The following is a 61,647-nucleotide window of genomic DNA, read 5'->3' as shown; positions in this document are numbered from 1 at the left end:
GGTCGCGGCGGCGAAATTAGTTCCTAAGGGTGTTGAGGCAATCGACATGTCGTACCTTTAGACTAAGTTAGGATCGTCCAACTCTCCTCAGGAAAGTGACCAAAATCCGTTATCGCGACTACCGGCAATTCCGCTCCCCGAGTTCGACGGGGATTTCCGTTTGTGGCCCACTTTCCGCGATAGATTTAAAGAACAAGTAGACGCGCGACTCGAGCTTTCCAACATTGATACTCTCTCTTAAATGTAACATTGTTGTGTACACGGTAGTATACTTTTTTTGGGTTGAATAAAATATTTTCCAACAATTGTATAGGATGAGATTTAAAAAAATTGTGTAGGTTTTTACCATCAGTTTCATAAAAATATTAATATCAATTATCTCTGTTGAAACAACTATTTCATTATCTGTGTCAGTAATCTAAAACAGTCAAAATTGAACAATAAATTCCTAAGTTAAGTTCTCCCAACATAAATTGTTCAGTGTAAGATTAATTTGAAAGACTAATTTTATTAAAATTCTTACTTAAATCATGAATTACAACTTTAATTAACAGTATAAAAAATTCAAAAATTATAAAATGAAAACAATAAGAAATATCACTCCTCACTAATCACTACTCAATTGAATATTTGTTAATTTTTACAAAGTTGGGCATTAACAAGTTATTTTAAATATTATTTTGTTTGGTATCCTCTAGTTTTCTGTACATGCATAATCAAGAATTTGTAAGGTTCCACAATTCATCAATAATTTTAATTACATTAGAATATTAGAATATTAAGAACAAAAATGAATTGTTACTGCTCAAATGTATAACAAAATATTCAATTAATTTATACTATTATACTATTTATACCGTACCGATGGATTATCAAATACTGGCAAGTTACCAGTGGGTACGGTCGGTACAGATTCCATTTCATCATCTACCAATTGTCTACTTTCCATTTCCTGACATTCCTGTAAAATTGATATTGAAAAATGATCAAGTTTTGATTCCTTAGTAAGTAAATACAAAATATTAGTTAAGTTATATTACTAAAACAAAAAATTTAATTTAATTTATTTATACGAAATACGAACCGTGGATAAAAGAGATTCTTGAATTACAGGAATCGGTGCATTTTGAGACTTCAACTCAATAATTTTTGATTTTTCATTGCAATTTGAAGATGAAGATGAAGTCATAGTTTCATTAACTATATTTTGAAAAAAATATAATAAATTATTATGATTTTATAAATAATAAATAAAAACTATTTATTTTTGTTTGTTTAGGATCACTCCCTGCAGCTTTTAGTTCAGCATGCTGTTTCATTCGTAACTTTTCAGCTCCACCTTTTAATGTATTTTTTCTTTTTTCTTTATCCACGACAAGCGTAGTCTTAACTACTTTTTAAATGCAATTATTGCAAACAAGTAAATGAGTATATTGCACAATTTGCACAAAATAAAAAATATTATAATACGTACCTATAGGCTATATTACCTATACTAGTATACGAGTCGTATATTAGGGCACTGCCACACCATGCGTTTTGGCCAGAGGCGGATCTAAGATTTTTTACGCCCGGGGAAAATATTAAAATTACGCCCAATCATAGACCAAGACTGAAAATATATCATTCCCTTTAATTGTTTTCTAATAAATGGAACTAAAATTACAAACATACTTTACATACTACATACTTATTGATTTTTAAACACATAATAATGTTAACTAACATAGTTAAAAATATCTAGCTAGTTCATACTCTGATACTCATAAAATCTTATTACTTATTACTTGTGTTACAATAATTAAACTAAATAAAAGTTATTCTGATTTTTACACTACTATTAAAGTATGCTAAAGAGTATGCTCTATCTTTTCTAACTATTAAAATAATTAATAATACACTTGTTTAATTCAATATGAAAGAACTTTTTTATTAAAACATTTTTTATTTACAAATCTGCTACTTTCATTACACTTTACATATTTAAATAAATTTAAAGCTTTATTCTTCTGGCTTTTACTTCAGCGAAGTCGTTTATAACTGAATCGAAATCGATGGAGTTTGATATTTCTTTTTCTATAGATAATAACGCAAGATTAGTCAGTTTAGTTTGATTTACTGTGGAACGTAAATAAGTTTTGATTAGTTTCAGTTTGCTGAAACTCCGTTCACACGTGGCTGTTGTGCATGGCAATGTTAAATAAAGCCGAAGCGCTATGCAAATATTTGGAAAAATACTAGCCATAGAATACTCAAAAATAAACTCTAATAGTTCTAATGGTGTTGTATTTTTAATACTGGGTAATGCACTTATGGCATGATGCTTAAAATGTATTATTTCTTCGGTTAGTTCTGAAGCGTTTAAGTCTTTATTATATTTTAAGGCTAAATCAGCTGCTGCTTTGACTAATTGGTCTGTTTCTTTTTCGAATAGTTCAGATCCAGTCAGAAAACTAAAATCTAAGGATACATTATTCAATGTTTCAAATCTCCAGCCCAAGTGTGAAAGCAAAACATCACAGACGTTTTTCAAATTAATTAAACAATTATTTTTAGCAGAAACGTTCCATTCATCGGCAGATTCATCAAAATCCATTCTTTTTGCTCTTTTTTTCCTTTTTTTCTGGAAATGAAGGGGAAATACTCATTTTTACACTTATTTGTTCAGCATCTTGGAATAATATTTGAATTCTATTATTTCTTAAGTCAGTTATTTCTTTTATTAATCCATGAATCATTTTTGCTGCTTGACATACTGTTATTGTTTTTTTTTGAAGAAATACATTTACACAATCAATACTTGATAGTATAGAATTCCAAACCGTTAATAGACAAATAAATTCATGATCCACTAAATTAAGTAAATTTTTTGCAATTGGTTTTGATTCAAGATTTCCATTTTCAATAATATTAATCAAAGCACATTTCACATCAGGTAATTGTTTATAAAGGGCCTTTACCGCAGCAGCTTTAGAGGACCATCTAGTATCCGAAAAGGGTTTAAGAGTTACTTTCAATGATTTCATCAATATTTCCCAACGTAAGGTAGAACCAGAAAAAAAATTAAAAAGTTGTTGAATTTTACCGAACAATAGCTGCATTTGTTTATTTGATCCTACAGCATTTACACCTGCTAAATTCAAACAATGTGCTGTACAAGGTATAAATGTTGCTAATTGATTTTTTTCTAAAATTTTTGCTTGAACCCCATTGTACTTCCCTGCCATATTTGATCCGTTGTCATACGCTTGGCCCCTACAATTTTGAATATCTAAACCATCTAGAGATATCTGATGTAATATTTCAGTAGTCAAACCATTACCAGTTTTTTCATGAGACTCTATAAAGCCTAAGAAACTTTCTTCTACAAATACTTTACCACCAGTGACACGAACATATCTTATAACTTGACTCATTTGCTCTGTTCTAGATACATCTGGTGTGCAATCAAACATTATTGTATAATATTTAGCAGATTTAATTTGATGTATAATTTCATTTCGAACTTTTTTGGCCAACAAAGCTATAAACTCATCTTGAATTTTATGAGAAAAGTAATTTATAGAACCTTTCTTATGTGAATCAATGTGTTCCTTTAATATTAGATCATATTTACTAATCAAACTTAACAAATTAAGAAAGTGACCTGCGGATGGACTCCCAGGTATGTCTGAATGTCCCCTTAATCCTAAATTATTGTTGGCACAGTACAGTATTGCATTCAATATTGCTTTTAAAATGTGTCTCCATTTAGCTACTTGCGATTTTATTTGATTTTGTAAGCAGTCATCAATAGCTCCACCATGTTTTAATTTTTTTTCAAACATTTTCCATTCAAGGAAATTTTTAACGTGGTCTGAAGAATTTTCATGTTCCCTTAAACGTTCCATTTTTTTCCAGTTTGTAAAACCTTGTTTAGGATCTGTTAATGCACTTGATTTAGTTCCAAATAAAATACAACAAAAACAAAAAATCGCCTCATTAGGTTCAGAATACATCATCCACGTTCTGTCACACTTTTCACCGTTATTCATTTGTTTAAAAAACCAATGATTTTTGAACGGTTTAGGTGCTGTCATCCCTCGATTTGGTCCATGAAGAATAAGTATACAACGCAGTTTATCATTAACAGGAGACCAAGAACGAGGATTGTCAAATAAAATTTCAGGATAATGTGTGGCTTTAAAATGTTCATACTTATTTTGACCTTCTAAAGATACCTCAAAAGTATTCTCATTATTAACTTGATGACAATTCTCACTTATATTAAATGTTATGAGTTCTAAGTCATTGACAGTTATATTTTTTTCATTTATCTTAACATCCAAAGAATCGTCATTAGTAATTTTTTCATTTAAATTGCTATTACAACTTATCAATGGTAATGGTTCTTTTATAATCGTGTTTTCATTTTCATGTTGTTCAATATTTACTTCATTGACATCAACATCCAAAGAATCTTCAGACTTATCCACATTTTCACACTTTAACCAGTTTTTCCGCGTTTTTTCCCACTGTTTTGCTAATTGTATCTTTTCAGCTTCTATCTTCTGCTTTCTATTGTGAAAAAATGAACCTGGAGGCCTCTTTGACATTTTCGTCCTTAAATGTATTAACATTTTTTTTTGAAATTTTAAAAATTTAATAAAATCAGTCTTAAGTTCTGAGTGAAGCAAAAAATGTATTGATATCATTAAGAATTATAATTATTGAATTACTTAAATTAATATTATATTGTTTACTGTAATATAATTAAAATTATAAAATATTGAATAATTAACTACATTTACGAATTAAGGTAATATGTAGATATATTGTTACACTCTTTATTACAATTTACAATACATTATAAATTGAGGCTCATAGCACCAATAAAAATCTACAAAAAATAATCTCTCGTTTTATATTTTTTCCTTTTTTTAAGTTATCCAAAATTGGATGGAAAAATACTATTTTATAAAACAAATACGCCAATAATTTAAAGTTGCTGCTTTTTTTAAAATAATATAATATAATATAATTTAATATAATAACATATTAACATAAATCATAATATAATTTTACTAATTAAAACCACTGAAGCGATGAATGCAACTAGATATCTTTATTTAGTTTATGGAATTAAAATTTTTTACAACATTAAAAACGTAAAGTGGTTACATATTTTTTTTTCGAAATAGGGTATTTAAATAGAAACTGTTTATTTTTGTTTGTATTCAGTCTGCAATAGTAAACATTAAACAATTATATAGGTATTATATTTTTATATATTTACTATTTACATAATAAACCTTAATTTAAAAAATAATTAAACATAATTTTATTTTTTCATCAATTTCAGTTTAAGGCATTAATATAAACAATAATAATATATATTATAATTAAACTATTCTGTGGACTGTGGTGTAACCAAATTTAGACTATATCAAAAAGATTTAGTTTAAAGTGATTAACAAATTTTCAATGAATCGGACTAAATAGCATAGCATTGGTATGCCTAAATATTTTTAAAAATTTGAGTGGCCTAACCCACATTAAAACTTAATCAACGTTAATTGAGTTAATGCTTGATAGTTAGTTTAAAAAGCAAGAAATTATATATAAAACGTGAGTTTATTATTTTCCTTAGAGTGGATTTTATAAGAAAAAAAAATGTTGCAAAATAATCAAAACTTGAATAGGCACCTGTCCTATATAAAAACACTTTTGCTGTTTTGGTTCTGTGTGCCTCAATTATAATAGACCTTTATAATGAAATATAAATTCGTTTATTCTGATAAAGATACAAAAATTTAGATTTTAGGCCAATAAAAAATGTAATCAAATTATAAAAATAAAATCTTTTTTTTTAAACATAAACAAATGTATAACCATCTTGGTAAATATTATAATATATAATAATATTATAAAATATTAACATAATTTTCAATAAACAGATATAATATTATATCGTACGTTGATTGATAATCTTATAAAAGTTATTGTGTAGGTATCAGACCAGACATTTTAACGAAAACACAGCATTAATAAATACCTAGTTTGACACTATCACTCAGAATCTTAATAATTATAGACTATAGTAGGTATATACTTATTACTTATACTTATACGAATCTATTTATAATCTTACCTTTAACTAAAATGATGTCTATTGTCTATAACTAACTGGCTATTCCGTGCGCAGAGAGGTTCAGCCGCGCTTTCAAATGGCAAATGGTAGAATTTGTCACTGTGGTCTGTGGTAATTAATTTTGTACTATTTTTATCCGCGTCATCGCCGCGCGTCGACGATAACGTACATATTAATTATTATATTTATATTTATTATTGATAATATATGTTTATATTTAATTTGTATTATTAGTCTGTCTCTATAATCTATATGTACTGTCGACCGTCGACGTACGCCGCCGATCGCGCAGCTACGCGATCTAATAATAGAATGATTAATTATTTTACGCCATGAATGATTTTATTTTTATTTATCATTATTAAGTGAAATAAAAATATTGTACCTAATAATACCTATTGTTTGTGTATAGATTGTAATTATATTTTAATAAAAAATTAGAAAAAAACTTCTAAAACCAAACATTAATTTAAATACCTACAAAAAAATTACGCCTATTAAAATTTTACGCCCGGGGATCAATCCCCGGCTTCCCCCCCCTAGTTCCGCCTCTGGTTTTGGCGGGTCCAGTTAAAACGCATCCGGTCGACCGGATTAACGACTCACAAGAGTTCTAATTCTAGATGTCACCCTAGTGCGTTTTGTTGGGACCTGACGATTCCTGCCGCTCGATGACAAAGGATTCATGTAGATTTCAGTTAATTTTGGAACATGACATATTTATAAATTCAATGATTATGTAATCCATGTTAAGTGTACCACGGTATAATATAATCATTATTTGTTAAACACCTTATTTCAAGCTATAAGGGCCCGATTTTTAACATAATGTACCTATTTTTTTACACTTAAAATAATTTTGATTAAATACATGATCAACATTTCCTTAAGCTATTTCTATTTATATAGCTAATATTATAAATTATAATCTTATTGCATACCTATTGAAGTAAAATGTATACACGTGGATACAAATTCAATATGTTATAACTTTAATGTTATAAACATTAATTAAAATAACTTTAACTTAACTCAGTTTTATAATTATAAATTTATAATTCCTTATATTGATGACATTTCAATTTTTTCATAATAAATACATCTTTAAATACTTAATATAATTTTCAAAGTATTTCTATGCTTTAACATATTTACAGACAATATATATATATTGACTATTATTGATGCATAAATATGTTCATATTCTACAATTAATTGTTTGCATTAAAACCGGGCCCTAGTAACAAATGAATCCTTACTTCATTTCATTTTATATTATTAGTGACCATTATAAAATGTTAATATTTTAAAGTCAAGGATTATGAAAAATCTATTCAGTATTTTATGACACTGTATCAAAATGTTTGTTTAGCAATTATGCAAAATATGAGTAATGATGAACACGTGTTCAAAAAATCAGAACAAATTCTCCATTAACCCCAAACTTAAAACAATAGCAGCATTTAAAAGTGGCACTAATAATACATTAACTTGCTTAAATAAATTGAATAATTATAAATAATAATTATTTATTAATAACATTGATTATAAATACTATAGATATCCCACTGCTACGGAAAATAATAAAATATGTGACGCCGTAATTACTCCCGATAGAGAGCGCTAAGGAATTCGGTATTTCGGCCTATAAAATAATTATTTCTAATCGTACTCGTCGCCGACCGCCGCCGCGGACTACCGTTGTGCATCGTTGTCAAACGCCGTCGCAGTTGTATTTGTATAGCGATTGCAATAATACAATGATTACATTCACAGATCCGATGCCGATACCGACAGAATGCGAACGGTCTAGAGTAGCGCCCGCGAACTATGTTCACGTTAAAAGTTTTTACCTGAAATGGCTGAAATTCGTTAGTTTAAATATTTTTCAAATACATCGAAACTGATATCACATAACTAAATTAATAAACTAGAAAGATTTCTTAAACCATGACTACAATATTTTCATCAACATACCTATTCAAAAACCAACTGTTTAAAAATTACAAATATTTTATTAGGGTCATTAAAATGTTTAATTATACGATTAACGCAATTTGTACACTGGAAATGGAAAATACCTACATCATTAATCTGCAAAATAAATAATGTAACATTCATCCGAGTTTATGTTATATTATAATTAACTATCTGATCCCGTGCACTTCGTTGCCCATTAAAAGTGCCAACTATAATATTATTATGTTTTATTTTATATAATCAATTGCGAGTTTGAATTAATTTGACGACGGTGACGGCGATGCTATTTCCGATAATATTATTATCATATTATTTTCGTTGTTAATGTTGTTACTATAATATTCTGACGAAATATTTTTTAGTTTATTTTAATAATGTACAGAGTGTATCTTGCTCGGATGTATAATAACAGTAAGTGTATATTTATGTTCGCAGACTATGGTACACCCTATATTCATATTTTTACATACCGTTTATTATATATTTAATTTGATACCCATTTGTCTACGACAAAATTATTATTATTTGGTACTACCAGAGGCGTGTCTAAGACCAAAATTTAGGACAGGCCTGGTTATAAAAATAATTTGTTACATTTTACATTCAGTATTCAGTGTGCTTATATAAATATAATTTTAAAATGCATATTTTGAGTATACTTAAAGGTTTTTATTAGGGTAGGCCCGGGCCTACCAGACACACGCCTCTGGGTACTTCCGATTATTTTGTTCAATATTCCGAGAACGTTAGTACAGTGCTCGTATTTCGTTTATTGGTGCACGGCGCGTGGAACCGGTGTCGACACGTAGTCGGTCGACCGACGGCGTCGAGGACTCGAGGCTCAGTTTTGGCGCGGAAACACACTATATGCGCTTCATAAATACCGTGGCACTCGACGTGTAAAGTACGGTTTCCCTGCAGCGTCAAAGAGTGGAACAGCACGGCGACTGGACGTTGCAGGGAATTCGAACCTTTAATCAACAACACATTTAATTTGGATAAGGATTAATATTATGTTGATAAAACTCTTTGGGAAATAATTGGCAATAATGCATTCATTAAGACCGAATTTGATTACCATAAAAAAGGTTATAGTGAGTCAATCTTAAAAGATAGATATATACTGTTGCGGACATTTTTTTAGATCATTTAAAGAGGATTGAGGAATAATTCTTTCCTACATATTTTTTGGGTAACTTGAACCGTTTACGCAGCGTAAGCAACGGAAGCCTTCGTTCGAAGCCCTTGTTTTTGTAACATTTTGCACTTATGCTTCGCTCAACGGCTTGGTACAGCTTCGTGCGTCCTGCCGTTGCTCACTTTTGATATTTTCTAGTGTTTGTTATATTGACTGTTACTGTCAATTGTTATCTTTGTTAAATACACCATTTTACCCAGTGTTAAAACCTTTTTCTTTAGTAATAAATCCTGACACGGCTATTACTCCAATAATAGTCATTCGTTTATACAAGTGTATGACGTGTAAGGTGGTTCAGCTTCGTGCTAACCTTATCGTTTGTTTCTAACAAGCTAAGCCTTCTTCGATAAATTTTATGAAATTGACTAATATTTTTATCTACTCTAAAAGAATTAGAAAGTATATCGAAATTATAATTACACCAGTGTCATAAAAAAAAAAAAACGCTTATGGTTGTATAAACAAATTTAAGAAATATTGTATTTATTATATTGTTGTATTAATCTACAGTTTTGCACGTTAAAGATACGCCACCGTTTCGGCTTCGGCTGTATGATGTCACACGCATATTTTCAAACGTCTGTATCTCATTAAATACTTACTATTTATAAGTAGGACCAATACCATATTTCTTTAAATCTAAGCAAACTTGATTTTAGTGTTATGATGTCCTTTAATTTCCCATATAATATTACAGAATATTTAATTAAAATGGGGAGCACAGAATAGAAAACGAAAAGCAGAGGAAATCGCCGCTAAAAAAAAAGAACAAAATAGTATAAAAAAGTTCATTAAACCCATTAATAACAAACCACAAGAATCCTTTGAAAAATCTAAATAAACTTTTGATTCCGAATTAGTTGATAGTGGTTCCTATTATTATTGGGCGCCTTCCATTTCGACAATATTTAAAAAATAAAAGACATAGGTATGGTGTTAAAATATTCAAATTATGTGTACATGATGGGTTTACAGTTGACTTTCGAATATATGCAGGTAAAGAAGCTGTCCAAGGGTTGGAAGTTTCTACAAAATAGTTATGGAGTTGACACATGAATATTTAAATTTTGGTAGGACAATGTATACGGACAACTGGTAGACGAGCGTTAATTTGGCACATAAACTCTTGGAACAAAATACTCATTTATTTGGGACACTAAAGGCCAATAGAAAACAAAACCCAAAGGATGTAGTACAAAAGAAACTGAAAAAAGGATAAGTCATGGCGCAACAGAGTGACTGAGGTATAGTTCTAAAGTGGAAAGACAAAAAAGATGTCCTTATGCTCTCCCCTAAATATTCAGACACTATGATTGAAACAATAAATAAACGTAGTCAAACTACAAAAAAACCAGAAATTGTTATTCTCAAAAATAATGCTCAACTAGATGTAATATTTACCGACTTCAAAAAGGTATTCGATTTAGTTAACTACGATACACTAATAAAAATACTCATTGCCACAGGGTTTGGTGAATCATGGTTTAGGTCGTTTCTCAGTAATAGATATCTAGAGTCAAGGTATTTGGTGTTTATTCTGATGTTTTCTTTGTCCCTTCTGGTGTTCCACAATGAGGCACTTGTCTCCAATATTATTCTCCTTATTTGCCAATAGCACATCTAAAGTTTTGTTTCACAGCAAACTGCTCTGTTTTGCTGATGATATGAAGATTTTTATGCGAATAACCACCCTAAAAGATTGTTATAAGTTACAAAGTGACTTTGATAATTTTGTCGATTGGTCACAATCATCAGGCTTGACTCTTAACTTTGAGAAATGTCATACAATGTCATTCTCCGGGAAGCGTTAAAGGGAGCAGGAAAGAGTAAATAAAAGCTTGCTCACATAATATTAATGAATTTGGGTTTTCATTATCTCGTCCTTACCACAGTTGTACGAGACAGTTGGCGGGAATGCCTCTGCAGTCAGGATGGCGATTAGCAGGAACACTTCGTGTCATGGCTTGTTATATATGCTTTCCCACTCATAGTTAATCCCTAAACATATTTCTAAGTTTAATGAGGAGTTTATGTTGCTGCTGTTTAACAAGACTAAACTTGACTGGCCAATAACATCACAACCGATAGTTAAGCAGTACGAGAGGCCAGCAGTTCAAGTTAAGGACAAGAGGTAAGTCTCGTTAAGAAACACCTCACTTCTTCTTATTATTATTATAATTATATATAATATAATCTCCTATACTCCAAGGCAAATATAGGCAAAACCGTTTCTGACTGATGTGACTTAAAGTCCGGTAAATTTAATCACGTAATGTACAGTAGCGTAGGCCTGGTAGGCCCGGGCCTTCCCACTTTTCTCCAAATAAAATAAAATATTTTTTATCCTATTAAATGTGCAGTGTATACAACGATAACATGTATTTAAAATAATAGAATTAATATATTGTTAATACGGTTTTAATTAACAAAATTAAATCCCGATGGTTTTTAATCAGTTCTGCAAATCTGTCAATGACACGTTTTTATTTTGAGTGTTGCGGTTCAATAACCGATCAATTCCTGTTAATCGGCATCCGACGAAATGTATAGTGCACCCAAGCCCAGTGTATACCATAATATAGCCCGACAGCCATGGATCAAGTGCGCGTATACTAATATCAGATATAAATAAACAATTGAATTTAAACATTTTTGATATTAGTGTAACTTGTGAGGAAACCACTATACAACCTGTCGTTAGTTTTCCTCGTACATTAATATCTGGGAAGCAACGTAGCTTTCAAAGCAGTTGGTACAATAAGTATCCATGGTTGGAATACTCAATTAAGATGAATGCTGTATTTTGTTATTATTGTCGTCATTTCCCTTCTCATTCGCAAATCGAAAAAGATGTTCTAATTACTGGTGGATATTCTGATTGGAAAAATATAAGTAACATGACTAAAAAACATGATAATACTACTTCACATAAAAATGCAATAGCTAAATATGGCGCATGGCTATCAACCAAAAAAATTGGATCAGTTTTGATTCAAATAAATAATCAAGTCAAAGAGCAAGTTATAAAAAATCGAGCTATTTTAACGTGTAATAAGGTGTGTTTTATATTGTGCACGGCAAGATATCGGACTACGAAAACATCGAAAAGAAAGAAAAGAAGAATTTAATAGTGAAAATTGTGATGCAAGTTTGTGTTCACGTCATGATGTAAATGAAGGTAACTTTTTAGAAATTATAAAATTACTTTCCATCGAAAATGAATATTTTAAAACAAATTTTAAAATTATTACCTAAAAATAGCAAATACAAATCACCTGAAATACAAAATGATATAATAAAATCTACATAAAAGCTTGTTTTACAATCAATAGTAAATGAAGTTCATACTGGAAGCCAGATATTTAGTTTAATTATAGACGAAGCTAGAGATCAGTCAAAAACAGAACAACTGAGTATTTGTATTCGATATTTGCACAATTGCAAAATTAAAGAAAAATTTTTAGGTTTTGTCGAATTGAACGAACTAAATGCTCAAGCACTGTGTGGTGGCTTAATATTTTTTTTTAAATAATGTAGGTTTGGATATTTCAAATTGTGTAAGTCAATCATATGATGGTGCGTCAGTAATATCCGGAGCTTTTTCTAGTGTTCAAACAAAAATAAGGGAATTAGCACAAAATCCATGTCCATATATTCATTGTCATGCTCATAGGTTAAACTTAATTCTAGTTGATGTAACGAAAAATATTCAAGAGGTAGATAAAATACTTGGTTTATTAGAAGCTATTTATGCATTCCAATCGGTATCTACAATTTGCCATCATGCTTTTTTACAAGAAACCAAGTATAAAGTACCACAACATTGTGAAACAAAGTGGGTTTCAAAACACAAGGGTATTAAATTTTTTTTAAATCATTTTTTTGATATTTTTAAAGTTCTTAATGCATTTAGAGAAAGTACTAAAAAACAAGAAGCTGCAGAAGCAAAGGGTTTGGCCATACAGTTCGCTAAGTTTGAAGTTGTCATAATAATTGTGTGTTTAAACGAAATATTAAATATCATTAATTGCTTATCAATTAACCTGCAATCAACTACTCTTGATATAAAACGTTGTACATTATTAATTAATGCAACAAAGTAACAAATATTAGAGTTACGTACTGATATACTCTCCAAGTGTTTGCAAGAATAACGAAAGTATTTTCCACAGTATTTCTGCTTCTTGAGAGCCTATAGTTGAAAATACGTTCATCCTCTCCAAGTCGCCGGGCACTTCTGGCATAATGTCTCATGAGATATTTTTTAAGAGGAAATGCCTCATCACCAACTATTACATAGGGTAAATTTCTTCCTCCTAAATCTTCATCTGGAGGTAAACCCATACTTAAGCTTGTTAAACGCTTTCCAATAATGCTGTTACTATATACACTTGCATCATTAGCTCTACCATATTGCCCAACATCAACACAAATGAATTTTTTATTTCCATCTACTAGTGCTAGCAAAACAAGCGATAATATCTTAATTAAAGGTTGCCTATTTAGAAATTATTTAAAAAAAAAGTAACTCGTTATGTAACATAGTTAAGAGTAACTTAACTTTTTAAATCGTAAATATTAAGCAATGGGCATTGTACTTTGTTGAGGTGTTATTTGATGAATGATGACATATTATAAAACTATACTAAATAGTAGTATATATGGTAGTAATTTAATAATTATTATTGAATGCGTTGTCATTTCAATTAACTCTATAATTAATGTTGTAACAGCACAGAAAGAATCACTACAAAAAAGGCTCTTAACAGAGCCAACAACTATTATTTATGACAGCCAATCACAGCACAGGACGAGTAGAACCAATCACAGGACAGAACGAGAGTAAAAACACCAAAAGTTGGACTTAGAAAGGAATTACAAGTACTTCCTTACATCATAGAAATATCAAAACTACATCAACGGATAGGGTAAGTCAAGACGAAGACAACAATACCTTCCCCATAGTTGTAACACAAAAAACTTCGGAGATATCATCAATCACATCACGAAAGAAGACACAACATGCAACCGGGGAATGGATGTGTTTACTAGTCGGTACGGATAGTAGTACTTAGACTAGTAAGATTCAGCACAAGAAAACACACATCTTCATTTCTTCTTCAACCTTCAAACAAGCAACAACGAAGACTGAAGACTCGAAGAAACCTCAAGTACCCCGCGACCAGCGAACAACGACCGGTACGATCCCGTGTGCAACTCTTATAGAGCATCGCCACAAAACGATCGCACGGTCCAACGACGACGCTGACTCCGACTCCTGTTCACGACGTTCAAGTGCTCCGACCAGCGAAAGACGACCGATATATGATCCCGTGTATTGCCGGTTGCCTAATATATCTATTCCACGGAATTATCTAGGTGGTAACCTCTCGTTATATTCGACGTCGGAGAATGGCTTAGACCGGAACTCCGACGCGGATACTCGATGCGCCACCGAGAGATTCGAGCGGCATAGATATTTGGCCCGGTGGAGCGAACAGCAGCGAAGAGCTTGCGAGATACGGACAGTGGCGACTAACCAGACGCTAGGACTTATCATTTGGATATACAACCAGAAGACTTTCAAGGTGTAAAATAAATTGTCCTTTTCAGGACAACCTTGACAAAATAAGTCCCCCCAAGCGCGCCTGCCTAGGCCTCGCTCATCCGAACAGCGATTGTGATTAGACGCCACTTATCTGAGCGGGCCTTGTCCAATTATCTGTTCCATCCACAAATTTGTAAAAAACAGCGAACTCCCTTCGTATTATATAAATATAAGCGGGAAAAATATTTCCCCTCCCCGAATATTGTAACACATAAATATTATATAAATAGAAATAAAGGATCAATTATTATATATAACACAGTTGCATTCATATTAATGGTGAACGGCTATAGTACTTTATAGTAAGTACCGTTTCAATTGGCGCCCAACAAGAGGATTTTAACACGACCAGAAGACAGCAAAAAAAAAAAAAAAAATCTCAGAATGACTGGCCGAAGGAAGACTAAACAAGCTGAACTTATGAACGACCCAATACCAACTATGGAACAATTCAGGCAGTTAGAACGAAAGATAACCTTGGCAAATACAAAAATTACGGAATTACATCAAGATAATATAGAGCTACGCAAAACTATTGATGAATTAAAGGCCACATCTGAACAGCAGTGTGAAATATTGAGACAGCTAATCAACAACGCAGAATCAAAATTTATAGTCGAAACGGCAAGGCAGGACAGGCTGATTAAAAACATTACGGAAGCACCAGAAAGAGTTAGGGACGTAATTCACCGGCCACAACCAGTGGAAATTAACATGCCGACATTCAGTGGAGAAAGACCATCAGACCATCCGAAGAAGTTTCTAAAAGAAATCAACACGTATTTCACACACAAAAGAATTGCTGATGAAGATAAAATGGTGGTAATCGAGAACTGTTTACAAGGAAAGGCAGCTAAGTGGTTTGGTATGATCAAAGATGCCACACCGAATGAAGAAACATTCAAGGAGCTATTCTTAAAACATTTCTTTTCTGAAAACACGCAATGGGAAATTTTTATAAAATGCACTGAGGCCGGCAAACGCCCAATACGAACTAATTACCAAGAACATTTTCATCATTGGATGTCGGAACTCAGATTTTTAGACTCACCAAAACTAACCGAAGATCAGGCAATAAACCTCATCGCAAAACACTTCCCAATCGCCATTCAAGCTTATATACAAACAACTCAAGAAAGGAAATTTATAGATATCTGGGAAAAACTTGGCGAACTAGAAAACAACGATAGATCGGATCGACAAAACATGAAGACCGGAGGGTCAGGATGGAGAAGACCCAATAATGACCAAATACCAATTTCCCAGATCAACAACAGACCACCTAATTATTTACAGCCAGAAAAAAAGGCAATGATCAATTTATATATTGTGCATAAGTAAACATGGCTTTGCAGTTTATTAGATTTATTTTAAATAAAGAGCAGGCCATTTTTAATGATGAGCTCAACTGCACACCACAAGTAATGTGTGAAGTGCTAACCGTTGGTAAGTTTTTTTTTTTTTTTTTATTAGCTGCTGGTATAAAACCATTTTAGCTCAACAATTATTTTCTTAAGGGTTTACAGCTTATATATATACACATCTAAGAAAGATACATATAACATTTAAATATAGCAATTATATAAGAAAAATATTTTACTAATTACAAGAAGTACAAGAAGAAATTATAAACAAAAACAAAAAGACAGCTAATTAGATGGCAAAACCAGCGTCCAAAATAAGCTTAATAATTTTGTTGATGACGATTTCAGAGTTAGAGATGAGGATGGAAAAAAGGTTTGGAGAGATATTGAGGGCTCTAAATAATTTGAGTAGGTTTAGACGTTCGGAGCGGAGAGACGGAGAATGAAAAAGTAAATGCTGGAGGTCGCAGACACTAACCGTTGGTAAGTTAGGACATTACATTTAACAATATATATATTGGCAAAATACTAATATTATTTTGTTTTCCTCTTTACACTGCATACCCTTCCTACCTACTTTATTTTTTTCTTATTCAAAACTGAGTTACAATTATTTTCCTATTAGGGGAGAGCGGGGTTAGTTGTTACACTTTTGACATATCAAATTTTTATAATTTTTCTTTTACTATGATCATAATTGTTGAAAGACTATTTTATTAAGTAACTTCTTAGGTACCTTTTTATGATAATAAAATGAAAAAAAAATTATTTTTAAATACTAAAAAAATCCTGGTAAAGTCACCAAGTCAAAATATAACAACCTGCCTCGGAGTGGGGTAAATTGTTACAATCTATATTTTAAAATATTATTACCCAAAATAAGCAGTAAGAGTAATGATAAACATTTTCATAATAATAAATACCTATACCAAGGTATACAATAAAATATAAACGATTCTTCATTTTTAAATTATTCTTCACTATTTAATTTAAAAACATAATAAATAGTAACAAAATATAAATAAAATATTTTCCTTTTTTATAACAAAAACATTATTAAAATTTAATAAAACCACTTGTAATTAATCTTCGTCCATGTCTGAAGTGCAATGCTTACAATTAAAAAATAATACATTTTATTTTCCAGCACATTTTTCATGTGCCCATTTCTTACACGAAGTACACTCAATCCAATCTTCTCCCTTGCGACTTTGAATAAGCTCCCAAACAAACTATACAAAAATAATCATCCTCTTCATCAGAACTCACTACATTAGTCTTAGATTTTTGTCTTTTTGATATAAGTCCGAACCATCTTAATAATAATAAATAGCTATATAAATAATAATTTATGATATACATATTTATGTTGATTAAACCAAGTCGTTATATTAACATGTAACAACATGCCTCTTGTGAAATGTAACAACGTTCCTCATATCGTTTTTTTTTTGTATGATAATTTATTTATTGGAAATGGATTAATGAAATTGAATTCTATTGTTAGAATATGATGCAGTACTACATAATAAACAAACGACAAAATAATCTTATCGTATGTTTGTGCGTTGTAATTAAAAACGCAAGTCACGGAACAAAATTTACTTTTGATAACAAAATACAGAAAAACGTCGTTAATTCTAAACACAGATAAAATGTACTCGATATTATTACATAACACAATTTTTTCGTCCAGTCCCCACAATGATCCATAATTCGAAGTACAAAATATCTTTACTGTAACAACTAACCCCGCTCTCCCCTACATATATTTCTAAGTATTACTTTCCTGTATAATATTTTCCTAATTTTATTTTACCTGTGTTAAACTTTCCCAATAACACTATGTCTATGTAATATATTCCTAATATTTTTTTTCCTATTATATACTTTCCTGAGATACGACTCTTCTTGAGTAGTTGAATGTATATATTCATAATATTATTTCTTAATATAGGAATCAGCAAAACAATTTCTTCCTGAAGCCAAACACAAGTGTACTTTACACTTTTCGCAAAAAATGTGCGTTCGATGTTTTCGTGAACATTTTGGATGCTTGCATTTTGTTGGATTTTTCAAGTTACCAACACCAGGCAAATGACCTATTGTATCGTATCTTACTACATCGTGAGGTATAGAACTATCAGTTTTTATTTTTTTATTTGTTTGCGGAATTATCTGTGTGCATACATCTTCAGAATTAGATGAACATCTTGAACTCCAATCAGTAGAAGTATTACTAGGTCTGCCTTTTCTTTTTGGAGTTGTTAGTTTACGACAATTTATTATTCCATTAGCTAACTGCAGCCGAAAATGTAACAAATCTAGGATTTTATTTTTTTGGATGTTTAAATATTTTGCGTCTTTTAGATATTGAATCCAGCAATTGGCCACTACCAAATCAAAAGCATGTACTTATAAGTTGATCGATTTTGTCAACGCCACCTATTGATTTGTTATATAACGTTATAATTTCCGGTCTTTATATTTCTACATATAACTTATTTTTTTTTGTCCTAGCGTTTTATAATTTCAACTTCACTAGACGTAATAAAATTAGATGCTATATTTACTGGTTTATTATCGTACCATTTCAATATGCCTAAAGAAAAGTTATTGATTTTCTTAGATTTTATTTCATAAGATGTTCCACGTCCCATTTTAGACATTATTTTATCTACCAATAGAGATGGATTTGCAAATCGATTTGTCCTTATTGTTCCAGCTGCATAAATTCCTTCCTGTTAGTCGTTAAAATAATTGAAACGAAGAAAAAGAATTATCGAAATATAAGAAATGAGAATTTTTTTTTACTCCTTCTGTTAATTGCAATACAGTTGCACCACCAATTCCAAATTGCTTTTGTAAATCAGAATTTATTTCAGTAGATGAACCTTGATATAATAAAAAATCATAAACTGTACCACTTTGTCCTGCAAGTACATATATTTTTATGCCCCAAGGACATGGCTTCCCTTTCATATATTGCTTTACCGAAAGGGTGCCCTTAAATGCCACCATTTGTTCATCGACACTTAAGTTTCGTTCCATAACTAAACAATTACACTTTTTTTTTATTAAATCATACAAAGGTCGAACTTTTATAAATTTATCTTTATTATTAATTGAGATACTGTTATTGTCAATTATGTGTAAATTGAATCTGAGCTGAAAAAAACGATCCCGAGTCATAGTATTTGCTACAATATTAATTCTAAATGTCTCCTCCCAGTACATTCGTACCCGTGGAAAATTTAATGACCCAATTATAATATGAATCGCAATTAGTGATTTTATGTCCATGCCATTTGTTGGCTAACGTTAGTTTCGTTGGTTTGTTCTTCAACATTCGCTAGATTGGTTTGGGTAGATAATTGACGTGCGTAATTGTGGAGAACAACAGTTGCTAAAATTATTTTATCTGCGAGTTCAATGCGACATTCTAATAGGCTATGATATACTCTCCAAGTGTTTGCAAGGATACCAAACGTATTTTCCATAGTATTTCTGCTTCTTGAGAACCATAGTTGAAAATACGTTCATCCTCTCTAAGTCGCCGGGCACTTCCAGCATAATGTCTCATGAGATATTTTTTAAAAGGAAATGCCTCGTCACCAACTATTACATAGGGTAAATTTCTTCCTCCTAAATCTTCATCTGGAGGTATACCCATACTTAAGCTTGTTAAACGCTTTCCAATAATGCTGTTACTATCAACACAAATGATTTTTTTATTTCCATCTACTAGTGCTAGCAAAACAAGTGAGTGATATTTCTTATAGTTGAAAAATTCTGAACCTTAATGAGCCGGTGCCTTAATACGAACATGCGTCACATCAATTGCAGCAACACAATGAGGGAAGTTCCATTTTTATTTAAACACTTTTTCTGAAGCTCTCCATATTTCTTCATTAGGATCAGGAATTACGATAGGCTGAAGTTTTTTCCACAAGGCTTGGCAGACTTCTTCGACTATGTTACTTATTGTAGACCTGCCCATGCGATAATTGAAAGCTAATGACCGAAATGAATTTCCAGTAGCTAAAAACATAAAAAAAAATAGTCAAAATACTAAAATGTATAATATCTATAAATAGATTTTTATTTTTATTTCTATTTATCTTTTATTTAGTGGATGAACTGAAAGGTGAATGGAAGAAGCTTCAGGATTCTCACAGATAAGCTACATTAAGGAGGAAGGTAAAAAAGTGAACAGGCGGCGAAGAAAATGAAACCTTGGAAATACGAAGAAGTTATGTCTTTTCTTTTATCCGAGTCGACTCGACGTGAATAAGTATAACTTATTGTCCTCAGTTCTTTGACCGTAGACACTTACTGCAGTATTATTATTATTATTTTTTTTTTTTACAGAATTTACACTAACGTCAATAATTATGATGGCAGCAATGATACCGTCGTGGACTTGATAGATGAAGAAGATCAAATAATTGAGGAACATAGCCAAAATGAAGAAAACGTAAATTTAGCATTGTCAAATAATATAGAAAGTGAAACTCAAAAGAAAAAACATAATTTTGATGCAAGCAAAAAGAATGCAGGTAAAGAAAGTGATGTTGACAAGATAATATCATTCATTGGAAACAAAAATCAAGTGAAAAAACAGCCAGGAGAGCTAGATTTTTTCTTTGCTAGTGCATGTGAGAGTACAAAACGACTTCCTCGACGTTTGCAATTGCGAATTAAGCAAGAAGTTATGAGGGCAATTATAAATGCAGAAACTGAATTCTTGGACCAACCATCTGCTACTTCAACATCTTCTATCGTCAGTACTGAAACACCGGGTCGTAGCGCAATGGTTAGGCTAGACACACCTTCACCGATCAGTCAAATAATACCTGTTCCTAGTCAAACATTCTTTCATCCATCAGCTTCAAATGAAGTACAAGAAAGTGCATCGAATGTGATCTATGAAAATGCGAATTTTTGTGATGACTCACAACAACGAAGTTACTATTTAATTTAAGTCATCAAAGATTGTGCTCAAGTATTATAATAATTATTACCATAAACTCAATTACTAATAAATTATTATTATAAGGCTACCTATTAAAAATAAAAAGTATTATTATTTAAAAAAAAGTGTTAAATGACTTACCTTAAACAAATGGCTAATCGTACCTTGGCTGGAATACTTTCCCTTAGATTTAATTCGTTTTTCTCGATGTCCTTTTTAATGATTGATAAAAGTTGATCAAATTGTTTCATACTCATACGAAAATATTCTTTAAATTTTAATTCATCCTTTCGTAGTTGTTTTAAAAGATGATGAAATTCGCCAAACTTTTTATGTTCCATGGACCCATTTCCTTTTTTGTTTATTGTTATTATTTAACGAAAATAATAACAAAGCTTCAATCTACTATCATTTTCCTAAGGCAACGTACCTGACAACATCTTGAATATGACTGATACTGTTCAGTGTGACTAGTAGTAAATATCGTACGTAGTATATGTAGCGTGTCCTGTGTTGCCACACCGTATAGTGAACATAGCGTACAAAGCATATATAGTATACATAGCATACGTAGCGTAGCGTTCTGTGTGGCCTAACCTTAAGTTTCATAAAATGATCATTTTTTTTACTACCTGGGAATCCAGCTTTAGACTTGAAACTTTCTTAAATTACTAAACATTCACCTTTACTTGGCCATCGAATAAATTTATCTACGTTTATAACTATGACATTCATAAAACCATTTAAAATATTATAAACTGATGATTTAGCAACATCAAAATGATCACTTATAGCTTGCATTGAACCTTCCTTCCCAAAGTACCAAAGACAAATAAGTATTTTTTTTTTTAAAACAAATAGGGAAATTTCCACCAGTATAATTTTCATTTGAAATATCTGGCGAAACTTGATATAAAAAACGTAATAAGGTATAAAACGTATCTTGCGTCATCCGATAATTTACGTGAAAATCATATGCACTATATTTGGTAATCCAAACTTCAACCACTGCACTCGGACGAAAATGCTTTTCGTGAATATCGCTACATAAAGTTCGCAAATGGTTCAGACCTGTAGACTTATTTTTAATCAAAAACATCATGTCGTCAGATTTCATCATGTCATTCATCATCATAACCAAAAGATTTAATTTATTTTGCTTAGAACTCATTTTCACTTATAAATAATTATAAAGCAGTAGGTAATAAATTTACGACCAGTTCAATAAAATTAAAGTAATAATTAAACTAATAAAGTCAGTAGTCACATATTCATATCATGACATATTTGTTATCACTATCCAAACAAATCACATAAAGTTCAGTAAACATGTTTACGGTATTATGTTTTGGTGAAACAGTAAACGTATTCTATTCACCTTTTATAACCATAAACTTCTTCCCTAAACAGCTTACTCCGCCAAAACACGCCTTTAGTATCACGAAGGGGGCGTGGTTTTGAAGACTATGATGTCATAATAGACCTCTGAAATTCTTATATAAATAAAAGAACAGGAGTTTTTTATGTTCTAATTTAGTGACAACACTACCTATTTAAATACAATAATATTATAAACGTCACAAACAATTATATTTAATTCTAAATTTACCTTTTACTGATTCCTTGGAGGCAAAAACTGCTAAGGGTTGATGTAAACTTTCCGTTAAACTCTGTATCATTAATACCAATTTAGGGTTAGCCTTCTCAGATGTTTTAACGTCGAATCCATCTCCAAAATCTTCTAACCCATGATATGTCAAACCTCTGGTATTAACACCCAAACCTTCTCTTAAGAAGACTTCGTCAAACACTAAAATAACTTTTCTCTCATAATTGGTTTTATTGTTAAATTTTTTTTAAGAGAATAAAATGAATTCATCATTCCTACAACCAATTCTAACAGCTAAAAAATGCTTTCGAAGTGTATTTATGCATGGTAAAGGTAATATTTTTTACTCCCTTAAAAATGAATAACCACCTGGAGACCTATGGTTAGGCAATTACCATATGGTTTATTAACAATAATTTAGAGAATGTACTAAGTATATAAATTAAATTAATTGTTTAACTTATTTGAAATAGCATGTATTATTATAACATCCAATTTTCGTTGTATCTTCGATTCTTAGTATTTTTTACCTTTATTTCTTTATTATTTCAAACTACCCTTTAGAATTATCTGAACTTTCCAAAATGTTGTTTGAAGTCAATTGATCAATATCCTTCATCTTATTTTGAATGCTGTTCAAATCGTTTTCTAATTTATTAATTTTTTTAATAGCCCAAAAATGTTTTTTTTATAGTTTGTTTTAAATTTTGAACTCTTTGCATAGTTAGTATTTTTTGGTGGGAAAAATTTGTCATGAAATTTTTTTTTGCATTGAAAATAATAGACGCTTGCACCAAATACAATGATTACTATCACTAAAAAATAAAATACTACATATTAACACAAAAATAAATTTGATCTAATGATGTATTTAGTATTTAATTTACCTATCATCATCTTTGAGTATTATTGAACAATTTTTGTGCCTTCGTTGACCATCAGATTCAATAATATTTTGATTGAACACGGATACTTTATTCAACAATGCTTTTGAAGGTGTTACTCCGTCACAACATTTAATTTCATCAAAAATATTTAATAAGTCCTCTACATCATCTGAGACGCTTCACTATTTGTGGAGTCCCAATGGCAGACACTTGATATTTTAAGAAGGTCGCCAACCATGAACCGAGGCCCTATTGAGCCGGAGTATCGTGGATTTATGTACAAAGATGAGAAAATAGGAGGAAATAATATAAATCATTTTGTGAAGATATATTCAAGTTTAATTTTGTGCCGAGAAGCCAAGCGGCATAAAACTCGGACTTAAAGAAATAATCTGGATAATATTAGCGACATATTCTGTTAATATAATAATAACAATAATATAATTTTATAGTATCTAAAAAAACCTCATGAGGGGGCCCAGACGCTCGTAGACGTCCAGGGTACACATTACAACCATAACTCATTATGTATAATTTTATTTTATAAGATAGAAAAAATAATGTTGTACTCACATACCGGCCGGATATAAAAATACATATAGGAGTTTTTAAGTTTTTTTCTCTTAATTTATTGGCAGTTGCTAGCAGCGGTTATCGTCACGCATGATAAAGGCGTCACGGAGTAACTGTAGGCGCGCGGCGCGTCACGCTAGGAGTAATTTTATTTATTATAATTGTTTAATACGTTACACATCTTCGGTTTTTATAACATTATCAATTAACCCGATTTCCAATAAAGCCAATTTTTTCTCATTGACATGTATAATTAATTTAGAATCTAAAATAGAATAGTATGAATTAAGATTAAAATAAACATGAAGTGTTTGATATGCTATAACACAACAATTACCATCAGTAATAATGAGTTGTTTTTCTATAGATCTTTTATAATTTTCTTTAAATAACCTTAATTTATGAAACGTAGGCACAAAAATATTGGGTTTATACAATACTAAATTAGCAAACCAATTATTTAGGATAGTTAACAATAAAATATTTTTTGAAATTTCACTGTGTAAGGAATTAGTTGATATTATTAGTTTTATCTATTGAATTAAATTTATAATGTAAAATATTGAACAATAAGTAGTAGGTATAACATAAAGAATATTACTCTATGAGGTTAAGGATAGTAAATCAATCACTTTTTGTTTTGTAATATATATTATAAAGATAAATAATACGATTGACTTTTATTATTAACACTTGTATATTTATTAACATAACATATAAAACAGAGAGACCTTCACGGCACGAACCGTGACTGATAACTGACTGTTAACGAATGATAACAGTCCGTAACATACAATATAAAATATTATAAAATATTTTGCCATGGAAGACAACATATTATTAACCTTACAGTCGGCCCAAAAAAAAAAAAATGATTAACAATTAAAATAATAATAATAATAATACATTAATATAATAGTAAGCTTATCATAAAAACAATTTATATAATATATACTTTTTTTTAAAAAAACAATTTTATATAATATATAATTTTTTTTTAAAAACAACTTTATATAGGTACTATATTATACTTTTCGCCCCTAAAAAAAAATTATACAGAGAAATTTGTTCCAACTTAAATCAATAAAAAAATTAATAAAAAAAAACTTTATATGAATATATTTACTGAGGAATATTATTAACAAATATTAAGATTAATGTTTATAGTTTAGGACTCTTTTTTTTATTATTCAGTGATATACTCACTAAACCATTTAGATTTTTTTATTATTCGACCATGACTAGAAATTTTAGGAATCTTGTCTTTGATTGGATCTTCATTCTCTGAGCTTTTGCTGATTTCAGCGTTTGATTTATCTTCTGCTTCGGTGGTTTCTTCAAATGCAATATTACCAGGATCATCAAGGTTTGGTCTGTTTATATATGGTTTGAGTGACTGTACGTGTACTACTCTAGTGTCTTTCTTCTTTAAATTTGATTGATCAAATTTTTTTATTTTATAACATACTTTACCTACTGCGTTTTCAATAGTAAATGGACCTTTGTATTTTGGTGATAGTTTGGAATCTGAGGCTAAGGGCCAATTGTACCAAACTAAATCTCCTCTTTGAAATGTTTGATTTAACCTATTTTTATCATAACGTTTTTTATTTTCGTCATGCTTCTTTTTGATGTTTTCGGCCGCTTCCTTTCTTGTTTCAATTAATTTGTCTAACTGAAGATCTCTGGAGATCTCGGATATTGTAGTGCCCAAATTTAATTCATCACAAGTGATTCTAGGTTCGTAACCATGTAGTAAATAGAATGGTGAGTATTTTGATGAACTCTTTTGGATAGTATTAATAGCTAAAATTAAATTTGGTAATTTTTCATCCCAGTCCAGGGGTATTCTAATGTGTAATTAGAGAGAACAGCTATTATTGTTGCATTAGAACGTTCAATTAAACCATTTGATTGTGGGGTATATGGTGGGCTTAACAAATGTTCAATTCCATATTTATATAGAAACTGATGAAACTTAGCACTGGTGAAAGAAGAACCATTGTCACTAATATATGTAAGAGGTGGTCCATATTGATTGATGATGTCTTTTTCCACTGTATTAATAATGTCATCTGTTGCTGTTGTACAAGTTGGTCTAGCTACAAGAAATCGTGTAGCATGACATATGTGTGCTAAAATGTAGCAATTACCGGATTTTGTTAGTGGCAATGATAGATGATCAGATGATACAACTTGAAATGGAACTTGAGGAAAGCTTCGTTCACCTAACAAATCGTATGCTAAGGTTGTTCTTCTATTAACTTTTTGACAAACAATACAACCTTTGACGTACAACTTTGTATCCTTGCGCATTGAACTCCACCAAAATCTTGATTTTAATTTTTCTAAAGTTTTCTTTGCGTCAAAATGACCAGCATTGTCATGACAGCTTTTAAGAACTATACTGCGACATGAAAATGGGATAACTATCTTAATAGTTTCATGTCCATATTCATTATTTACACGGACTAAAATACCATTGTCATATTTATAAGAAAGTTTTATTTGTTGAATATGTAAGTTGTCAATATTACTTCCCAATTTCTTAGCAATTTGTTGACAATAAGCATTAGACTTCTGCGCCAATTCCAATTTGATATTCTGCATTGGGATGACTGCTAAACATAAGTGATTCTCATTTATGTCTGGCTGAGGATACCTAGATAAATGATCTGCAATATGGTTAAGATCTATATATAGGCTCAAAATCAAATGATGATAAATCAACTACATATCTGGAAAATTTACGGTTTAATTTAGCTTTACTTACAATATATGCAGTTGAGTATCTGTCTGTTAAGAGTTTAAATTTTTTTCCAGTAAGGTAAAGTCTAAATTTATCAGTTATTGCCCAATGAACTGCAGTTACTTCAAGTTCATTACTATGGTATTTTTTCTCAGCATCTTTGAGTGTACGGCTAGCATATTCGATGATGCGCGTCTCTCCGTCATGAATTTGAGAAAGGCAAGCTCCTATACCTCCATAACTTGCATCCGTTTCTACTGTAGTGAGTGCATCTTGTTTAAAATAAGCAAGTAATGGTGGTCATGTTAATGTTAATTTCAATTTAACAAAGGCTTCTTGTTGCTCCTGGTTCAGAGTAACCGGTTGGTTTTTAGATTTTTTTTAATTCTGTACAGCTCTTCTTTAAAACGTTTGATAGAGGTCTTGATATAACAGAAAAATTTTTAATGTAACGACGTAGAGTATTGGCAAATCCAAGAAAGCTTCTAACTTCATGGATGGTATCTAGTGTTTCATATATTTGTACTGATTTGATTCTATTAGGGTCCGGGTGATCACCGTCTTCATCCAAAATTCTTCCAAGCAATTTGACTTTCTGAACAGAAAAATTACATTTCTGTCTAGCAAATTTTAGTTTATGCTTACGTGTTGCTTCAAAAATTTTGTGAAGAAAGTCTAAATGATCTTCGAACGAATTATGACCACCTCCAATATCATCATAATATTTGGCTAGTCCAATTTTTCGCAAATGACCATATGCTTCTGATATTGCTCGAGCAAGTATAGCAGGTGCATTAGCAAGACCAAATATTATACGGGTAAACTCTATATGGTGATCTGGTGTTACTGCAGCTGTTTTATATACATCTTTTTCTTTAATTTTAATATTGTTAAAAGCATGCTTAATATCAATAATAGATATATACTTTTTTACCATCTCATCCATTTGGTCTATAGGAAATGGATCCTTGATAGTAACTGGATTAATGGTTCTTGAATAATCGATAACTACACGTTTAGGTGTTGACACATGAAATGGTTGTTCTATTACAAATGCAGGTGCTCCATAAGGTGAATTTGAATAACGACAAACTTTATTTGCAATCCACTTATCTACTTGTTCTCTCATAATTATTCTGTCTGGTTCTGTGACTCTGTATGGTTTGCATCTGAACGGCTTATGCTCTGATAAATTTCCATTTCAAGGTTAGGAAACTCACCAATTTCTGCTTCTGGATTAGAAAATATGTCTTCATAACAATTTAACAAATTTTGTAATTGTTCATTTTGTTCATTAGTCAAAAATGTATCAGTTATTTTTTTAGATTCTTTATCTTTAATTGGTTGAACTTTTATTTCATCAGATTTTGACACAAGAGGCTTAGAAGAGAAACGTGACTCAACAACACACCCAACAAATGAACTGCTCGCTTTGACACAATCAAACTCTTGAGTAGAAGTAGGTGTAGTAATACAAATTGCACCATTTGGTTCAATGATTATAGTAGCATGTACTGCTGATTGCCAGTCTCGACCAAGAATCATGGCAATTGGCAGTGCTTCGCATAATCCAACTTTTGGCATTGTGTAATCTATTTTACCAACTTGTATCCTTAAAGAAATCCATCCACATGGTGTACAATCGCCATCTGGAGTTGCATAGGATGTGTGAAGCCACGGACCCCTAGCTATAACTTTTCTTATTTTACTTACATTTAATGTACGATTTATTTTAATTTTACAAACTTTTTTGTAATATTATAGACACATTTTCTCAAAAAGATTTATTTAATTTAACACTTGATTTTGCATAGTTATTTATACATTATAAAATAATAAATATTACTACAAAATTATTCCAATTATCTTTTACAGTTTAATTATGAGTTAACTTAAATAAAATAAAAATATCAATATCTACACAACCAATTGGGAACCACTGATGTAATGAATAAATAAAAATACTTCAAAGTCTTTGCTTTTCATTTTTATCCCTTCCTTAGGATATTTTCTATTAAATGTGTCAAATAATTTATTGAAACGGTCTGTGAACTGTTGAGTTTTATTACTATTTTTCAAACTATCCATTTTAATATAATCCCTGTAAAACTCAATACCTTTGGCCATCGAGTCACTTAAAATGATCAGCACACACAAATTGCACAACAGAGTCTTTGCAAATATACTTATTGATTGCCAAATTCCATGCCAAAGAATTATTCTTTGGAACTTTAAATAGAGAAATCTTAGGATTTTTTTTACGCTTGAACATCCCAGAATTGAACACTTCCTTACTTTCATTTTAAATTTTTAAATGTAAAAACAAAATCTAAAATGTCTAGTATCAAACTATAGTATATTTTATATTAATATAGTTTATTTATAGCCTTATTGGTTCTTCGTAAGAATAGATAGCAGCCAGCAGGTACATCGTATACACCGTCGTAAGCTCTATGGCTCATATAGTCCATGTTATGACAATATTATAATATGCATTTTTTGTTAACAATATAATTTTTTTTATAAATACGGGCTTGGAGGGCCCCCCCCCACTCCTGGAGCCGCCCCTGCACAGTAGTCAGTAATTATGTGACGAATATAATTATTAAATTAATAATATATATATAATCTACATATAACCTAGATTTAAAGATAATTTTATAATTTATAAATAAGAGCCCGGATTAATATGCACTAAAAAGTATCAATATAATATGCAGTAAAAATCATTAAAATATGCAATAAAAATTTATATTAAAAAATTAAAAATTATGTTAAGCACGAAAAAAATACAAATATTTAAATATAAACACATACAAATAAATACATAATTATTTCTATTTAAAAATAAAACAAAATATACAACTCAAAATGTGTGTTTTTATTCTTTATTGTTAAAATTAATTATTAAATGATATTCAAGTTTTTCTTCGGTTAAACTGTGCCGTCTATCTGTTAATAAATGCTTGTATATTGAAAATGATCGTTCAACATCTACCGAAGTTATTGGAGCAAATTTAAAAGAGCTTAAAATCATTGGATCTTTATAGTTTTGATCTAGTTGAACCACTTCCGCTTCCCCTATTAATACTTTATTAATGTTACGTAATACTGTTAGGCCTTTGTTTTTGGAAAAAATATCATTTAATTTTGTTTTTAATGTTGCCCCTTTTGGTCCAGGAATAATGTTTATTTTTTCTTCTAATTCACTTATCAAACAAAAACTCTCAGATAAAAGCATATTTTGAGTTTCAAGTTTTTTAATTATTTCAACTAAAAATGACAAATGAGTTGATATAAATGTTAATTCATTCACAGTCGATCTATCTTTAATAATATCGAGTACTTTTTTAACGCATTGTGCATCGTCTTCTGCGAGCTTTTCAATTACCTTCTGGTATTTTATAAAATATTTCACGTAATATAAAGCAGCAGTTATCCATGTACCCTACCTTGTTATTACTGGGGCCGGAGGTAAAGGTATATTTTCCATTTCATCTTTGAAAATTGAAATTCTACTCGGTGATTTTAAAAATATTTTTTTTCAATTATTGATTAAAATATTAATGTTAGGAAATAATTCACCAACTTTTTCAGCAATTAGATTACAGGCATGTGCAATACAAGTCACATGTATCATATTAGAATAAAACAACTTCAAAGATTTTCTTGATTTTACCATGTACGGAACTGCGTCTGTCAATAAGAGCAATACGCGTCTTTCCATGCCTACATCCGTCCATAATAATTTTAATGAGTCATTTATGAATTGACTTATAGTTTCGTTATTAGTTTTGTTTAATTGTTTGGATGTCAAAAGATAAGGTTGCCCTGCATAATCCTTGTTTAAGACACCCACAAGTAAATTAGCGATGTATAAGCCCCTTGCATCAGTGGTCTCATCAACTACAACGTAAATAAAATTGTTTCCAATTTTTTCTTTTATTTCGTTCATTGTCTTTTGATAACAAATTGATAAATAATTTTTCCGCAATGAGCTTTCGTCAGGTATAGATTGATTGGTATATTTTGATAAGAAATTTCGAAACGGTTTGCTTTGTAATTTATATAAAGGTATATCGGATGATGAAACCATGGCGAAACATAAATCTTCGAAAAAACTGGAACTGGATGGGGAGCTAGTCGAAATTAATTGTTGTTTTTAAAATTTTCTTTTAATTGCAGACACATGCACAACTATAATAGAAAAAAAGTAGAAGAATTTATTTTGAGTGAAATCCGGAATTTTGTTTAAACAATTTAATATTAATTTAAATTTAATTGAATCATTCAAGTCACAATTTTTACAAAATCAATATTTTCTTACTCTATTATTTTATAAACCAGTACACTTCAAATCACACAACCTATCCAATTTGTTTTTTTTTTAAATTTTAACTTTTTTATTGCTAAATTCCATGCAGTTTTGGTTCAATATGGTTTAATATTATTAATATTAACATCATTTTCAAGTATGAGTATTTCAGTGAAAATTTTGTTTGGTTGATATTTTATACCGGATTTGCAAATTTTGTAGTTGTTTCTATAGACCTGATCGACAACATTTTTATTAGTTACCATTCAATGATTATATTTTCTTTAGTTCTGTAATGTTTCTTTGTAATAGGTGTAGCTTTTGTTTGAACATGGGTTTTTGGTAATCCAATAGTTATTAAAGTAGCTCCTTTTGGTCTGTTACAATTACAAACTCAAGTTTTCGGGGTAACTGAATGCATACCTGCTGAAATATTTTCTTAGACTGCTATAATTAAAATTAATTATCTATAATAATGTTTACAATACTTACCAACAGCTTTATTAGCTTCCGGTAAATTAGCAAAAATCTCGTCAGCACTAAATGAAGTGTAATAAAGCCATCATTATCATCAGTATCTTCTTTATAATATTGGCAACATCAACTTCCTCATCAATTATATAATCATCAAAACAAGGTATATCATCATTATCTTTTAGTACAGTATACACAAGTATCATCTTCCGACAATTTTATTGACAAATCTTTATTATTTTCCCAAGAATCAATAACTAATTTCAACTGTTCTATTTTCCTATGGAACTGATCATTCGACATTGTACTTAACATTGCACATATGCGTCCTATCATTTTAAAAATCAACAAAAGCTGATATAGATACTGTGATAATATCATTAAATGGTAATAAATTAGACGAATCCAAAGGAACAATAAAAAAATATATGATAAATATTAAAAAAGTTATTAACAAAATACTTTATTTGATTTTCCAGGGTTCCCAAATTGTCATTATTTGATAAACTGAAATAATAGTTCATTATCGACTATTTGGGAACCAATCACTAACTTAATTAACTAATATCTGCTAAAAAGTTATTAGAATTTTTTTTTTATTTTATTGATAATTATTATTTGAACTATAACAATATTTAAAACAATACGAAAAATTTATACCCAGCACAGTGCTGTGAACTGGGAAAAAATAATTCAGCAGGGAAAGGGTTAAAATTTAAGAAATTTTAGATAAAAACATTGACGCTTTTCTAAATTGTTCGTTTGGTTTGATGTTAAACATTTTGTCTTTTGTGCTGGTTGGTGTATTATTGTGATCATTACTCAATGTATTAACTATAGTGATTTTGTACTATAATTTCTTGTCCACCTATTATCGTAAATTGTAGGATCAAATAGGGATAACTTTTCATGTTCTCTTTTTTGAAAATGTGTTTATATGAGAGTTTCGTAGTCACAAAAAGGCACAGTTACATGATTGATCAGTTGTACCGTCAACAATGATACTTTTTTGTAGCAATTGTTTTTTCAAAAAATCAAAGGCATAGGACTAACAGTCTAAAATATAGTTCTTCTACAGCATTTTAAAACTTAGTTGTTGGCCATTTTTGAACTATAAGTAAGGTTTTACTATCTCGTTCTATTCTAAGACCATTTTATGACAATAAATAATTTATCAAAAATTCTTGTTAATTTGAAAATAAGTCAATTACAGATTTTAATTTTCCATTAAAACTTTCTAGGCGACTATTCGTCCTATTTAAAAATTACCATTGTCAAAAGTCATGCCTATCACCCACTTATTCCTAATTGCTTGCCAATTTTTGTGAAAGTAATCGATAAAATGTGCTGGTGCAAATGATTTAATAGTATCATACAATTTTTGATACTTTCTCTCGTAATAAGAATAATATAATTTTTCGGAGGTGATTTATCGATGGAAAGTACCTACGCAGTGCATGAAATAAACATATTAAAACCTTTGTATCTAGAAAAATGTCATTTAAATATTTTCTTCCATTCATATATTTGTCTGTCATGAACACTAGGGTGGTTCTTATTTTTCAATATTAAAATTTTTTCGGTAGATCCATTAGGCATAAAAATAACGTATATATAATTTCCGTTAGTGTCATAAATTCTAGGTTTCCAATTTTTTTGAATATACTTAAAAATTTTAAATTCTAAAATTCATACCTCTAGTTTAGGATGTTCATTCATAAATGTAGAACTCTATTGTAGAAACTAATAGTAGAAATGTAGAACTTAATTAGTTATTAATGATTACGTTATATTTTATAGGCAACCATTATAGGTTTTAGGAGTAATAATATATTGTTTGTTGGTGTTCAAAAATGATATTGCGTAATATACGAGAGAGCAAAATCCATTCGACAGTCTCCAAATCCTCATATGTGTTTTTTGAACTGAAAAAAATGAGTTACCAGTATCGAAGTCGATGCGGTTGCAGAGGGATTTCTGAACAGCATTGAATGAATGGGATGCAATTTAGTAAAATAATCGGTGTAAATAATTCTGTTCAATGTTGAAATTAATTGAAAACCTATAGTACCAATTTTAAAGTTTATGGACTTTTTATTGAGGTTTTACACACTTTTGAAAAATTAAGTTTTTCAGTTAATTTTTTTATGTTTAAATTTCCAATATGAAAAGATTTACAATATTTGAACTTTCAAATTCTGTGTGTTAAGCCCACATTGTAAAAAAAAACTATCGAACAACAAACATGGGACTTGGGAGCATACCACTTAATATAGCTATATTATTATAAACAAAATTAAATTAAATGAACAGTTAGCCGATTGAGGTACCAACATTTGCTACACCTTAGTTTTTTGAACATTTATCTAATGTTACAAACAGTCCGATTGAATTATTTCCTAGAACACTATATAACATATTTCATCGAGGCCTTCATAAAGTAGTTCAACACCTCGTCAGGTAGTTTATATCACTTAAATATCTCCAAACTGAAAAATTATGTATTACCTATAAACACCTATTGAAATTAAAACTGTAACCAACAAAAAATAGTTTATTAAAGATTTCGAAACTCAGATTCGTTTATTTTTATCTTAAAACACACCTAGAAAAATTAAATTAAAAAAAAAAGATAATTTTACCCAAAAATTCATTTGAAGTCAGATTTATGAGAATTTGAAAACCTCAGAACTATTAATACAAATCTACAAGACTGATAAGAATTAAAATCGAATGATTAGACTTCTACAATGTGTGATGCATTCTTTACTGGTAAGCCAAAAATGCGCAATTTTTAAAAAAAATCTTGTTTATCTTTAGAACTTCAAATAAAGTAGAAAATATTTTGCAAAATAAATAATGAATGTTTGTACTTTTTATGATTTATGTATGTGTATAGAAGTGTACTTATTATCCATTAAGTATAAAAGTGTATATACATTATTTAAAAGTGAGTGCATAATATTTTAGTACACATATCTATCATTAGGAAATAAGTAAACAAAAATTGTTTACAGAAGACAGAAATATGATTTCAAGTACCATTATTTCATTTTTTTGTTTGATACATATATTTACATAGGTACATTATAATAAACTACTATTGATATGGTATAGTGGTTTGTAATTTAAAATAATTAGCCACTTAGTCAGATATTACAATAATATATGTTTAAGAAAATTAACAATGGGTGTTCCTGCAATATGATAAAATAATGTCAACGCTATCCAGAGGCTCAAGATTTAAAAAACCAATCAACGAAACCAGGGGCGGACTGGGAGGTAAACGGCCCAGTACTCTACAAAAATAAACAGCCGGCCCAACCCGTTTATACCATCCTCCATGAATACCTACCTTCCTACCTATTTTTTCGAATAGTTTATGAAATATTATGTAATGTACAATGTACATTATATTATTATTAACCATATAATTATTCGACTACGAAGTATTAACTTATAACAGTATCGTACCATTCGTACCTACCGACCGGCAACCAATAGCAGTAGTTTTTAACTGTTTAGTATTTAAAATTTAAAAATAAATTTATTAGTAAATAGTAATATACTATATAATATTGTCAATATTAATCATCATGAGCCCCCTGCCCGGCGGCCCATATATTGAGCCGGCCTGGTGTGCTACGGCACACTAGCACACCTTGCCAGTCCGCCTCTGAACGAAACATCGAAAAGAAAAATTTAGTCACAGATACGCTTTTGGGCAAAACAAAAACCATCAATCTGCTCTATCATCTACAGAAGCTAAATATATAAGGCAATCTTTAAAAAATATTTCAAAATAGACTTTAAATATCAATTCAAATCTAACGTTTGCTCATTCTTACATAAAAGATTAATTTTAAATATTATTTTTAATAGGAATACTACTTATCAATTGTTAAACGAAAATTAAGAGTAAATCCACATGACTTGTTTATGAACTTTGAAGTTTAAATTTTTATGAAAAGTATATTACTCGTATTATTATATTCATAAAATAACAAAATGTATGTTGTGTTGTTCAAAAAGTATTAATTTTAAGAACTTGAAATGTTACTTTGGTTCTTAAATAATCGTTTTTCTATATTCAGTGCAATCTCAAAATATTTAAATTTATTTTAAGCTATTGTGGGCATTTAAGATTTTTTTAATTAACTGGTAAAAATGTGTATGCTCAATCAAAATATCTGAACATATGATAATAGTTTCCTCATAAGTTGTCTTATTGCTACATAGTTATGATTTGAATATTTTAGATTCTTATCGGAGTGATAAGTGATACTTATTACCCGATGTTACAGATTAAACGAAAAACACGGATTAAATAATTTTTGACAAGTCGATAAATTATAAAAACTATCATCGTAATCGTAACCACCTAGTCGATATCGAACGCATACAAAAAAAAAAAAGTCCTGTAGTTTCTACATCTATAGTAAATTAGTTTTATTGTTTGTTTATACTGAAATATTCATAGAAGATAGAATATTAGAACACATTTTAAATTTGGGAATATCAAAAAAAAAATATGTAAATTGCATTTTTTTTTTTAATATTCAGCTTATCTAATTGAAAATTCTTTGAGAAGCAGTAATTCCAATTCTATCTTCAATATCGCAATGTCTTTGAGTAATTTTTTAACTTTAACATTTATATTGGAAAATTTCACTATATTTTTCATTCTAAAACAAAATAACGATAAAATAATGTAACCTCTTGAGTTAATTGTTCAGCTTAATAATATAGATATAATCATTAGATAGTATTATAGAAGTATAATACTACATAGAAACAATTTAAGCAAACGGCCTCAATCTTTTATAGTTTAGGACCACAAATTATAAGGACCTTAGTTGTAAATATACTATACAGGGGGTTTCTTTATCATAAAACACTCATTATGTCAAAAAGTATTCATGATTTTGAAAATATTTTTTTACATAGTTTCAAGTTGTTAAAAAGACAATGTTTTTATTAAAAAATTATATTATTAAATATTTTTATCCTTATATTTTTTTTAAGTTTTTTACTATTTTGAATGACAACATAGAATTTTAATTTCACATTCCAAATCAGCATAATTTTCTGAGTATTTTGATACATAAAATTCGATTTTAGGGCGAGTAGTTTATGAGTTATAAGTATTTAAAGTTTAGATGCGTGAAGTGGAGTGGTACGGGGTTACCCCACTACTCCGCTTGTCTACACTTTAAATAAATATAACTCATATACTACTCGCCCTAAATTCGAATTGTATGTATCAAAATACTTAGAAAATTATTTTTCTTTGGAATATGTTATTAAAATTCCATGTTGTTATTCAAAAAAGTAAAAAACTTGAAAAAATATAAGGATAAAAAATATTTAAAAATATAATTTTTAAATAAAAACGTTGTCTTTTTAACAACTTGAAACTATGTAAAAAAATATTTTCAAAAACATGAATACTTTTTGACATAATGAGTGTTTTATGATAAAAGGAGCCCCCCGTACCTATATGGATAGAATATATGAATAGTATAAAATAATTGCATATATTTACTTTTCACCACTATGATGTATCAGTTTATCATTCAAACTGAAATTAATATTCCACTGTAACTCATTTAATTCCCATTTCATTTGGTTAATATCTTCGTCAGCCTTTTTATTTCTTATTTTAGTTTTACTTACTATTTTATTCAAATCATTTAATTTCAGACTTAGATTTTCTTTTGTCTTTAAGTAAGTCTAATAAACAATACATTATACTCTGTCTAATATACTAATAAATACAAATAAATTGAAATCGTATTGTTATTAATAGCTTACAAATTTAATTGCAGATAGTTCTTTAACTAAATTTTGTTTAGCTTGTTCAGTAATATTTAATCCTTTAATTTTTAACTTGAAATAATATAACATATTTTTGGTAATTTTTATTGATTTTATAAAATCATAACGAAATGTATATAATAGAGTCTTATGATTTTTTAACATCCCATATTCCCATTCTAATAATCGATGTCTACATTTGAATCTAAGTAAATTAGATACAGCTTCAATTTTAGAATTACCCATTTCCTAAAAATGAAACATTTTTTAATAATACATATTATTTATTAATATATTATACAGAAACAAGTTGGTATCATGATAAGAATACTGAGTCGTCGAGAGAATATTAATCAAGGTTTTTATCAAATGTTAATTTTAATGCAAATTATAAAAAATACATTTAAAAATTTATAATTATATTTAATTTATATTTAAATTTCACATAAAATCACTTTTCACCAACTAGTATCTATATTTATGTAAAAGAAACGTATTTAACAGTCTACTTTAATTTCAGTGTTCACTTCATCTACAGTATTTTTGGAAATAAGCGATGTATTTTCAAAATCACCGAAGTTACCCGTTAGAACAATTTCAACGTTTCCTTGCTTTATTATTAATTGAATCTATGATTTAAATTAAAAAGAAATACATGGTAATTTTTATTTTCAGTACCTACAAAAAATCTTAACCTGACCTCGGGGTTATTTTCGTAATTTAAATTTTGATTTTCCAATCTAATTATTGACATCTTTAATTCTTCAATCATTTTTTCCTTGTTTTTCTTATTATTATTTAAGCTTTCGAATAAATAGTCGATATCTGTTACATGTTTTTGACAAGTATTGATATTAAATTCACATTCAATTTTCATACGTCTAAAATTGCAAATTTTTTGCCAAGTTGCTATGCTCATTTTCAGATCATTTTTAATTACATAGTTATAGTCGTCGTACATGTCGAGTGTATCTAAATAATTAACGAATTCTGTAGTCAAAACATTTAGTTTATTATCTGTTGGATCCATTATACTGTCGACAAATTGGTAACCGAGTAATGAAGAATAATTTTGGTTACCATGCATTTTAGGTCTCCGGCTAAGAGTTACAATTAATTATATAAGATTCAAGATCCATTTTAGAAGTGTAGTTTTAATAAACGTTACTTGTAAATGACTAATGCTTGTTCGTATTTAAAGTTAGAAGAAAACTCAGATTTAAAACGTTTATTAAGGTTGTTGTATTTTTGATTCAATATTTCTATCATATTAAGTAAAGAAGTTGGCTCGGTTATTGCTTTTTTTTTATTCGTTTCCACAATAATTTCTTCAATTTCTACGATAGCTTTTTTTGACTTCAAAATGATTTCTCTACAAACATTATTTAAAAAATGTTATTAAATATTATAGGAATTAAAAATAGTTATACCTACTTGTATTGTTTAATTTTTCGTTTTCTTTGATCACTATCACTTAACATTTTTGAAAGCCTAAGCATTTTTAAATGCTCTTGGTTGATAGCTGAATTATACTTCAATTTCATTTGAAACAGCGTAAATACATTATTATCAAATTCCATTATAATTTTTTCGATATGATGATAAATTTTAATTTTTTCTTTTTCAAGAATATATTTATATTTGGTTCTTTCATCGTTCAGAACCAAAGTTTGTTTTTCATACCCATTTATAGCCTTTAAATCATCAGCTGTATATTCCTCTGGAATTTTATTCAACTGTAAATAAAAATGATTATTGTACTACATAACTTATCAAATAATAAGAAATGCACATTACCATGCATTGTGGTTTAGGCACATCTTTTTTTAACTCATCTTCCCATCTTTTTTCCAGCACACCATCCATCATAATCACCAATGCTTGTTGTTTAAAGTTGTCTAATGTTAATAACTTACTGTTTTTTTCTTCATTAGTTAACATTTCGTTACTACTAGACTGGTACGGTTCTACAGGAACTTCATCGTCATTGACAAATAACAGTGTTTCAGTTTGTTCATATTTATTCCATGTATAATTCACTGGCAAAGGTCCAACTGATTCAACTTAGAAATTTAAAAAAAATATATACAACTTAATTTTTAGATTTTTTTCAGTTTATTTAATTTAAATACCTTTACATGCCAACCTCAATTCAATTTCAATTACACGTAATCTGTCCTGATATTCCTTCAAATTATCTAATTGTCGTTGTTTTTCAATAAATAAATCATCAAATAGTTCATTAAATTTATGTTTTAATTTGTTGATCATAAACTAATTAAATATAAAGTTTGTAAGTATTAATAACTAGAACAATTTATAAACACATTTATTTATTATTATTTAGTATATGCATACTTTAAGTAAAAATATTTCATCTTCAGCCATTTCTAATTTATAATAACTGCACTGAGAATTTAGAACGCCCATAGTCTCAACAAACTTATAACTTAATGAACCCATCATTGAAATAGCATTATCATGATTTAATTCCGAATTTGATTTAACGTCAAGTATGTCAAAATCATCTCTAGGAAGTAACTTTTTTTACATTTAATTTTATACCAAATTTATTTATATTTTTTACTCAAAAATTAAGGCTTCTGGGGATATTTGATCTGGCAAATTGAATGTTCTTTCTTCTATGACCCTATTTGCCTTTTTGGTGATTTCTTGGTCTATTGTGCTTATTGGGTAGTTGTCTACTTTATATATATTTTTTAAACACTAAAATTAAATTAAAATTCATAATCATGAAAATAGTTTTTATTACTGTATTTTACATACAAATATAGATTTCGGTTTGATTAATAAAGTTTCCCATTTTTCCTTTATAATTTTTTCAGTTTCTATTTTAAAATTGCTGATGTCACTAAGATTTTTTTCTTCGTAATTTGTACGTTCTAATTTACAATTTTTTCTGAAATTTAGTGTATAATCTACATATAAATCAAATTCTTCTATATTTATTTGCATGTAATTCGGTCTATTGATATTTTTTTCAAATAAATGTAGTAGCTAAAATTCAAACATTTAACGCATTTGTCAATATTAAATCTAATTGTGGAATATATTTATATACACGTATTATAAAATTATTGTCAGCTATATTTTTAAAAAGATTGTCCAATAAATCAATATTATCTATCATTTAAATAAGATATATATTAATTGGGTTATTAAAAATAGGAAATATTATTTTGTTAAGAATTTATTGGTACACTAGTTATATTTTCTATCATATCATCAAATCTAAATTAAAATAATTATTCATTTTTCGTTAGTTATATACAAAGGCTATCATAGAAAATTTTTAATGAGTATATGTTGTATAGCATAACTTAAAATATACTTTTATATAATCTAACTGGTAAGAAAATTCTAACCAGGTCATCATTAACAGATCATAAAAGAAAAACAAATTGTGATAAATATTGCGCTCTTAGATGCATATAATAAATAAGAGAACAACTACAAATTATTGTTCAATAATACATAATTGTTATTTTATAATTATTAATATCTTTTAGGGATACTCTAAAATTATAACTTATACAGAGCGTCTCACAAAATCCGAAATGGCCATTAGACTAATTGAGATTATTATATCTATATGATAATATTATAAAAATTAAATATTTTACTAATAAATATCCAGCAGTATTTTTTTCATTGCTTCATGTAGGTATTAAAATAAACATGTTTTCTACACTCTATTTACTGATTTATACATAACATATTCTAATAATAGATTTAATAGATATTAAATAGTAATAAATAAAAATTATCAACCAAAATTAGAATTAGACATGTATTTATTTTAAAACATAATATTTTTTTTTATCTTTTAAATATTTAAAAAACAATTAAAATGTTTAAAATTAAATTGAACCATCATAAAACCTTTAACGTTTTCTAACAAAATCAGTTGTGTCTACTTGTTATAAATGAGAATAATTTCTGAATTAGCAATATGTTCTTCATACATAACAAATAGTCAAAAAGAGCTGTGTACTTTTAAACATTTTAGGAAATGATATCATGATTTGATTTAAAGATAAATATACATAATTTACACATAATACTAAATACGTAACTACCTAAAGAAACGTAAAAATAAATGTCCAAAGTGCCATGAGAAAACAGTTTCAAAGAGGTAATCTTAATATGAAGTTAACATATTTATCCTTACTCAAAATAACAATAAAGATTATAGAGTACCTACTAAAAACATATTAACATTACAATTTTCAGCTTTGGTTATAAATTGATGAATTGAAATTAAATACTATTTTAACACACAAATTATTATTATTTTTTTTACTTCTGATTTTATTTTTTCAAAATCTTGAATTATTTTATTTTTTTGTTTACTGTATGCCATTTTACTTTCATTCAATTCATTTTGTTTATTAATCATTAACCAAGTCATACGTTTTGGAGCTGTGAAATTTCATAAATTATTTATTTATATTATTTTTTCAGCCCTTCCATAAGTAATAAAACTAACATTCTAGTTCATTCTCATAACCAATTCCTTTCGTTTCAAAATTATCCACAATCATTGGAGCATTGCTTTTATCAATACGTCTAATATGATTAAAAGTGTCTCTAAAATTCAATATTATAATTATCAAATTTATATTGGTACAAAACAGAGCCGGATTATAAGGTGTCAGAGGTGGGAGGGAATCTGCCACGGACATACAATTTCAAAGGCGCAAACTTTTTAAAGAATGTCATATTTATAGAAAAAACTATTAACAATTACGATAGTGTACTCGAAGCGCGCAGTCACATTTCTATGAATTTACCCATACTATAATTTATTACATGTAAGTCGTTATAAGAGTTATTACCTTTAAATCTGGCTCTGGTAAAAAATTAAAATATATTTTAATATTATTTCTATCGAAATATTTACTTAAAGCTGTTACACATCAAGTTTCCTTGATCACTTAGTGTTAGTATGTTGCATATATTTACATCGATTTCAACAGATTTCAACCCTGGGAACCAATTACTGCAGTTTACCATAATAATTTTTTTCCACTGTCCATCATCATCAAATTCATAAAGGCTATAAGAACCATTTGGACTAAATATAATACAATGGTTTTCCCACACATATGTTTTAATATTTCTTAGTTGCCGATCTAATGGTATAGTTTGTAAGTGTAATAATTCTTCCTTAACGAAAAACGTAATTTTAAATTAATAACAAATTTAAAAATAATATTTAATTTAACATACTTTTATGATATTTATTGTCATCAAGTGAATAACATTCGATAACAAAACAGAAAAGGCTACGTTAATTGCATCTGGTACGTCACACGAACTCCATTTAAATACTGATATATAATAATATTGAGTATCTTTTAACTTAAAAATCACATTGAAATTTAAATCAAATATTATAATATTATTGCCAGCGTTTTCAACATTTTTCTGATTTGTATATAAGACTGTTAATAATGATGATTTTGTAAGGTCTATTATGTCAATATCAATAACATATTTTTCCAAATGATGTTCTTTAATCACAGAACATGTTTGTCCCAATTTAATCTAAAATATATTTAAGAGTAAATTATACTTTTTTATGCTATGACTTCATGAATTATTTACTAAACACATTCATACCAATTACTAGGAAATTCGTTTTTCATTATTTTTGATTTTTAGTATTATACTTTAAAATTTAAATCAATGGTGGCCAAACTTTTTTTACCTCGGGCCATAGAATTAATTTTACTTTAGTCATCAGTATTTTAGGTATATATATATAATTACATATTTAACGACGTTTTATTGTAGGTACTCACTAATTTAAATGGTTTTATTTAGTACTTAACTTAATAATTACTACAAATGAAAAAAATATAACGGTTTACACTTCCAAAAATTATTTTTGAATAAATTAATTTAACAGCTTTATTTAATAATTAATATTTAAAATATTTTCAAGTGTATTCATTTGTTAATCTGAATTATGAGCTTGTTTCTGTTGACAGAGAACATTAATATTAGGTTTTCCGGTTTTTCAAACATAATGAAGGTTCACAAACGTACCTAATAATAACACTAACTTTATATTAGGTAGTTACGGCAGACGAATGACAGTGATCTCTTGCGCAACCAATATTATCTACATAGTTATCTAGCTATCGTTCTCGAACAAAAATAAGATTAGATACAATAATGCTATTTATATTATTAAATGACATTATAACAACAAAAACACTACGGCGTGTAGAATATTTTCGCGGGCCAGATATTAAATGATGGCTGGCCGTGGTTTGGCCACCACTGCTTTAAACAATTAATAAATAATGTTTAATTAAATCATAAAATGTGGTGTAATAATAGTATTAAATTTATAGCTACTTAATATTTAATTACACTAATATAAAAAAATCGACCAGTAGAAAAACTAGTGACACAACAAGTTTTCCCATCTGAGAAAAATTTTACAGAAGATAAGTCTTCATCACATAGCACTATTTTTGCAATCCACTCTATTTCGTTAATTATGGGATCAGTTCTCAGAAATTCCATTATGCCGTTTTTAAAGGTAATGCCAATATAATTGTAAAACGGATTACTACACAAAAACGTTGCAGTGCCATTTAATTTCATCTTGCTTCTCTACAATACAGCAAAAAACAATATAAGATTACCCTATTTTAAAAATGTTAAAAATGTTTACAAAGTCTCCGGTCAAAACATCCCACACTTGCAAGATGTTTTTATCATCAATGGTGGCTACTGTCTCGTTTGTAGGTCTAATGAACGTAAAATGCTTGATTTTTGATCCATAAACTTTCATTATATTTTGTTTTTCCTGATTCAGTTTTATTAAAGTTCCCTTGAAGGTGGTGAAAAATAAATATTTAGTAGATTTATCAAAATTTTAAAGATACGCATTACTAATATGTGGTGGTATTGTAATTAACATTTTAACATACCTCGTTTGACCATCCGTAAACATTGTTTTTTATAGCTACAATACACTGCAATGTGTAATCAACAAATATTGTCCATATTTTAGTAAAAATACCTCTGTTGTCTTTAAAACACTGCGAATTGAATACATTTATTCAATTATAAAATGAAGGTATAAATATTTATACACATAATAAATATTATAGATAATATGTTAAATTAAATAGTTAATGAAATAACTAAAACGTGTAGGTAGGGGAGACCAGGGTAAGATGAAGTTGTGAGGTTAGATGGGAAATGATTGTAAGTCGTAATCAGTTGCTTTTTTTTTTAAGTTTTTCAACGCACATATATTTTACGTTGGTTATTCTATAATTATACTGTTATATTGTAATAATTAAAAATATTATTAAAATATTTTAATTTTATAATAATATTATATTAATTAATAGATAAGAAAAAATGAAGTGATCTAACATATGATGCAGGTCAAAAAAATAAACTAGGACTAATATTGATAGTTTTCAATACTGAACAGGAAATAGAATTAATGTCATATCTTCAATTAACGGTAGGTCTTTTATTTGGTTTGAATGAGGGGAACTTAAAAAAAACTTTCTTAAGAATTAGCAAAAAAAAAAAAAAAACAAAAAATGTTTTTTTTTAATAATAAAAAAGAAGCAGGATTTGATTGGCATCGAAGCTTCATGAAAATGTATCCAGAACTCTCTCTCCGAATACCATTTATATTATTATTTTATTTTTATATTTACCAGTTGCATATCAATTTTATATATTTGTATTAATCAGTTTCATATTTCATTTTTTATATTTTATTGAAAAGTGTCTTCAAGTTATTTATACCTACATTTAGATATGAGGTATTTTTATTTTTTTTAGTTACACATTAATATATATTATAAAGTATGTTAAATATGTTTAAGCAATAAATAGTTTTTTTCATCCATACATTTTTTTTGGCCCATCTCACCCATGCCCATCTTCAACAACGGAGTAAAATGGAAAATTTTTTGAAAATGAACGAGTTTTATGAAATTTATAATACTTAAATTGTTATAGTAAATTTAGAAATAACATGTATTTCTGTATATATTAGTAATATGAGAGTAATTAATATATTTATAAAATATTTAAAAAAAAGGATTAACAAGTTAGGTATCCCGTCATACCTAAGTCTCATGTTAAAAAGTATATTTTAAGTTCTAACTAGTTTATTTTAAACCCAAAACCCCGATCCTTGTTCTAAAATCTAAAATGTTGTATTGATTAAAAGCCACCATAATTTCAATGAAATTTAAACTTAATTATAAGTGATACAATAACTAACAACATTTAAACCAAATAAAAAAAAGTCATCAAAGAAAAATATAAAATCAGACATTTCTTGAAAAAGTAAAACGTTTTTGGTCAAGGTGGAGTTTGATCATTTTTTTGTCATTAGAGGAAAGATAAAAAAACCAATAAAATACCTGATTTAAAAACACTTTTCTCGCAACAATAGCTATTTCGGATTCGAAACTTCAATAACCAAATGTTAGCATCGTTTTCGAAATGGGTAATGTAAAACATTTACTTGAATTATTAAAACTTTATAATTATAGTGATGGGAAATGATATCGATATCGTAACACAATTTTAACACCTATATCGTTCTTTAATTGTATAATACATCGTGATATAAAATTTAATATTTATTTTTAGATTCTAACTAAATTTAAGCTTTAGTAAATTGTGTTGTGTGTGCTGTGTAATAAACCATTAACTACAGTAATAACTAATAAGTAATAATATTTGTCAGCTGATAAAGTTTGTACAGGTGTCCCCGGGGAAATTTGAATTATCAATTATTACATTATTTATATTGAATTTTTCATTTCTACATTAGTATAATAGTATTACTTATTTTGCTATAGCTTATAGTGTTATCTGTATCGATAAGTATTAGGTACTAGGTACTAGGTGTAGGTATTACCTCAATGTTCATTTATAATTTTTTTACAGTGTAATTTGAGTCATCGATGTGACATAAACGTGTAAAATTACAATGATATTTGGAAAAAATTTAGATTTAAAATAAATGATAGTGGTGTTATATTAGATAAAAAAAAAGTTTTCTGTCGAGCGTGTAAGAATCAAATTGCTTATAGTGGAAATAAGTACATAAAATTTAAATTCTCATTTACAACAGTGTTTAAGTGTGAACCCAAAAATAAACACTTCCAGTATTGCGACATATTTCAAAGGACCAAAAGCAAAACTACCTCTTAACAGTAAAAGAAACAAGGAATTTACAAAAGTTATAAATTTATAAAATTTATAATTCGATATGATATTGATATCGAACAAATTACGATACCGCAATACAATATTGGGAAATTTGGAACGATATCGATACACAAATATTATATCGTTGCCCAACACTAATAATTAATATAATCACCACTAGTTTTTAGGATTATTTATTTATTGGTAACAAAATGGAATACATGCACAATAATGTGAAATATTGTATGATAACGCAGATCAACCTTTCTTATGATTCTTGATATGAATTAATTTTGCTTGAAAGGATGCTGCTACTATGTAATCATTTTTTTTTTATAATTAAAACATTGTTTAATAGCAAGCAAAATCCAGAAATCGATCCATATAATAAATAGTTTTGTTATCTGCGCGAAACCAATAACAATTGGAATATGGCAATTTATCTTTGATAATTGTGAATTTGTGGCATACAATGAAATGCTTCACAAAATTAATAAATTTGAACTTTGTTTAAATTTTGATATTTATATGGTTCCGTAAATTTTGTTACTTTCTATATTATAATAAAAACTATTATAGAGTTACTATATTACGGTATCTATACATTAATTTTGTATTTATAGAAGTGAGGTACATGAAAAAAAAGACTTTGTAGTGAAAGTAAACGATGTTTCAGTTAAATTTGAAGAAGACACCGAGTTTGTGGATACATTTTTGATAATTCCTATTAATGTTCTAGTAATGTAGCAAAATAATTAGGTACAATAATTATTCATTGGTATTTATATCAATTGAACCTTAAAATTAAGCAAAATTAAATATTTGCAGGTCAAACATCTCTACGAGACGTTCATATTGATTACTAAAATTTTAAATTTAAATTACAGTAGTATAATAACAAAACTTCTATACAATAGATACATTATAAAATTAACTACAAATGAAATACTATTTGGGGATATTACAGACAACAAACATGGACACACATATTTCGTTGATTGTAAAAATACTTATACACAACATTTCATAAAAAACAATTGGATTATAATAAACAAAAGTTTTAAGATTTCAGAAATAACATTTTCAAAATATTCCAGAACTTTTAACTTTTCAACTATCTACATTATATTACAATATCATCAAATCTTCATCATCTACCTTCAAAAAAAATACAACTTCTTCAAATATTAATTACAAATCTAATCATATATAAAAAACAATAAATATTAAACTCAAAACCAACTTAAACTTATATTACAATTACTCTTCAGTATTGGATATTCCATCATCTATTTATCATAAAAAAAAAAAAAGAAAAAAAATGGCAAACATATATCAACATCGAAATTTTATAAAAGATATTACCACTGTGGTACCTACTTATTTACATAATTTATACTAATTTTTGATTTTAGGTCCAATACTCCAGCAATAGAAATTACAAAAATGTAATCGGAGATGTGGTTTAAATCTATTATTGCACTTTATAATATTTAATTTATAGTGTTAATCAACTATTTTTGTACGTACAAAATACGTACGTACGTACCATTGACTGAATAATATTATTATGAATATATTGCGTAATTATTATTATAACGGTGATAATTTACTATTTATATTTTTTTCAAATTTCGATTGTTTTTCTCCCTTATCTTTTATTTAACTATACTTGTACTGAGACAAGTGAGTCATAATATTGTATATAATATAGTACTTACATGTTTTTCAATAATCTATAACTATCTTATTATCTATATAATTTAAAGTTTTTAATTTATTGATGGTATTGGGACGTAAATTAGTTATTCGTTTTGATATCCACCGACTGACTATGAAAATATCATCGTTTAGACAAAAAAACAAGTCTTTTAAATTGACATAAATTCTTGTCAACTTATTAATATATATATTATATTTTTTGGCTTTGGTATTCAATAGTCCCCTATGCCCCTGAACGAGTAATCATCCTCATAAAAAAAACTAAAAAAAAAATAGTAGTATTATTCAATATGATCACCGTCAGCTGACAACTTTGGTTGACCGTGTACAGCACAAAACCTTGTTTGGTGGGACATACCAACGCAGGTGGTAAATCATCGCCATTATCACGTTTCACTAAGATTGGATCTACTGCTGTTTTTACAACAATTTCTGGTTCTGGTGTATCTGGTGATACACGATAAACATTTGCCGATGAATCGCAGAACACGTACCAACCGTGTGGCGTCCAGCATCCGGATCCTGTGGTATTTGGAGGTACCTTGACCTGCGTCTTCTCTGCGTACACTGTTTTGTAAGCCACGTACAACGTCCATAACTGGAGCATACACCCAATGTCGAGTTCAGTCTGGCAAAGGTACACTTCGTTTTTGCCAGTTGTGGTTATCGCTGAAAGACTACAAGAATCATATTATAATATATTTAATTTTACACGTATATAGACACTATTTCAATATTGATTTCAAACCCAGGGCCGGATTAAATCATTCATTGTTAATAAGAAATTAGTAATTTAATATACTATATTTGCACAATAATCTTAAATAAAAAAAAAATGTATAAAAAAAAACCGAAAAAGGCATCGAGTTTTTTCATCCAGAAACTTCGGCGGAACTCAGAGAAAAAGTAAAAATTGCAAAACTACGGGGAAAACGATACCAGTTGGACGATTTTGCATACCAAATGGGACATGAGGTGGTCAAACTTTTGCTTTATAACTGCCAATACAACCCGATCGAATTAATTTGGGCGCGCAATTAAAAGGTAAGGTTGCAACCAAAAATAATACATATAAAATAGCCGACGACGTCGAAAATCTTATGCACGAAACAAAAAATATCAGAAATAGATGCAGTCATTCTAGAAAATTGGGAAAAATGTGTGAGACATGTAGAAAGATTTCAAGACATTAACTATGTTTCATAGATTGTATATTGGAGCCCATCATTTTAACAATTGACCCCAACGACAGCGACTATAACAGCAGTAAAGAGGAAAATTTTAAATTTTTCTAAATTTATTTTAACTTTTTTTTTTATTGAATTGTTTCGACTTATGAAGAAATTAAGTATACTGTTTTTTCGGATATTAATATGTGTTTAGGGGCATTAAAAGTCAAAGAGGAGCATTCTACAAACACCTCTGTGCTGTGCATGAAAATCGAATATCGAATCAAATCTAAATAATACAACTCATTTATATGTTTCTGAAAAAACGATGATATTGACAAAGTGAAAATGCTCCCAATCAAGGTAATATATTGGTCATCGGATTTGATTTCGAAATACAATTCAAAAATAATTTAAATGCAATTTACGATTAGGTCACAATAAGGATTTTTCAATGTTAAATGTTTTAAAAAAAACTCATAGTAATTTGACAAAATTAAAAAAGTTAAAAAATTTTAGGAGTAAATATACAATCAAATAAGCTCAATTAACACACATTACTAACATTATACAATTTTTATACAATAACACTAAACGACGATATTAATAAATAACACTGTATATAACACAACCGGATTATATATAATGTGACAAAAACGTAAATGTAATAAAAACAAAAATGTGTATTTATTATTAATTAATTTATAAAAAAAAACGACAATTAATTCATAAATTGATAATACATTATTGATTATATTTGTTCTATTTGATTACAGTAAAACCTCTCTATAACGGAATCGCTTGGGACCAACAATTTTTCCGTTATAAAGAGTTTTCCGTCTTAGAGAGGTAAAAAAAAATGTTTCAAGAATTTATGTATGTGTACGTATGTATTAAAAAAAATATATTTTAGGTAAATACCTCGTAAAACGTAAATTTATACAATAAGATTATTATACATATATGACTTAATATTTAAATTTGTTTTGTGTATAATACTAAAAAAAAATGAAAGTAATGTTTGTACCTTTTTTATAATTAAGAAAAATAGTTTTTAATATTTGATTGCTTTTTGTGTTTAAGAGCAGCACGTTCAGCACATTCTCGGGCTTTTGTTGTAAGTTCTAATAGATTTGTATTTGAAATGGTGGCTGAAAACCTTTGTAATTCTTCTAAGTATGAGATTGCAGTTTTAAAATCTTTTATTTTTGGCTCATCATTGGTCTCACTATCATCATTATCATCGTTTTCTACTTCTTTTTCTTCTTCTTCTAAAAATATCGCCGAATCGTAAGTTTGGTGCGTCTCTAATTTATTGTCAAATGTAATAAAATCTTCTACATCAACATTGGCTATAACGCATTCCTCATTAATATCGTTCAAAGCATTTTCTGGTAAATCTATACCATTGGTATTGGTTCCTTCATTTGAAACAAACCCGGCTTTATGAAAACAATTTTGTACACATTCAGCTTTTACATTATCGCAAGCCAACGCTATCCAATTGACTGCATCCAAAACACTTATTGATTTAGCGAGCTGATGAGCTGAAGAACAATTATCCATCTTGCATAATAACGATTGTAGCAAAAACTTACGATAGTAAGACTTGAACGTGTAAATCACTCCTTGATCCATTGGTTGGGTGATCGATGTGGTATTTGGGGGCAACATAAGTATTTTCGTATTAGATAGTTCGATCTTTGGGTGACATGCAGCATTATCTAAGAATATTAGGACGTTTCTATTCTGAGATCGCATATCTGCGTTAAAATAACGCAACCACTGCTCCATTATCTCTGTTGTCATCCAGGCTTTTTTATTAAATTTCCATATGACAGGTAACGAAGAAATGTCCATGTTCTTAAAACACCGTGGTTTATTAGACTTGCCAATTACCAATGGCTTCCTAATTTTTCCAGCCATACTACCACACATGAGCACTGTTAAGCAATCCTTTGATTTTTTCCCTCCAGAACAAGACTCACTTTTCTGTACTGGTGACTTAGTAGGAATACCTCTGAAAAAAAGACCCGTTTCGTCAGCATTGTACACGTCTTTTGCTTCATACCCAGCAATGAGTCTTGATATTTTTTGCTTCCACTCCACCACAGTTTCTTGATTAACGTCATTAGCCTCACCACTAACTTGTTTCCAAACAATGTCATGCCTTTTTTTAAATTTTTCTAGCCAACCGTTCGAAACCTTGAAATCTTTGACATTCATTTTTTCAGCCAATTTCATAGCTTCTGTTTGTATAATTGGACCGGAAATTGGCAAATTTTTTGACCGAACGCTGACAAACCACTCATACAACTTTTGATCAATTTGTTCAAATGAGGGAGTTTTCACTCTTTTACTCTTTCCCGAGTTTTTGCTATTTACCCATTCATCCATAATCTTTTCTTTATTTTTTATCGCGTCGTAAACTTGAGTTTTTCCACATTTAAATCTAGCAATAAGTTCCTTCGTACTTAGTTTTTGTGTCTCCTTCAACTCGATTAGTGTAACTTTATCTGACAAAGTCAGAGCTGTACGTGGCATATTAGCGAGTAAAAACTAAAAACAGTACGAAAACAAACCAAATCACAACGATAAAACAGACGGTGAGGACTGCACGTTTACTAAACGATATGAACAATTCAACAGAAAAAAGACGACTGGGCAGTTCATACATTAAAGGTATGTACATACGTACATATCTAATCTTTAATAATAATCAATAGTATGACAATCGTGAAACGATACCGTCGAATGATATTTCAGATAATGACAGATAAAGTTTAGATTATCTAGTTACCAAACATATATATTATATACATACATATAGTTTATACTTATGTAAGTGTATGTAATTTATCTTTAAATAATTCTATTTTCCGTTTAACAGAGGGTATTTTTACTAATTGGATTACGAAAATTTTCCGTTTCCGTTTTGTAGAGGTTCCGTCTTAAAGAGTTCAATTTTATATATTATTTGAACCGGGACTATTGACATTTTCCGTTATAAGGAGGATTCCGTCTAACAGAGGGTCCGTTATAAAGAGGTTTTACTGTATATGAGTTCAGTGCTTTGCGAAAGGTTTTGGTTCCAACCCCCCCCCCCCCCCGAAACGTACTAGGTTCGGGAAATACGATAACGGTTCATCCCTGTGTCTATCGATCCGATGTCCTTTCGGATCGACAATGTGATCCGGTTTTTCTGTATGTTTCTAGAACTTAAGTGTCTACTGGTTTTATGTAATAAAATATAATAATATTCGTATCTAAATTGTTTGCCATGTAGGTCTTTTACATCCGTAAAAGATTCCAAATATAGAATTAACATAATAATTATAATCATGATTAACCAACTTTACCAATTCTAGTATTAATACGCGCAACCAGATTATTCTAATAGAATGTGACGTCAGCCGCCAAGGATTTTATTGATTTTATTGATTGTGGGAGTGTGGAATATACTGAATACTGATAACAAATCCTTGGCGGATGACGTAGCACGATGCGTATCATTTGATTGCTGACATACCTAATTATTTAATCATGATTATAATCTAATTAATATAATAAATTATAAACAATAGCAGTATCAATATGATTCTTTTTTTAATTATATACATTTATAGTAACGTATACTTCAAAATAATATAACTCATACATCACAGTCAAACGTAAAATGATATATTATATTCATATAACGGGCAGTTTCAATATGACCATTACCTATAATAATCCCAAGAATGAACTAATGAAAATGGTTAGATACTAGATAGGTCTTATTTTTCCAATGAATAGAAAAAGTCTGGACAAACGTACTTTGTGTAATGGAAAGGTTATCTACAATTTATAATTTTAATTTTAAATTTACAGAATTAAACAAATTATAGTATAAATCAGATACCCAGAGACATGGATTAGTATTGGGTAGTATCTCGCATTATCATTTCATCATTATTGTATAGTATTAATTTATTTATTATGCTTGTAAAATTTGGTACACTAAGAAACTTTTACTTTAGATATTGATTCGGCTGAATGAATCCAGTGTCGATGACTAAAAGTTTTTCTCCGATTCTCCATGCCCATACTATCAAATCAAATGCTGGATATTCACGCAAGCCGATTAAATATTCCAATTTTAGAAACAGTATAGACTTATAAGCTGCAGAACAGCTATTATCTGAAATGTATTATAATTTTAAAATTTAAATTCTTTAATTATGTAGCTCATTATTATATAATGGATGGTGGTAGATAATTATTAGAATTATAAATAAAAGACATTTTAAGTCTATTATATGCTCAAAACCTTCACTAAAAATCAATTACACCGTATAGTAATTCAATGAAAATTAAGTACAAAGTACATAAATACATAAATTGTGTTTCGTCTTACATCCATTTTACACTCACATAGTAGCCCTAAAATTATTTTATAAAACAAATTTATTTTCCGTACATACCAATAAGAGTTGCTAACACTTTTAGTTCAGGGTACGAACATATAACCACCTTAGATATTGGTGGTTGTTCAGCCAAAGCCAATAAATCTATTTCACAACAATCAACACACCCAATGCCTTCTAAAGGTAATTCGTGTTTCGTACCACTACTATTTTGAAACGATTTACTGCCAACTATTAAGATATCTTCTTTTTTAGTAACAACATCATAAAATATTATGGTCTTTCCGGCTCGTATCAATAAAACATCTTTGGTTACGAACTTCAACTCATCGACATTTTCTGGTTTCAACCATCTGAAACAGTTTATTTTATTGAATAAAAATTTGTTGTGGTTATGTCAATACACATGAGTTATTTATAATAATACGGACAATACGGGATATTTTGTTATATCCCGTGCGGCGTGCTCTTTCACAAAATGCAATATTACTTATTAGTTTTGGTTATTAGTCAACAAACTGCAGCGTTTGGAGCCGCAGTATTTGTCAATGATGCTAATGCGATTACATATTATTTCTTTTACTATTCGGCGCTGTTGAGTGTTGATTATTTAATTTATTATATATTATTATTATTTTATGTATTTGTTTTTTACTAATATATTATTTTAATAATGACCGGTTAAAAAGAGTTGAGGGGTCGTCAAAATTGTAAGAAAACTTTGTTAAAACACAAAAAACGGTATAAATCTAGTTTAGCGCCCACGCAGTTTTCTAAATTTTATTTTACCAGATTGATGTGTTTTTTTACGCTGAGAACGATGGTGCAATCAGAATTGAGCGGTAAAATTTAGTTTTTGAGTTATAACACTTTCATATTGAAAATATGTTAAATAAATCAATATGTTAATTAATATTTATATTACTAATAACACACTATTAACTTATTAGTAATAAGTAATACATTAATATTTAATATAGTATGCGTTGGGACACCGTAGAGACCACACGTATTTTGCGCGAATCGCTTTTAGTAGCTCTCGATAGCAGTATCAAAACAACTGTGCTGGATACGGCAAATCGGTATGTATACAACATTAATCTGAACACAAAGTCCAATAACACAACCGCATAGCATAAACCAACACGCACGGGCGATAAGCCCGTTATTATAAATTATTACAAACTCGTTACATAACAACTAACATTAATTAAAATGAGCTCCAATTCATATACCTCCGATAAATCAAATCGTAACAAATATAAAGTCCCACCTCTCATCATTAACAAATCCAGACTTCTCTTAAATAATGAAGAAGATATAAACTCTCTATCACCAAACTCCGACAACTAGTTCAGATCACCGAGAAAATCGACTAAAGTGCAAGACCGCTCCAATACCAAAACACCATCTTTCTTTACACCTAATCGGTACTCTGCATTAGATTCTATGGAAACAGGCCAAACAGATATGCCTCCAAATACATCTGACACAATCAACGCATCGACTAATGACCAAAATATAAGCCCAAACAACAATGATATACAAATACAATCAACTGATAATCTCCTGAAAATACCACCTCTATTCGTAATTAACATATCTGAATTTACACAATTTCGTCAACTGATATCTACAATCATTCATAATGACTTTTCTATCGCAGCTAAAATAAATAACATAAAAATTAATTTACAAACAATAGAAGACTTCAGATCGCTCACCAAATTCCTTGATGAAAACAAATACGAATATTACACATACAGATTAAAAGAAGAAAAAGGCATATCAGCTATAATAAGAAACTTACCTATGTCAATTACGGAAACGGAGGTCACAGAAGAACTAAAAAACCTAAATTTTCCTGTTCATATAGTTATAAGACTAACTAACAAAGACAAAGCACCCACCCCTCTACTAGCTTTACAACTAATAAATAACCCCAAAGCCCAAGAAATCTTCAAACTTAATAAACTGCTAAACTGTATAATAACCATAGAGCACCGGCGAAAATCAAATGACCCTCCCCAATGTACCAACTGCCAAAGATATGGACATATTCACAAATCATGCAAACTACAACCTCGCTGCGTCAAATGTAACGGTTCACACCACTACACGAAATGCGATAAGACCTTGATAACCCCACCAAATTGTGTAAATTGCAACGGCTCACACCCAGCTAATTATAAAGGATGTACGTACTTTAAAAAGATCAAACAAAAAAAACCAGCCAATACACAAAACAAGTTTCCATCTGAAAACATACCATTATCAAATGCAACCACTAATAAAATTAATAATAATAATGACAAACCCACAAAAAATATCTCAAATCAGGCCTCATACGCAGATATAATCAGAGGAAAAACTAAATACGCCCACCAAACAACTCAAAACAACGAAGAAAACACATCAACTGAATTCCTAAATGAAAATCTTCAAAAAACAATAACAAAGTTTATCGAAAATATTCTTCAAAATATACAGACCATCATAAGCTCCATCTTCCACTCAATTACAAACAACCTATCTATACCTCTCAATAATGAACACAATTAAACTAAAAGATATCAAACTTGTCAACTGGAATGCCAATGGCATTAAAAACAAAAAATCAACAATTATCGAATTCTTATCTCGACAGAAAATAGACATAGCATGCATAACTGAAACCCATCTTATAAACAACGAGCCTTTCAAGATCACCGGGTATAATACCTATAGAAATGACAGAAACACGACTCACTCATCCGGAGGAGTAGCCATTCTAATAAGAAAATCAATCAAGCATCATCAATCAAGCACACCTAAAATGATTAATATTGAAGCCATTACCATAACAGTCTCAACAGACAAACATGATATAAAAATAATATCAGCCTACAATCCACCAAATAAACAAATCCAAAAAGACGATATATCCGGACTTTTCAATAACAACCCAACATTACTATTAGGAGACCTTAACTCCAAAAATGAAATTTGGGGTTCCTTAAAATCAAATCCAAATGGTAACAAATTATTAAAATTCACCTCTGAGCTAGGAATACTAATTTCACCGCCAGAAGAACCAACCTTCCAACGCGTTGGCAGACAACCAGATATACTTGACATCGCCCTAATTTCTAATATCTCAGCTGATATACATCACCAAGTCATTAACGAACTAGACTCAGATCATTTACCAGTTATCACCACCTTATGTAAACAAGCTAAAATAAATATGCCAAATCCAAAATCAATAAATCGACCAATAAACTGGGACACATTTAGAGAAAATCTCGACAAAAATATAAAAATCAACAAACCCCTCCAAAACAATTGTGAAATCGACAACAATACACAACATCTAACTAAATCAATACAAGATGCAATAAAGTCCGCGCTAACCCCTGGAATTTCAACAAAAAAACAACCCAATCACGCCACTCAACTCCCACTTCATATCTAAAATCTACTAAAAGAAAAACACAGGGCAAGGAGAATATGGCAAAGAACAAGAATAATCAATATCAAAAAACGCTTAAACCAACTAACCAGGAGAGTCAAATGGGAACTGGACAACCACAGATATAACTCCTATAAAACATATCTATCCAAATTAAACCCAAAATATGCCAGCCTATGGACAGCCACAAAGAGAATCCTAAAACAACGAGATACGATTCCCCCCCTTAAAATTGGCATAGCAAAATATGAAACAAACCCAAAAAAATGCAAAGTCTTTGCTCACCACTTTGAAAACTGCTTTACCTTGGAAGACGAAGACATAAACAAATTACAAGACACTGATCCTACCCACAAAAACCAAAACCAAAATCAAATAAAAATAAATCCGATCTGCCCTTGCAGTCCCAATGAAATAAAACAGATAATCGACTGGCTCGCAAACAAAAAAAGCCCAGGGCACGATCTCATCACTAACAAAATCCTCAAAAACCTTACGTCAAAATCTCTTGCATACCTAGCGAGCCTCCTAAACGCAATGCTCAGAATCGGGTATTTTCCAAATACCTGGAAAATTGCTATAATTATTCCGATCCATAAACCTGGAAAAAATAAAAACTCACCGACAAGCTACAGACCAATAAGCTTACTCCCTACCCTCTCCAAAATACTAGAACGAATAATGCTCCGCAGAATAAAACCATATCTCAAAATCATTCCATTCCATCAATTTGGTTTTAAACCTCTACACTCTACATGTCACCAACTTCAAAGAATATCTGAAATAATAGTAAAGGGATTCGAAAAAAAAGAATACACAACTACGGTCTTTCTTGACGTCGCACAGGCCTTCGACAAAGTCTGGCACCAAGGCCTTCTTCAAAAGCTAGCTAAACTAAATCTATAAACTTATTTTTATAATGGCTGTGGGTGAGTTGCGGCCCGGCGTGTCGTTTCCGGTGTTGGAGACCGGTGAATTCCGGCCCGACAATATTTTAGCCGTAGGTTAGTTGCGGCCCGACAATATTTTAGGTATAGGTGAGTTGCGGCCCGTATAATTATCATTACCTATGTACCTATTGGCTAGTAACTATATGTACTATGTACCTGTCAGATGGCTATACATATAGTGATAAACGAATTGTTCGATCGATACCTATGGCAAGTTATATTTTTATATGATATAATAAAGATAATATAGATCGTGTTATTGTATTATCTGTCATATGACTTGCATTAACTACGATAATCGGATAATTTCAAATGACAAAATGATTACACAAATTGACACAATACTAAAAAATATGTATTATTATTTATTAATCAATTTATATTGTGATGTTTATATACATGGACTATGTATAGTATATATTATATAATATGTAGTATGTAGATTATTGTATGGCCGCAATTCGTACGTACCTCTCATAAACCCGGGCCGCAACTCGTACGTTATTTAGGGTTCGGGCCGCAACTCACCAACACCGTTTATAATATAACCAGATCATTTATCACAAACCGCTCCTTTCAAGTCCGATAGGTACTGATACCTCTAATACACACCTAGTAAAAGCTGGAATTCCACAAGGATCAGTTCTAGGACCTATCTATTCAACATTTACTGCTACGATATCCCAAAACCACAGGTATGTCATTTAGCAATGTACGCAGATGATACTGCTATCATAACTCAGAATACAAACCTTGAAACCTCAATCGCAGACCTACAAAACTCGCTTGACCAAATATCAAACTGGTTTGTAAAATGGAAACTAAAATTAAATCCTGATAAAAGCGAAGCAAAGATTTTCACCTTAAAAAGATATACAAACCCAACCGAGATAAAAGTAAATAACCAAACTATAACATGGAATAGCAAGGATCAAGCAATAAAATATCTCGGAGTGTTTCTTGACGAAAAATTAACCTGGAAAACACATATCAACAAGAAATTAAACCAAGCATACACTAGAATGAGACTACTATATCCCCTGATAAACTATAGCTCTACGCTACAGATCAAATGTTCACTTCTAATATATACATCGATTATAAGACCACTTATAACATACGCATGCCCTGTATGGGCTGCTGTCTCCAAATCAAAAATGAAAAAACTTCAAACAATACAGAATAAATTCCTCAGAATAGCCCTTAAATCTCCATGGTTTATGCGCAAAAAACAAATCCATAATGACACTGGAATACCCTACCTAGATAAATGGATCCAAGACCAACACAAAAAATTCCACCAACAACTAAAATCAGTCGAAGGAGCCGTTCACTACGAAATCGGTAAACGAACAAAAAACCCCAGACTGAAACCTCGTCTCCCACAAGATATCTTCCAATCCGAAGAACCAACATCAGGACCATCTGAGTCTGAATCAGAACAAACATAAAAACACACTCATCACTTTAAAATTACAGCTATATTTTATATTCCTATTTATCTATAATTATTTATATCCTATATTTATAATATGTAGACCACTATTGTAAACCTTAACTTTATTTGTTAAAACCTTGTAAAAACAAAGCATTTGTTGAAACAAAAATATTAATAAATAAAAAAAAAAAAATATTTAATAAATTATGTATTTGTCGCATCCACTTAGTGTAATCGTATTTTTCATGTAATGGATATCCACATCATGAACTACCTACTATCATATCGTGTAAGTCAAATTTAAGTTCATGTTCATGAAATGGAAACTCTTATTTTACACTTTGTGTAATATTTTAAATTAATTACATCAATAGGTAACATATCGTTAAATAATAACATTCACATGATTACACGAATCTAATATTTTAAATTTTAAGCATTAAGATACTAAGTAGGTACTGTAGAACTGTACTACCTACTATGATATATTGTTATCGATACCATTATTGATAAATGATCGCAACAATTATACGAGTGTGATACGATTCGGCATTCTGGAAAAGTTTTTATTTTTTTATGATACCAACACGTCCTCTGATATGACACGAGTGATCAAACCGTTCTATTTATGAGAAAATCTTTTTATCTAAAATGGAATTTGTTTTATTTACTATTTTTTTTTACGAAAAATTAAATAATCATTGCGTAAATAAACCTGGAAAAACCACCTATCAAAAATAATGTTCAATTTATGATTGAAGACATTTTAACAGCCAAAGTAAAAATGTAAGTAATCATTAAAATAGAAATAACGTAAGACAGAAGAAATTATAACAATTAGGGGATGCATTAAAAAAAAATTTTTTTTATATTCTTTAGAATTAAAACGTTGTTTAAATTATACGTATATCGTTAAGAGGAAATTTAAAGGTAGGAGTATTATCTAGGAAATGACATATGCTTTTATTGATATTATAATTTTAAAGTGAGTTATAACTATGTAAAATAAAACAACTTTACAATTTTCATAACTCACTTTAAAATGATAATATCAATTAAAGCATATTTCATTTCCTAGATAATATTCTTACCTTTAAATTTGATAATATGTAAATTTACTGGTATTGATTTAATTGATCATAATAAAGACATTCTAATTACGGAGTTGAAACTTGGGATTAGAAATTTAATTCTCTGCCTAAAAATCCAAAAAAACGCAATGGAAACTCTGTCAATATGAAATGATATGTAATAAAATATTTTCAAGCTTTTACAAATTCTGGCAACATTGCCTGTTTTGATTGAAACAGTCGAGAGATCTTTTTCGACATTATAACGGATAAAAACATACTTAGAAAACTCAATATCTGAGGTAAATATTTCATGTCAATAACCCCAAAAATATAATACTTAATTATTTTTTTCAGAAAAGACTTAATGGCCTTGTCATGTTATCTATTCATCAAGATTTAGATTGTCAGATTGATAATTGACAAATAAAAAAATAAAAATAAATTTTATAATATAATTTGACATTTGTAATTCTGTAATAGTTTAATTTGATTTTAATAAGTTAATAAAACCCTAACAATAAGTTA

General features: G+C 29.3%; 5 protein-coding genes across 5 annotated transcripts in view; 1 reads left to right on the top strand and 4 right to left on the bottom strand.

The window, feature by feature from the left end:
- Window positions 1–1,993: 1,993 nt before the first annotated feature.
- Window positions 1,994–4,595, bottom strand: LOC132924987 (zinc finger MYM-type protein 1-like). Its single transcript, XM_060989424.1, has 2 exons — window positions 2,790–4,595; window positions 1,994–2,623 (listed from the first exon to the last, which is right to left on the bottom strand). Exons 1-2 carry the CDS (start codon window positions 4,593–4,595, stop codon window positions 1,994–1,996), a joined length of 2,436 nt encoding a protein of 811 aa, XP_060845407.1.
- Window positions 4,596–15,244: 10,649 nt separating this feature from the next.
- Window positions 15,245–16,257, top strand: LOC132924986 (uncharacterized). Its single transcript, XM_060989423.1, has one exon. The coding sequence runs from the start codon at window positions 15,301–15,303 to the stop codon at window positions 16,255–16,257; it is 957 nt and encodes a 318-aa protein (XP_060845406.1). The 5' UTR covers window positions 15,245–15,300.
- A 2,539-nt stretch (window positions 16,258–18,796) lies between these two features.
- Window positions 18,797–19,953, bottom strand: LOC132924985 (piggyBac transposable element-derived protein 3-like). The gene is given in 3 exon segments (XM_060989422.1): window positions 18,797–19,025; window positions 19,027–19,595; window positions 19,765–19,953. Coding segments are annotated over 3 exon segments (987 nt in total).
- Window positions 19,954–50,842: 30,889 nt separating this feature from the next.
- On the bottom strand, window positions 50,843–52,348 carry LOC132924984 (tigger transposable element-derived protein 4-like). The gene has a single exon (XM_060989421.1). It carries the CDS (start codon window positions 52,346–52,348, stop codon window positions 50,843–50,845), a length of 1,506 nt encoding a protein of 501 aa, XP_060845404.1.
- Window positions 52,349–53,814: 1,466 nt separating this feature from the next.
- The window catches only part of LOC132924983 (uncharacterized), an 8,295-nt gene continuing 462 nt past the window's right edge, over window positions 53,815–61,647 (bottom strand). The window contains exons 2-3 of the mRNA XM_060989418.1: window positions 54,268–54,563; window positions 53,815–53,984 (exon numbers count right to left, since the gene is read on the bottom strand). Of these exons, the coding sequence (XP_060845401.1) occupies window positions 53,815–53,984; window positions 54,268–54,563 (466 nt within the window). The remainder of the gene's footprint in view (window positions 53,985–54,267; window positions 54,564–61,647) is intronic.

This window comes from Rhopalosiphum padi, chromosome 3, assembly GCF_020882245.1.
Source record: "Rhopalosiphum padi isolate XX-2018 chromosome 3, ASM2088224v1, whole genome shotgun sequence".
Taxonomy (NCBI): Eukaryota; Metazoa; Arthropoda; class Insecta; order Hemiptera; family Aphididae; genus Rhopalosiphum; species Rhopalosiphum padi.
Note: the sequence above shows the minus strand (reverse complement) of the source record. Positions and strands in the feature narration are given on the sequence as shown.

What these genes read in the sequence shown, in the direction of transcription:
- LOC132924986 (XM_060989423.1), top strand. Translation starts at nt 15,301, where the DNA reads ATGACTGGCCGAAGGAAGACTAAACAAGCTGAACTTATGAACGACCCA.
- LOC132924987 (XM_060989424.1), bottom strand. Translation starts at nt 4,595, where the DNA reads ATGTCAAAGAGGCCTCCAGGTTCATTTTTTCACAATAGAAAGCAGAAG. An exon ending in TACTATCAAGTATTGATTGT is followed by an intron (nt 2,624 to 2,789) that starts GTAAATGTATTT and finishes CTTCATTTCCAG; the next exon opens with AAAAAAAGGAAAAAAAGAGC.
- LOC132924984 (XM_060989421.1), bottom strand. Translation starts at nt 52,348, where the DNA reads ATGCCACGTACAGCTCTGACTTTGTCAGATAAAGTTACACTAATCGAG.